At 38.8% G+C, this 60,948-nt stretch overlaps 2 protein-coding genes and 1 non-coding gene across 4 annotated transcripts; 2 read left to right on the top strand and 1 right to left on the bottom strand.

Moving 5' to 3' along the window:
• Positions 1–4,977: 4,977 nt before the first annotated feature.
• LOC122008167 (coatomer subunit beta'-1) lies at positions 4,978–20,306 on the top strand. Of its 2 annotated transcripts, none has more exons than XM_042563784.1 (26): positions 4,978–5,184; positions 5,414–5,434; positions 5,566–5,627; positions 5,736–5,790; positions 6,275–6,311; positions 6,416–6,741; positions 6,824–6,955; positions 7,036–7,184; positions 8,954–9,022; positions 9,274–9,424; positions 9,497–9,562; positions 11,709–11,897; positions 12,253–12,393; positions 12,469–12,543; positions 12,702–12,878; positions 12,966–13,057; positions 13,151–13,267; positions 13,600–13,714; positions 13,834–13,905; positions 14,868–15,064; positions 15,183–15,276; positions 15,443–15,549; positions 17,892–18,024; positions 18,949–19,060; positions 19,625–19,660; positions 19,999–20,306. In XM_042563784.1, the coding sequence occupies exons 1-25, from the start codon at positions 5,182–5,184 to the stop codon at positions 19,642–19,644; spliced, it is 2,712 nt and encodes a 903-aa protein (XP_042419718.1). In that variant the 5' UTR covers positions 4,978–5,181; the 3' UTR covers positions 19,645–19,660; positions 19,999–20,306. The 2 variants fall into 2 exon arrangements, 1 of the variants encoding a protein (XP_042419718.1); XR_006119224.1 differs by having other exon boundaries at positions 4,979–5,184; positions 18,949–19,135.
• Positions 20,307–22,370: 2,064 nt separating this feature from the next.
• On the top strand, positions 22,371–22,442 carry TRNAD-GUC. Its single transcript has one exon. It is a non-coding gene; the product is annotated as a tRNA-Asp (tRNA).
• Positions 22,443–22,801: 359 nt separating this feature from the next.
• On the bottom strand, positions 22,802–25,165 carry LOC122008166 (transcription factor NIGTH1-like). Its single transcript, XM_042563783.1, has 4 exons — positions 24,637–25,165; positions 23,925–24,545; positions 23,731–23,807; positions 22,802–23,648 (listed from the first exon to the last, which is right to left on the bottom strand). Exons 1-4 carry the CDS (start codon positions 24,836–24,838, stop codon positions 23,226–23,228), a joined length of 1,323 nt encoding a protein of 440 aa, XP_042419717.1. The 5' UTR covers positions 24,839–25,165; the 3' UTR covers positions 22,802–23,225.
• Between the last annotated feature and the right edge of the window lie 35,783 nt (positions 25,166–60,948).

The raw sequence follows: 60,948 nt of genomic DNA, 5'->3' as shown, positions 1-60,948 counted from the left end.
TCGTCTGATTAGGCAACCCCCTTTCCCGACCGGGAGGAAGAATCGCCGAGCCTACATGAAGCAGATGCTAGCACAGCTTGACCATGTACCGAGCTTCCGACGCTCAAACAAACAAGGTATGTGCCGAGCGGGCAGACCGCTCGGACTCACATCGGCAAAATAGTGACGACCGAGCATACTACATTCAGACACAGCTTCTCCGTTCTGCATAACAACGGAGCCTGGGCAGTAGGATGTTAGCCGAGCGGCCATTCTGCTCGGCCTGATGATAAGATCACCCGGACGACTGATAGCTGGCCGAGCGACTCTTCCGTTTGGTCCGTAACAGACAAAAGGAGGATCAGAGGATATCCTTCTGGGAACCTATGTCGCTGACAGACGACATGCTTGGCGACATGGTCAGGCAGAAGATCGTGTTGGATCGTGAAGTTTTGCTATAGGGGGTGAATAGTGATTATAAAAATTTCGACAAGAGCAAGCGCAGCGGAAAAGACGAAATTAACACAATGCTAACACAATAACCAATTTTACTTGGTTCGGAGCCTTTGGCGACTCCTACTCCAAGGCCCACACACAAGGGTGCTTTCGATGGCAATTCACTAGCAATTTGAAAGTTATTACAAACTAAGTACAGACAATGCTAATAAAAAACAATTAAAGCAATACCGACAAAATAAGAGACTTAGAAAAAGGAAGTGGCGTGTTTGTCGGAGCTTTGCAGTGTCGCAGGAGCACAGAAGAGCAGATCGTCAATTCAGAGTTGTTGTTGGAGCTCCACCCCTGCCCCTTCTTTTATATGATGCTCGGGGCGCCCCGGATCCCTTTCGGGCGCCCTGGTGGACGTGGCAGGTCCAACCAGTGAGCTCCACGTGGTGACGACGTGTTTGGATGAAGTTTGCCTTTCAGGTGCCCGGATCCCCTTCGAGCGCCCGGACCACCTTTTTCCAGGGAGCACCTTTCCTGCAAAACAAGGTTAGTCCGAGGCAGATATATAAATTATAACCTTCAAAACAGAGTGTTAGTTCAGTTTATAGTTTAGCAAAAAGAGTATGACTTAGATTCCGTCTTTCCAAGACCGGAATCTAGTCACGATCTCGACTTAGATATCCGAAATGGATCTAAGCCGGATCGACGCCTAATGTTCCCTTCCCGGGAACGCGTCCTCACAGTCACTCCCTTCCAGTGACTTATCTTTACTCACCTGCCAGACGTCCGGTCAGCCCTTCGACCCGTCTAGACTTCTCGCCAAGCGTCCGATCAGCCCGTCGACCCGCTTGGACTTTTCGCCAGCTATCTGGTCAGCCCATCGACCTAGCTGGACTTCTCGCCAGCTATCCGGTCAGCTTGTCGACCTAGCTGGACTTCTCGCCAAGCGTTCGGTAAGCCCGTTGACCCGCTTGGACTTCGTGCAGACATCCGGTCAGCCCGTCGACCTGTCTGGACTTCGCCTGCACACTCGGTCAGAGTGTTAGATCACGACAAACCTAACTTAACTTGATTTGTCATTCATCAAAACCTAAGTTAGATCGTTAGTGCTAACCGCACCAACAGATCGTACGATGGAAACTTCCGCTGTCCTGTTAGAGATATGCTCGGGTCGTTAAGGTATTATGTCAGGAATATTTTTCTGACACGTCTTTTGAGGATATGCGTTGAGGAGCATGCACACCTCGAGGAGTGTGCACGCGCTTCCCTGGAGCCCTATATAAAGGGTCCCAAGTTTCGACGGAGGTATGCATAATCTCTACAGTAGCTACAGTTAATCTGTCATTTTGCTTCCTCGTTTCTTCTACATCGTCGGTGTTTGACTTGAGCGTCGGAGGGCTATCACCGTGAATTCCTCCCTGGCTCGGCATTGATGTTACTGTGGTTGTAGGCTTCATTGACGAGAAGTCTACCAACGATCAATGAGAGCGTCATGTCCCTAGCATCCATTGCTTCGACTCTTGGACATGATTAAATACAGTCAAATTCTATTAAAAATATATATATATATATATATATATATATATATATATATATATAAATTATACTACTATATATATAGTCATATAGATATTTAAAATCTTTTGAGCCTAGCAGCTTATTCGGTTTAGCTATGCGTCCCATAACAGTAATTGAATTTTTTTTTTCCTTTTTACCTTTGAATTTTCAAAATTGATTAATGCAAATCAAATCGTCAATATTAATTATCTTAACATGAGTCTGAGATAGTTGGTTTCCTTCGCTACAACGTAACCACACCCTGTTGGTGCAGATCGTAAAGCCTGGGCCTTTCTTTGAAAAATCAACAAAATTATTTCGATTTAATAAAAATAATTTGAACTATATTAAAATATATTTCAATAATTTACAATAGTTTGGATATAAATTACCAATAGGGTTCCTCTGGTTCATTACATAAGGATCTTTAATTTAAATGAACTTATCTTTAAATAGATAGGGTCCATCCAAATCAAAGGTCTAAAAGTAGATCATCTCTAATCCATAATTTATGGACTAAAGAATCTGTGTTCTAATAAATACCACATCATCTATGAAATTTATTATTTAAATATTGAAAATATTATTTAATTTAAGAGAGAAAATTAAAGAAAATAAAAATAGATATTATATGAAGAGAGAGAAAAAATAATAAAAAATAATAAAATTTGTAGTAAAATTGATGTATATAATGAAAAATAATTATCTAAATTAAATAAAATTATTAATTTATATTGAGTTTTAAAGATATTATAAAAAAGTCAATTGATTTTTTTTTCAAAGTTAATTTTAGGTAAAATTAGTTAATGGATATTTGACATGACTAGTTTATATAACTATCTCTTCTGATTATATTCATGTTCTCAAACGTTAAGTCAATTTGATATTTGATATATTAGCTAATTTATCCAAAATAGGTTGATGGACCAAATGATTTCGGATTGACATGAAACTATATCATATGTGTTCGTCTACCTCTCCTGATTATATTTAAGCTCTCAAATGTTAATTTAATTTAATATATTGAGAGTAATAATTTTTTAAACACGAATATATTTGAAAATTTTAATTCGTGTTAAAAAAATTTAATTGATATAGCAAACACCTCAGATTGACATGAAACTAAATTCCATGTGTTCGGCTAGTTCTCATGATTATATCTATAACCTTGAACATCAATTTAACCTAATAAATTGAGAGCAATGATTTTTTGAACATGAATTAAAATTTTCAAATATTTTCGTGTTCAAACAATTATTGTTCTCAATATATTAAGTTAAATTGATGAGAGATAGATGAACACATAGAATTAGTTTCATATCAATCCTAGGTCGTTTGATCTATCAGCCGATTTTGACCCTCAAACGTCAATTCGACTTAATATATCGAGAGCAATAATTTTTTTGAATGTTAATATATTTAAAAAAGTCAATCCGTTTAATTCCTATGTGTTCATATAGTTCTTCTAATTATATTCATACTCTCAAATATTAATTGGATATAATATATTAATGATTTTTTTGAACACGAAAATGTTTAAAAATTTTAATTCATGTTAAAAAAAATCTGATTGATAGACCAAATAACCTTTGATTAATATGAAACTAGTTTCTATGTGTTCGTCTAATTCTTTTAATTATATCTATGTCCTCAAATATCGATTTAACTCAATATATCGAGAGCAACAAATTTTTGAATACAAATATATTTAAAAATTTAATTCATGTTTAAAAATTTATTACTCTTAATATTTTAGATCAAATTAATATTTGAGGATATGAATATAATCAGAAGAACTAGCTGAACAGATAGGATCTAGTTTTATGTCAATCCGATGTTGTTTTATTCATCAATTGAATTTTTTGAACACGAATTAAACTTTTCAAATATTTTGATGTTCAAAAAATTATTGCTCTAGATATACTGAGACAGTGGCGGATTCAGGCAAAAAAGGAAGAGGGTGGTCAAAGAAGGGAGCTGGAGCTTGTCTTCTTTCTCGTTGCCCCTTGGACTGCAGCATATTGGTGGAATTTTCCGAGAGCAAGGGGGGTGCTCAGGCAGGGTGCGTGCGAGTGAGGACAAAGCACACTAAAAGGACCTTTGGTGGTCTGTGGAGCTAGTCGTCAACCCGATGAGCAATTTTGGTGGCGTTCTCGGTTCGGTCTGGATGGAGACCGCCCCGACCGGGGCGTTAAGGCACACCCCCGCTCTCCCCTAGATCCGTCACTGTATTGAGTCAAATTGAGGTTTGAGGACATGAATATAATCAGGAAAGATAAATAAATATAGAGGAACTAGTTTCATATTAATCCGAGGTCATTTGGTTGATCTATCGATTTTAGGTAAAATCGATTGATGTACTAAATATTAAATATGACATTTGAGAGTATAAATATAATCAAAAAGATAATAAAATATATAAGAACTAGTTTCGTACAAATCTGATATCGTTTGATGTATCAATCAATTATATCTAAAATCGACTATGAAAAAAAAATCAGTTAATTGATTTTGTTTAAAATTTTGACATTTCGACATAGAGCGAAATCCATTCGACTGATAAGGATAAAATAGAAAATGGTAGATGATTTAATAATTTTGAAATTATTGTATGTGATTTGATAAATTTAGAAACTTAACCTGTATATAATAGTTGAAAATTTTAGAATTCAAATTTTTATCCGATTCCTGACATATAAAAAATTTAAAATAAAAAAACAATTGAATAAAAAATTCTAAGTTAAAACTCTATGTTAAAAAATATGAATTTATTATTTAATTACTGGATGTAGGTTAGTTAATGAAATTAGCTGAAAAAAATGTTTTTTAAGTTTATATGCTATTCGACCAATTGATCCAACGCTTTGACTTTTAGGCTACGGAGACGAAGCTGAGCCGGGTCAATTTTCAATTTTAATTTTTCATAACCAGAACCCATTGAGGGGGCATTTATGTAAATTACTTCTGCCCCTCCTCCTGTTTAGTGTACTCGAGATCCCGTTAAAGCCGAAACTCATCTCGCTCCTCTCCCCTTCCCTCTCTGCCCTCGCTCCGATCCATTTGCTTCCTTGTCTCACCGGATCTCGGCTCCCTCCCCGATCTCTGCTCCGTTAATCCTTCCTCTTCTGGGATCCAGACGCATCGATCTACAGACTTCTCCGACTTCACGCATCTCGTGCTCTCATTTATTCTGAAAAGATGGTATGTTTGTGTTCTTTTTAGCACTGCTAATCGGATCTGTGATGGTTCGCCTTATGTTCACATGGTTTAGTTGGATTTTAGTTTTTCCTAGATTTGTGTATCTCTACCTTAGGAATTGTGAATCCTTGAGATCTGGATTTTTCTTCTTTTTGTGAATCCTTAATTAATCGCTGACGATAGATTGTTTCTCTTCTTTTTGTTGTTTTGGTGTCTTCTGGACGGATTCCAGCCTCTCAGATTAGAAATCAAGGTATGTGCCACTGACCTTAGTGATGTTCTTGGTAGATATCGTGAAGATCTCGTGATTTGGTTACAGTTGAAATGCATGCTACATTCAATTGGTTTTGTGTTGAATTATGCTCACAATTGTCTCTGGATCAGCGAAAACTTGCTCAAAGGTCAGAAAGGGTCAAATCTGTGGATCTTCATCCAACTGAGCCATGGTAAATATGAATGCCTTTTCGGTATCCACATCTCTAATGATCATGACATCGAGGATGGCTAGCATGTAACCATGATATATAACGTTACAATAATCTTTTCAACTGCAGGATTCTTGCGAGTCTTTATTCTGGAACAGTTGGCATCTGGAACTATCAGTCACAGGCAAGCTGATTGGTTGTTTATATATATATATATATATGTTTATTTATTTACATCTATTCTGTCATCCATGAGCAACTTTGACCTGATTCATTTTCAGAAACTTACTTTCCTTTCTCTATATTAATACGTGGTAGTTCTACTTTATTGACCAACTAGACACTGTGCTGGCTAATTATACATTCTCACCAACATGCTCGGACTGCAATTATATTATTTTGTTCAGATCCTTTTGTATGCTTTATTTTCTAATTGATCCTTATGGCTTTAGAATTTGACAGATTTGAAGAACTCAATTGATCTTAAACAGATGAGAGTGAACTGTTTGTCTTAAGGAATGTTTTATTTATGATTTGGATAATGAGTTTTATTTAAGAAAAGTATTCGTGTATTTTGCAATTTAGTATGAGACCCACATTTTACTTCATCAATGTTATGGCATTTGGTTTGGCTGTTAGAGTTTAAACAACTACTTGGTTTGTTGCAGACAATGGTAAAGTCCTTTGAAGTAACTGAATTACCAGGTATACTGAAGACTACATATGATATTTTAATTGTATACTGTTCCCAGAGTTAGCTATGAACCTTGTAACTTTGTAAAGCTAAACATCCAGTGTTGAATTTTCAGTGAGATCTGCAAAGTTTGTTGCCCGAAAGCAGTGGGTGGTGGCTGGTGCAGATGATATGTTCATCCGTGTCTACAATTATAACACAATGGATAAAGTCAAAATATTTGAGGCTCATACAGACTATATTAGGTGCGTGGCTGTACATCCAACACTGCCATACGTGTTGTCATCATCAGATGACATGCTGATAAAGCTTTGGGACTGGGAGAAGGGTTGGATGTGTACCCAAATTTTTGAAGGACACTCTCATTATGTGATGCAAGTGACTTTTAATCCAAAGGACACCAATACTTTTGCAAGTGCCTCTTTGGACCGTACAGTAAAGGTGTTTCCCTAATATCTTTGAACATGGAATAGACTTTGTATGGTTTATGGAATAATTCTGACTGTTTGTTCTGACTGACCAGATCTGGAATCTTGGTTCTCCTGACCCAAATTTTACATTAGATGCTCATTCCAAAGGAGTAAACTGCGTTGATTATTTTACTGGAGGTGATAGGCCATATTTGATTACTGGTTCTGATGACCAGACTGCTAAGGTCTGCCTCTTTCATCCTAGTTTATCTGTAGCTTCCATCTTCTACTCCAAGCTTTCTGTTAATGAGTTTCATTGAATCAGGTTTGGGACTACCAAACCAAGAGTTGTGTACAAACACTGGAAGGCCATACCCATAATGTCTCTGCTGTATGTTTCCATCCTGAGCTTCCAATAATAATAACAGGTTCAGAGGATGGAACTGTTAGAATTTGGCATGCAACTACATATAGGTACATCTTCAGATTCAAACTCTTTTTTTGTTGATCATATGTCCACTTACCCAATTTATCTGCGAAAGATTATAACCCTGATACTAGTTCTATTCCATGCTTTCAAATCAAGTTTTTTGTTTCTTGATAATTAGTTTACAAAGGTGATGTATGGTCCTTTACAATTGCATTAATAAAATTGATCTTGAGCAATCCTTGAAGTAGAGTGATTGTTCAAAACCTTATCAAGTTTGATCTTAATAGGCTAGGAGACTTAGGGTGTAGTTTCTAGAGGGGAAGGAAAAGGGTTAGAAAAAGTTTACCATGCTTATGGAAATTTATTATTAAATAATTTTCCAGAAAATTTTCAATTTTGTGTTTCGGAGAGTGGAAGGAAAAGAAGAATAGCTCTATTGCAAGTCTCATCCTGTCATGGGCCCCATCTCATCATGAGTGTTTGATCATTGCATTGCTGAGGTGAGTTGAGTGGCTTCAAGGGTGACATGCTTGAGGGAGGGGCAACAAACATGGTCAAGGCAGAGGAGAGGCATGATTGAGGGTGCCGTGATGAAGGACAAAGTTAATGTGGATGAGGGTGTCAGGGTGAGGGATGAGGTTATGGTGGAGGGCAAAGCTGCCAAGGCAATGAATGAGGGTGTCAGGCAGGTGAACAAAGTTGAGGGTGTTGCGGTGATGGACGAGGTTGAGGGTGTCGAGGCAATGGATAAGGGTGAGGGTGTTAGGTGGTAGACGAGGTCTAGGTTATTGAGGGTGTTAGATTAATGGATGAGGTTGAGGCAATGAAATGAGGGTGTCATGGCGGCATATGAGGTTGAAGTGGTGGGTGTCTAGTAGATGAGGTTGATGGTGTTGGCGCAACAGAAAAGGATCAAGGTAAAGGAAAGAGCCGATTGAGTAGGTGGTTGACAAGGATTCTTTTGCCCATTTTACACCGAGCATTTTTTTTTTTTTTGGGGGGGGGGGGGATTTGGAGGAAATAATTCTCAGTTGAAGTCATTCCCTCCTACCTTCTCATTTCTAAGAATGAAGGAAAAATACATATTTTTCACCTATTTGAGAGGCACTTTTTCTAGCCCTAGCTTTTTTCACACCAAATTTGGGAATAACAGTGTCTGATTTAGTTAACGCTTGGTCTTTCTTTTGGATGTTCCATCCCAAATTCTCGAGAGCAAATTATTGAAATGATAGCCCAATGCATGAGAATTCCACCTACGGTAGGAGAGTTTTGCTTAGGCATGGCACATGTTTACTATCCTTTGCAAGTTCAACTGTCCTGAATGCAATGTTTGTAGGTTACAAATTTTTAAAGCAATCTAGCATTATGCTGGTACTGGGTTTCAGGAGGATATAAGAATAATTGATTAGTTTTGACTATTTATGGCTTTTGTTCTTTTTTTACTGTGGCAACTGAAGACCTATTACTATAGCCAGGTCTATACTAATTAATCTAATCTGTAACTTTTTCCCCATCACGTGAAAATGACAATTCTTGAATCTGTAAACTTGAACACATTGCCTTTCACCAATTAAAACTATAATTGTTCACTAAATTTTTACCCATAATACGGTTAATTATAAGTGGTGGTTCTTGAAACTGTATTCTAATTTAACTATAATTATTTCAGATGTAAATTATGCACCTGGAAACATAACAGTTTTGCAGAAGTCTATTTTTAGTCCTTTTTTAATAGAAAATTTATTTTGTTTTCTTTGTTTTTAAAAACATTGTTTTCCTTTTCCCAAGAATTTTAATTTCTGCCCTTTTACAGACTGGAGAATACACTAAACTATGGTCTGGAACGAGTTTGGGCTATTGGATACATGAAAGGATCAAGGAGGTATGCACTAGACTTGCACTTTTGTTATCTTTTTTCATGTTTGATCATGCAATGGATTTGGAGATGACTTTTACAATATCAATTGACAATTTTGAGTGTATTATTATTTTTTTTGTAAGAGTTCCTAAATCCTTACAAATGCTTACGAGTTATGGTTGGTTCATGAGAAACTCCCAAAATTTTCTTCAGAAAATTCTGTTGTTAGACTTTTTATCATTTTTCTCACTATGTTTCATGAGTATGTGTTTCAGAGTTGTAATAGGATATGATGAAGGAACCATTATGGTGAAGATTGGCCGTGAAGTTCCAGTTGCTAGCATGGAAGGCAGTGGAAAAATCATTTGGGCAAAGCACAATGAGATTCAAACAGTTAATATCAAGACAATTGGAGCAGAATTTGAGGTTAGATAGTTCTAGTATTCTCTCTAGAAGAACATGAAGCACCTGAGGACAAGGTATTTATTATTTCCACAGGTCACAGATGGTGAAAGATTGCCTTTAGCTGTCAAGGAATTAGGAAGTTGTGATCTCTACCCACAAGTAAGGTTTAGCTTAAATCGTTTTTTTTCCTTATGATTTGCTCATTTAGTGAACTTCTCCAGTTTAATTGGGGGAATATTCACCAAAGCACCCCCAACGTTTGAGAACTTGGAAAAATCCAAAGCCAAAAGCTTTTACATTTTTGTTTGTTGTTTACATTATGCAAAAAAAAAAAAAAAAACTGTAGGTAGTTTTTGCAAACATTTGAAAGAACCTATTATATTTGCCTTTTGTCCTTAACCTCATAAGAAAATTTTAATGATTTTGGAAGTCAGGTTTTTGTTGTTTCGCTTGAAATCTATAGTTACATTTTGTAATAACAGTTTAGGTATTTTAGGTATGTTCATTAGAGTTGTACTTGTTACTAAAATATGGACAAAAATAAAAAGGGTGCCCTTATTTTTATTTTCATTAAAAAGGCACCCCATTTTGAAAAAATATTAAAAGGACGCCCCATCCTAATTTTTCATCCCATAAATACCCTCTTTATCATAGTGGTCTAACATTGTTGCAACATATTTTGCTAAAACTACTCTAAATTCACTAAAACTTGACTAAAGTTGCTCTAATGTTTGGCCAAAATTAAACTGCTCCCGCATTGTACAAAACTTCTCTAAGGTTGGTAAAAACTAAGTAGTTTTAATCAACGTTGGATTGTTTGGAACAGTTTTGGTCAAAATTGCTCCACATTGTAGCAGTTTTGGCCAAAACTACTATAACAGTATTGTGGTTGGGTAAAAAGGGTAATTTGGGAAGAAAATTTAGGATAAGACGCCCTTTTGACATTTTTCAACATAGTCTTTGATTTCCTAACGTTTGGTTAAAATTAAACTCCCAGCATTGTCCAAAACATCTCTAAGGTTGACAAAAACTAAGCAGTTTTGACTAACATTGGATTGCTTGGAGTATTTGCTGTCAAAATTGCTCCACACTGTAACAGTTTTGGCCAAAACTGCTATAACAATATTGGGGTTGGGTAAAAAGGATAATCCGGGAAGAAATTTTAGGATGAGATGCCCTTTTGACATTTTTCCAACATAGGTTGTCCTTTTGATGATAACGAAAAGATCTTGATTTTTACCCTTTAAATATTTGCTACACAATGTTTTAATTCTAGAACAATGTTGGGGAAAGATTTAAATGCTTACTGCTTTGCTATTTAAAACTGCTTGCATACAACTTATAAAATTATTATTAGGAATTAGGATATTGTTGATATTGAATGACTATTTTGAAGATTCCTTAGCATTTCCATGACTTCCACTCAATTTTGGGATGCTATACCTGGCAAAACAATTGCTTGATTTGCTTCCTCTATGCTTAATTTTGTTCTACTTTTTCAGGTTAACAGTATTAAATTCGGATATGGCTGTGATAGTTAATCTATGTTTGTGTATGTGTGGATGTCGGGATTTCTTAATGGTGTAGGAGTATCTTTATGAGAATTTTTTTTCTTATTTACGGCCTTACTATGCTTTTGTTCTTTGTTTGCGCAATTCATTTTTTCAATAGTCAAGCCTTGTTTCCCCTTGGGAAGATGGTAAATTGAAAGGATAAATATATAAAAAGATGGAAAAGTGAAGGGAAAGGAAAATAAAATTATTGTTTGTTAATGGATGTAAATAAAGAAGATGTGCCACTTTTTTTAAATTTTTTTTATAACGAACAATTGGCTATTAGATTTTCATTCAGTTTTGCGCAGATGAGTTGTGAAGGATGAACTTAAAATTTTCCCTTCCAATATCAATCTTTCCTACTTTATTTTTACAAAAGAAACAAGAGATAAATGTTAACAAGCCTTTTGCTTCATGTCATTGAAATCCCATATCCATCTTCTTTGCTTTTACGTTCCAGTTATCTATTAAACTCCATGTTAATCATATGTGTTTAAAAATAAAAGTAACTACTTCCATAACACTTTATGCTGTTAACTTAGCTAGTCTAAAAAGTGGCTAAAAGAAAATTTTGGTTTTCACCTTTCATTATAGTCAAATGGTCTTTCAGTAGTGTTGAATTTTATTGAAATATACACTTGCCAAAACAGCTTGATCTAAGACTTTCAGCATGCCTATCACTTATTATGTTCTGAAGTTGCCTCTTTACATTAATGTTTATCATACATAGTTTTGTTCTGTTGTTTTTTCAGAGCTTGAAGCATAACCCAAATGGAAGATTTGTTGTTGTCTGTGGAGATGGAGAGTACATTATATATACTGCACTGGCATGGAGAAATAGATCATTTGGGTCTGCTTTGGAGTTTGTCTGGTCTTCTGATGGAGAGTATGCAATCAGGGAAAGTACATCAAGGATTAAGATCTTTGGTAAAACCTTCCAGGTTTGACCTTTCTCTCATGTATTTCTACTTTAGAAATTCATGCATTAGATTAATTTGCGTGCATAAAGTTAGTATGGAAAAACCACTGAGAGATGGTCATGAGTATTCTTTAGTCAATTCTCTTCCCCCCACCCCCCCTTGATTTTACATCATCATTATCAAGCCATGTTCAACTAGGCTTTCTTATTTTCAGATGATAGAAGTAATTTATATTTGTTGCCTTTGTGTTGTTCTTTATCAAAGATTTGCACAAGTACCTATGCTATTTCTATATGGTATAGACTAGGTTTATTAAATAATTAACTATTGGAATGTTTTTGTCCCTGATTATTGACCCCCAGATGAATTCTTTCAGGAGAGAAAAAGTATCCGGCCAGCCTTTTCTGCTGAACATATTTATGGAGGAATACTATTAGCAATGTGCTCCAATGACTTCATTTGCTTTTATGATTGGGCTGAATGTAGATTAATACGTCGGATTGATGTTAGTGTTAAGGTAAGTTCAATGTGTCTCTTTTTGTATGTCGCCAAACTTTAAGATGCCTCCTCTTAGCCTTGTTGATTGCTGCAGAACCTGTATTGGGCTGATAGTGGTGACCTTCTAGTCATAGCAAGTGATACATCATTCTACATATTGAAGTACAATGTAAGTTGGCATACCTATTTTTGCCATTCTGCAGATAATTTATATAATATTATATAAATATTAGTTTATTACTAATGATGTGTTTTCTGCTTTACCCATATAAAAATGCTCACAAAATATAGGAAATTCTATGTTCATTTATTTTGGATTTCTTTCAGAGAGATGTCGTTTCCTCTTACCTAGAAAATGGTAAGCCAGTAGATGATGACGGAGTAGAAGAGGCATTTGAGCTGCTGCATGAAGTAAATGAGCGTGTTCGAACTGGTATATGGGTTGGTGATTGTTTCATTTATAACAATTCTTCTTGGCGACTTAATTATTGCGTTGGTGGAGAGGTGAACATCATTTTTTTTCCTTATCCTTCATTTCCATGTATATTTCTTTAGTTGTAAGATTATTGGTTATTCATTTTTCATGTTTAGGTCACCACCATGTTTCATTTGGACCGTCCTATGTACTTGTTGGGATATCTTGCTAGTCAAAGTCGTGTGTATCTAATTGACAAGGAGTTCAAGTAAATTGACACTAGTATCTGAGGATATTCATTTTTCATATTGTCATTTTTCATTGTTGCTGTTCTTTACCTAAAAATATCTGTTCATTTCAGTGTTATAGGCTATACCTTACTCCTCAGTTTGATTGAATATAAAACTCTTGTTACGCGTGGGGATCTAGAACGTGCAAAAGGAATTTTACCATCAATTCCAAAGGAACATCATAATAGGTACATGATTTTTACTAGGGTTTTGGTTTTGCTTCACCTTCTAGGCTATTATTGTTGTTTAACTCAATTTCAGTTTAGTGAACATGATGCCAACCATTGTCAAAAGCTATGTACACTGAACACATTCTAATTTTATTCCAATTCCAAACTGCACACATGCTCTGATACCAGCTTATAATCATGTTAAAGACACTTAATCAAGTTATATTATTTGAATGAAGTTATATTTATCGTTAACTCAATTGTTGAGTAGTTTTGTCAATTCAAACATAGTATATCGTTATTATTCTTAATTTGACATTGAATATTAATTGGAACCTTTAATTTGTTAGTGTGGCTCATTTTTTGGAATCTCGGGGAATGATAGAGGATGCTCTTGAAGTAGCAACTGATCCTAATTACAGATTTGATTTATCTGTTCAACTTGGTCAATTGGAAATAGCAAAGGTACATTTTTGGATCTGTTAGAATTTAACAAGCTTATTCTCTTTCTTAGCCTTTTTCCTTGTGTGGCTGTTTCTTGAGATTTTTTATTTCCAATTATATGATTGTTGTTTCCTCTTCAGGAAATTGCTACAGAAGTACAAAGTGAATCTAAGTGGAAACAGTTGGGAGAGCTGGCTTTGTCTACTGGGAAGGTAATATCAAACCTTAAAAACCTTAGTTTTGTAACGTGCTGGTTTAGTTTGCTTCAGATATGTTACATGTTATAGCGGTGTCATGATCATTTTGACTTGTAAATTTGTCGATTACAACTGCATCTTATGGCCTATGAATATATGAATTGGCAATATTACCTTGTAGTTCAGAAATGAAAAGAATTAAAATGAAACGAAAGCAGATTGACTTATGAATAGCAAATATTCTGGTAATGCTTGACTAAAGTTTTGCTAACCTTTAGTTTCAGCCAGCAATCGTCACTGAATGTCATAGAATAGCCTGAAAGATTGCTGTGCTGATAAATGGATAGGCGCACAAGGTTTGCTTCATGGTAAGAATACTGAGAAAATCCATTTTGTCCTCTAGCCTTCTCATTCTCATTATCCCTTCCCAATCTAATACCTGCAAACTGGAGTTCGAGCATGGAAGAGTGGTATCTTTGAAGACTCAAAAATATGGTGCCAAGCAAGTTAAATAAAATGCTAGAAAAATGGACAGAAATTTTCAATTATCTTTTGGAAGGACTTTGGTGGTTCGTGGTCAGAGGCTTTTGAGACCCCTATGGACAAAGCTGGCTCACTGTAAAAGATCCTTACTTTGTTTGGGTCTCAAGTAGTTTGAGTGTAGATCTTTTATGGAATATGAGATAAAATTGGTGATTCTTTCATATTTTCTATTGTAGCATATTGTCTCTTACCATAGTTTGACTATTATGGTATTTTACTAGTTCCAATAAGGACGGTGACATATTCTAGTGATGCACTTAATTGCGTAACTTTGATATCTGATGGATATAATCATCTGTCTTGTTCTAAATTTAGTGTATCAACCCTGAAAATTGGTTTGCTGACCTGGAGAAGTCCTATGTCTTTTGTCGTAGTACTTTTTGACAATTGATATAGTGCAGTCATTGACTCATATTTCATTTCTTGTTATACAGTTAGAGATGGCTGAGGAATGTCTATCACAAGCTATGGATTTGAGTGGATTGTTGCTTCTTTACTCATCCCTTGGTGATGCTGAAGGGATAATAAAACTCGCGTCTCTTGCAAAAGAACACGGAAAGAATAACATTGCATTTCTTTGTCTATTCATGCTAGGTAAACTGGAAGATTGCCTTCAGTTATTGGTGGACAGGTAATTTTGTGGTGTGCTGCTTTTGAACCAATGTGCTATTCTATCTCATATTTTTGTTGTCTTGTGAAAGTTTACCTGCTTAATAAACCTTCTTTTATTATGCATCCATGTTTTGCAGTCATCGCATTCCAGAAGCTGCACTGATGGCAAGGTCATATCTTCCAAGCAAAGTATCAGAAATTGTATCATTTTGGAAAAAAGATCTTAGTAAGGCATGTTTCTTTTTTCTTCACCAATCTTTTTTCTGAATAGCTTGCTTTTGGTTAAAACATATGGCAGGAAAAGTAGGTTATATTTATTTAGATCTGCTTAAATTTCCTTTGAAATTTCCTTGTCCGGTTTGCTAACTCTATTTCCTAACTCTTTGATTGTGCGAAGGTGAATCCAAAAGCTGCTGATTCTTTGGCTGATCCTGAAGAGTACCCTAATTTATTTGATCACTGGCAGATTGCTTTGGCTGTTGAGTCAAATCTTGCTCCTAGCAGGTTTTGGTTATGTTATATCTTATATGCTATGCATTGCAATCATTAGCATGCAAACTTCTATAAAATTATTTCACTACTATGAAGCAATGATATTTCGTTGTATTTTTTTTTTCCTGATGGATTGTGATAATTTGGATCTGGATTCTTGATAAGGGACAGAAAAGCCCCATTCGTACCTAGATATTAGGATAATATTTTGATTTGTAGGCTTACCATAGGATGCCACTTGTCTGTTTTTCTTTGCTTGATTTACTTTATATAATATAGTATATCAATTTAAATGGATATGCTTGGTCGTTTGACTTGGATATTATTTGTTTAGCTTAACAACATAGCTAAAATTGACTGTGCAGTAAACTAAGAGTATTTCTAGTCCAATCCAGCTAGGTTGCTAGATGGTTGGATGCGATAACTGGTCAATTATTCTGTTTTGTATCTGTATTATAAAAGAAACACTTGCTCACATGCTTTCGGGTGCTAGTCGATAAGGGCAAAGCATACATGTGCAGTCCAACAAATTCCCATTATATAACCAAATTTTTATGTTTTGTGCTGTTTTATAAAATATTTTTCCATTTTGGTATGCTTATAAAATTCTGTTATAAAATATGAGAAGTGCTGGATGTTTATATAGGAAACCTAATATGTCTACATTTCAATTGGTTGTACATATGTGCTAGGTGGATTCCCCTTTTCTTTTCTTATATATAAAGAGAGATACTGAGAGAGGCTGTTCACCTTTTGTTTTTTTCTTGTTTACTCATAAAGATTTCCTGTTTTGTTATAGTTACAAATATTGTTTTGCCATTTCATCTGTGCTGTACTAGTTGTGTTTTACAAAATTAAAATACCAGCATAATCTTGAGCAAGGTTTCAAAAGTGTGCATGTTTGTGGTTAGCCACCGTATGTAATGTATATACGGTATTTATGTAATTGTGTTCATTATAATGCACGGTATCATGTTTTTGAAAACATATGTTCAGATGTAACATAATATATCAAATTAATTAACCTGGGCAATCAACAAAACCAATTGCAACATATAAATTTGATCATTATAAGCAATTCATAATTCCATCTAAAACATTTTATGTATGACCTTAAGAAATCAATATTAAATAAAGTTTAGCCACACATGATAACCAAACTAACCAATTGATATAAAGGAAAATTTTACATGACCTAGACAGTCCACAGAAGAAGATTTTAACCAGATCAACATCTGACTTGGAATTTAACAAGTGATTGGTTTAGTCTGCATAATCCTTATTCAGGTCATAAGCAGATGAATGTGGTCCCTCACTGGATGGGCTCAGTTTTCAAAAGAAAGGATCTAGAGCTATTTGCTTTTCTAAGAAACATATATCTAATTGCTCTCAAATCTAACTGGGGCATCTTACACATTAATTTTTAAGTACTAAAAAAAAGCTTGTTAGAATGTTTGGAAAAACACTGATGTGCTAATGGGCAAGGCTATCATTGAAAAAATTTCATATTCAATTTTTGTGCTGAAAAATGAAACAAGGACTCCCTGAGGAAAAATTGAAAGATAGCACCCATAATCTAAATAACCAAACAGATGAGAGAGAACTTTATTATTTTTTCTTTTTTTTTTAACTTTCATATAATTACATTTAAGGTTACTTTTTTGGTTCTCATCCCATTTTATATAAAATCTCAGTTTTGAGCTTGTTAACTTCGTTAGATAGAAATGCTATTTCATCATGACTACAAACGTGATAAACTTGTATATGAAGGTTTATTGGGATGCCTAATTAGTTAGCTATTCTCAAATCCTTTCTGAAATCATCTTACTAAATAGCTGCAATGTCTTTCACAATTGTATTTGTTAGGAGTTTTACATGAAACAAATCCTATGTCATTGTAGCTATTCTTGTTTCTTGCTGTGTGGTACATAAAGATGTTTTTATTTGTTATATTTATCTTCCCTTCCACATGCCAATTCAATCAAGAATACTAGTTTCTGAATTGACTCCTAAGATTTAGTTCTTCAATAGACTAATGTTTTCATTATATAATAGAATCTAGCTTATCAAAAGACCCATTTGTTCATTGTATATTTTAATTTCGACATTTGTTAAGTACTTAAATTGGAATAGGGGGTTTGAGGGTTATGCAAGGTATCTGTCTCTCATTGTCATTCTTTTGAATGATTGGAAATGGACATTAGATAACCAATCTGTCAGTTTTAATTGTGCAGTTTGTTTTCTTTTTATTAGTTTGAACAACTATGTGGTTATCTCGCTTGAATTCAATTGTTTATTTGAGTTAATACTTCTTTCAACCAATTTAGTACCTTGCATGGCATTTCTGATAACAGGGGTAAGTATCCTTCTGCTGAGGAATACTTGAGCTATGTGGAAAGGTCGAATGTCAATCTTGTGGAAGCTTTTAGAAGCATGCAAGTTGATGAAGAGAGCACGCCTCTTGAAAACGGTGATTATGGTCATGAGGTAGGAGTGGCATTTTTATGGACTATGATAACTATGCAAACTTTATATAGTCATGTGCATTGGAAGGACAAAGAATAGAGCTAGATTTTGATCAAAACTAAATTGTTTCTAGTGTCCAAGTAGCAAATGGATGCTGTTTTTGAACATACTTAATCATACCATTTTGAAGCTCGTAAATTTTGTGATGTTTATTTAGTGAGCTTGTTAAAATGAAACTTCTGTGACAAACTAATTTTGGTAACAGCAGAATGACAAGAACAATGTATTATTGTAAAAAAAAAGGACAACCTGGTGCACAAAGCTCCCGCTATGCGGGGTCTCGGGGAAGGATCCATTGTACGCAGCCTTACCCTGCTTTTTGCAAGCGGCTGATTCCAGGATTCGAACTTGTGATCTTTTGGTCACAGAGCAACAACTTTACCGTTGCGCCAAGACTCTCCTTCAAGAACAATGTATTATTGTATGGAGGAGAAAATTCTTCAATAAGAGAGGAGTATCCAATAGACTAGGAGAAACAAGGATGTCTAAACAAATAAAATATTTGGCAGGATAGGCTGATCAATCTGGCATGGCTAGTGCGAACACAAAAAAAGGGCAGTACAGGCTGTTCAATCTGTCATGACTCATGACTAGTGTACAATGGTATTAGGACAATAAAGATACCAACTTCTAAATTATGTGAGCAGAATTATACTAAAACTTTGCTTCCTATCAACAGTTTAGAAATGGATAGGCCTGGCATCATTAATCTACTCATCAATTCGTCGATGATGAGGCAACAAGATATCGTATGCCTATTTGCTTTTCATGACGTCTCAAGAAAAGTTGGAATTACTTTTCTAAGGATAAAAGAAATATAAATTACTTGTTGCTTATTGATCATGCTCCCATTGGTTATACCATATTTTGGCTTACAATATGCAGGTGACAAAGGAAGATGGGGTAGAGAGTCCAGAGGAACCTGTTGAAGTTGATGTAGATGATTCTACTGACAGTGCGGTCCTTGTCAATGGGAATGAGGGAGAGGAACAGTGGGGTATGAATAACAAAGGAACTTCCTCAGCCTAAACGCACTTGGTTCAGCCTCTGTAAAATCAAAATTTTGTGTCCGGTGATTAATTGTTCTCATTCTCAATTACGTCATTTTATCTAGACTAGTTCTAATGCACATGATATTAGTAAAACTGTAAAAGTCAGGAACTAACTGAAATCTTGGATAGACCCTCACCAAAATTATTTAATACGTACTGCAGCTGATCTTCATAGGAGCAAAGTACAATTATTCTTCAATATTTTCTAAACTGATTCTCAATAATTGATATTAACCATATTGATAAAATGTTGTGTCCTTCATCTGATGATGGATTTGTAGCATGCTTGTGTTCGTTACATGCCTGCACTCAATTTCTGTTTGAGAAAAAAAATTTATTACTCAAACCTAGCGTTATTTAATTCCTAGTCCTCTGAATTCTTAAGAGTCCATTAATACTCTCGTCTGATCGTGTTGTATGGATACCAATTTGGAGTCTCCTTTTTTCCCTTGTAATGCATGTTATACTGAATTCTTATTGAGTCTGTTCTCTTTGAAATGATCTTGCAGTGCTAACTCCGCAAGAATAGCGTCTTCTTGGGACAGGTATCTTCAGTAGCTAATGAAGTTTGCTTACCTCTTTCGTTTTTCTTTTCCGTTGTCTTTTGATTACATGTAATTTGTATATGCCAGAAATCGAAATTTAATATATTCCATCTCAGATTTGTTTTCTTATATAATCTTCCTTTAGAGAATTGTTAATCTTAGACAGTGGCTCTATTTCATGAAATCACAATTTCCTTCCTGGATAGTTCACACTATTGAACGCACCTTATCAAATGATTTATATCTCTACTTCGTAATTGGATATAAATAATGATAATATTTTATTTTTAAAATGTTTAGTCGTTGACTTTACCTTTCCGTGTTTACTTAATGATCAGGCTCTAGAAGGAAATCTTGTGGCGCAATGTCATCCTTCCCACCGAGATTTCTTACCCGCTATCCTTCAGCTTCCAAAATTGAAAATCATAATAGACGGATTCATGAGATGGCATAATTTTAAGTTGTTTGTACACTGGACCAACCTTAGAGATATAGTTGAGGTTTTAGATGATTGGTTTTCCCAGAAATGCTTGTTTGGGAATAGCAGACAATTTCTTCCAGCTATTGTATTCAATCATATCATTTATAAAGCTTTGTAATCCGCTTCTTGTAAGAGAAATTCTTTAAGTTTGTTAATGTCTTCGTCTCCCAGGTGAAAAATAGAACATGAATGCTTGTGTGGTTTTTAAAAGCCTGATTGCATCCAAAAAGGATCGCTTGCTGTTGAACATGATGCAGTGTTGCCGGTTTGTCATAAATCTTTATGTGATACGTCCAAAATCTTCCTTCTCGCTACACGTTGGCGACGAAACTTCCTCTTTTGATGCTTAAATAGAGGGATTTGCATAGGTAAATGTGCATCAAGGGCACCGGAGATGTTGGGTGAAATTTTGATGCTTAAGTTAGTTTTTGAGGGAGAGACGGAAAGAACAAATGGAATGAAGAAAGAAAAGGCTAAAAAAAATAATAATTGAGAGACAGTGCGCTCCGTTCTACCTTGTACAGGTGGGAGTTTTGTCTTGCAAGAGCAATGTAAGATCGTGACCTACTCCTATCAAGGGCATGCTTGATGCTTGTAATGGATCGGGAGCTTTATTAGCTCTGTTAGGCAGGGGTGTATAGGGTCCACACGCTCTTCGAAGGGCTGAATTATATGCAGGGTTGTGTGAACTTGCAATGTTTGAATCAGGTGCTCGGGAGGTCAAAGCCCTCTGGCAGTCGAAGGGGCGATGTGAGGCCTCCGACGTAGAGGCGGTAATAGCTCGGGAACGACTGGCTAAGGCGACCGACCCATCCTTGGATACTTCCTCGAAGAGCATTGTAATTGATATCCCATGACTCGACAAATTGGAGAGAACATTATAAGGAAGACCCATTCAATCCTGCGACGTGGCTAAGTCGGGAAGAGCATTATAAGGAAGACCCTGGTAGTAAATTACGTAACTGCTAAAGGGTCAACTAAGTAACACTCTCCCTACGATTGCAACGGGATCGAACACAAGTTTTATTCTAAGTGAAGTCATCTCTTCTTGATCCTCTTCTCCACTTCCACTGCAGATGTATTGCCAAGTTCATGGTCAGCAATCGCCTCATCTGGTCACTTCTGCATCTTTGGTGGGCACTGGCCAGCAGCTTTCCCTATCACAGGAAATTCATGTTCTTGCTCGAATTGATCATTGAAGCTGCTAAAGGAACTTAAATACTATAACTTCTCATAATGATTAATATTTTAGAACTAATATCTTGAATTAAAGTATAACCATTAAACCAATGCATGATTTCACTGAAATTTACTGACAAAAATGGCATATGTTGGTAATGATATAGCAGTTAAAGCAATATTCTAGGCAAAAATAAGTGCCCTCAAACACATTAAAATAAACTAGAAATCAACAAATTTAACACTGGAATTTATAATATCAAATATACAATAACAAGTCCTGAGTCTCAAATGCATTAAAATGTCATATATGCTGATTAGTAAAGTGTATATTTGTCATGACTAGCGCACGAGGTGTTGTCATCATGAGATCTAAGGTTTGAATCTCGGCAAAGCTGAGATAAAATATCTCCCTTATGTGTTAATCATTATTCCAAAGGTTAGTAGCCGTCCGTGATTTACCTCCTCCGTGTTGGCCCTGAGACGGATTGACGGGGACGCTAAGGGCGAGCGTATTCGTTTTTTGCCACCATATTTATCATGGCTAGTTGAATCCTTATATACTGATGAGATATTATTGTTTACACAGAAGATTTAATTAATTGACCAATCATTTATTTTAAAAGCCCAAGTTGATAGAAAAACTATCAATTTACATGTATTCTTAATTATTACTTGTAACTTTTTATGTTTGCAAAGGATAATTAATATGTCACTTCCTAGTTAATTCGGGGAAAGTCCTAGGTGACTGTTTTTTCTCCTTGATAATGGATCAGACATAAAGAGTCCTTTTAAAATTGAAATTCTATTTATTTTTCAGAATGGAAGGAAAAAAATGAAACCTGAATTGTAGATTGGGATTCAACTAAGAGATGAATATAGCTAAGTTTCTTTATGATGGAGGAAGATTTAAGATGATATAAATCACATAGAGTAATTCAAGAAATGCTAGTTTTTTTTTTTTTGGTTACACATAGCTATTTTTGAATGTCCAAATTAGGTGGAAATATTTATAAGATATAAATACAAACTATGATAAAACAGAACAAAGTCGTTGTAGTATAGTGGTGAGTATTCCCGCCTGTCACGCGGGTGACCCGGGTTCGATCCCCGGCAACGGCGTGATTTTATACAACCTTTTTATTAATATTATAGCAGCTTAAATATAAACGGGTGACCTGGGTTCGATCCCGGTAACGGCCTGAGTTTTTTCAACCTTTTTATTAATATTATAGCAGCGTAAATATATATAAAAAAATTTCTTTTACAGGACAGGACAAGCAACGATGATAAGAAAATAAGATTACTTTATAAAAAAAATATATATAACGAATGAGCACCTACGACTTTAGGATAATACCAACGCGTGTACCTATTTAAATATCTCCTATCCTAAATTAAATAAGTATATTATTTAAATCACAGAAGAATATCTAACTCACGCATATTTATTGCATAAATCAGTAAAATATAAAAGGCACTTTCAAATATCCATAATTTTAAATAAATTTAAATTTGATCGAAAACATATATTGGACTCATTCTTTTCCCTTCACTTACACACATCTACTTATTAAAGCACAAAAATCAGAAAATTATATCTATAATTACAGAGTTTGAAACTCATCCATCTTTCAATTAACCTCGTCTCTTCCGACAATATCTAGAAGAAGAGGACAAGCTAAACTTTCCAAAGTTCTCACACAATCCCATGAGACGTTGACTTTTAACAAGTCAACAGGACAATGCCCCCTGTCACGTCCTTCTCCTACTACTGCAACAAAGTTCCACGTAAAGCTCCTTCCTTCCTTCCTTCCTTCTCTCTTCCTCAGCTTCAAGAACCAGCTTTAATGTCAACTACTGCTACATGCCTCGCAGCTGTACCTACGTCCATTACATGCATGCTTAGAACTTGTCCTCGGCTTTGATCGCCAGCGCCGCCTTCCCCTCACTCTCCTCTTCCTCCCCTTCCTCCTCCTCCTCCTCCGCCATGCTATTGGACCGGTCTCCGCTGCTCCTCGCCTCGGACTCGGGCGACTCCCCCGCCATCGCCTCGTACGCCGGCGCCCGCGGGGGCTTCAGATGTTGAAGCGAGTGGCGGCGGTGGTGGTGTTGCGGCGCCTGCGCCACCGACGAGTAGAACTCTTGCGGGATGGGCGTGGCGGCGCAGTAGTGGGCAGGGCCCGGATGGGCCCCGTAGATCGCCGGAGCCCCCGCCGAGGTGGCGTACTCTGGGGGAACCCATATGCCTCCCAGCACCACCAGCTGCGGTGCCGAGGCCGCAACCTGCGGCGCCGGCGCCGGTCTCCTCGTGTGAAGTCTAAATTTCTGGTAGAAAAGTGAGCAGATTATTAGTCCATTCTGTGAGCACTAGGGCGGCAAAGGAAACGGTGACGGGGATGGGCAGAACCTGCAAGTGGCTTTTCACCTCGTCGTTGGTCAATCCATCGACCTTCATCAGCTCCCTTATCTGCTTCGGAGTCGCCACTGTTCCATTTTTGTTCAGATTAAAAGAAAAAATAGTAAATCAAATCTTTTTTTAAACTCCATTGATCCCTAGTTTTTGTTTGCGATGGAGGTTGATCAATTAATTAATTAACTAACCTTGAGAGCCTCCCAATATCTGAAGAGCATTGACAAAGCGCCGGTGCAAGTCAGGCGACCAGCATCTCCTCGCTTTCCTCTGGGCCGGCGGCGACGGCGTAGATTGGCTTTCCGTCGCGTTGCTCCCACCTCCCTTGCAGTGTTCAGCTCCGCCACCGTTTTCTCTTCTACCGTTGACACCACCGGTCTCCGCCTCGCCGCACTTCCTTTCCTCGATGACTTTTTCTGCGGACACGAGCGCGAGCTCCGGCAGGGCGCGTGAAGGCGCCGCTGCCGGCGCTCTGGCGCCGCTTCTGTTCTTATCCTTGGAGAAAGGAAGGAAGGCGCCGCCGTTCCTCTGCTTGGCGTCCAGCGCCAGCCTGGGGCTCACGTCGATTGCTTGCTCCGCGTCCAATTTCGTCGCCGGCACCGGCGGGAGTTGCTTCTCCGCGGCGGCGTCCGCCGGTTGGCTCCATAGCTGGGACGAGAGCATCCAGCTCGGCTTCTCGGATGGCGCATTGAGACCGCCCTCTTCGTCCCCGTTGACGCTCATGTTCTTAAGAGGCATGAACTCTTCCAGCACCGGCCGCATCCCCTGCTTCGTCCGGCACGCCTCCAGCTGCTGCTTGTAGCACTCGATCGCTATTTCAGAAACCAAAAAACTAATCACAAAAGTCGAAATCTCACGCCCTAACCAGTTGCACCGCAAGAATCTGATTCATTCGATCGGTACCATTGGTTAAAAGCTGCATGCAGAGAGGCAGCTCGCGCTTGAAAGCTTCAATCTTGTTGCGTTCTTCCTCCAGTCGCGCTAGGAATTCTTGAATCTTCTGGCTCTGCACTGGCTGCTGTTGCTCTGCGATCTTCTTCTGGACCACGGAGTAAGCGTTGTTAGGCTTATAATCGAGGCTGAGCTCGGCGGGCACTGAAGCCATAGCAGCTCCTCCTGCTGCAACGTTAACGCGAATGGATGCTGCGACGTCTTCTTAAGACGGAGGAGGTGGAGGAGGATGATGCTGCCTATGAGGTCACAAGAGGAATCATGGGGGATTACCTTCCTTGTAATTAATTAAGGTGAATTTGAGGTGGAGGAATAAAGTGAGACGATTGGAGAGGAGGAAAAGAAAAAGGAGGAAGAGATAAAGCTCGGTAACTTGTTGCAAAGAACAAAGGCAAAAGTTTGTGAGATTGCATGAGAGAAGGGAATCAAGGTGCCATCCAAAAAATATCAAAAGAGTTCTACTCACCGTTTTGAATCAAGGTGACCTGTTGATTCACCATGATATATATCAAAAGATAAACATCCCAAAATTCATCATTTTGAAGAAAAGTTTATTGATCAAAACAACGGTCTTAAAATCAACTAAACCAATAATAAAATTAGGTTAAAGATCACTTAATTCAGACCGTCAAAACGATTCCAAAACTCTAGGTTTGACTGCTCTGCATCACGTTCCTTGCCTTTGGACTCCTTGTACCGCTTCGAAATCAACCGTAGACATGGAAAAGATTCTCCTTCCCTCCCCTTTACACTCTCGTCCTTTATGGAAATTGAAGCGAATTGAAATAGTAAAACTACAAGTTTTGATCTACACACACACATCGCATGACTCGGTGTTTTGTTAAAAAGTGTCAGCTGCCCTGCAGTCGGTAGGCAGAGTAGCTCGGTGAACAAATGCATGAATCACAGAGGACATTCTGGTAGATGATGAACAGGTAAAAAAGATAGCCACAGATCATGTCAAACAGTCGAAGTGATATATAATTTCTATAGGGCCGTGAGTGATTCCGAAATGATTAAATATATAATAATAAACAGGGTGCATGATAAGATAAAGATGGAGAGAAGCATATACTTCTGATAGATAATTCAAACAAGATATGCAAAGATTCCCAGTGGCAGAGGGCCATATTAAAGGAAAGGGGGGAGGAGGAAGATGCTGGCCGCCTCCCTTTTTCTTTAATTCGTATTCAAAAGGTATACACTGTCTCTAACCTTTCGCACTTACAGAGAATTCATGGCAGAGGAGACAGGATATCTAATGTGTGCTTAAGAGAATATTATCGTCAAAGGGCCTCCATAAGCAAGGAATATCTACTAAAGTCCTTGTAGAATAAAGACATTTGGCCAGTTAATCAAAGAGGGAACCTAAAGTTTGACATCTGTTAAAGATCAGTGCATCTCGTTTTCAATTTGATCCACTTAATTCAAAAACTACCATGACCAAAGGCACTGAAATGAAGCAAAGAAGAGGGGGGCGACGAGAGGCAGGAATCTTCCATGCAGTTGCTTTGGTAGCTTTAGAGGAAGTGCGCAGGAAGTTAAGCAGATTCCTCTACGCCTACGGAGAGAAGAGCAGAGAAGAGAAAGAAGAAGCAGAAGAAGAAGTGTGCGGCCGGTGCATCGAATTCGATGTGCAATCATGAAGCTCGGTCGCTTTCTGCACCAGTCTTCAGGTACAAGGCTCCAACGCGGGGCTTTTTCGGATTCCCTCCGCCTCATTTTTTTTCCGTCTGCTCGACGAGCTTTTGAGGCGACGACACATGGCTTCGGTATTCTCCGGCATCGCGCATGTTGAATATACCTTTTGTCTAAATGCGAGCAGGGAAGGTTCCAATTGGGACATGGCCATTAGCTTTAATTTATTCGTGCATCTTCTTCTTTTAAGTTAAGCCCCGAGTTATCTAGAGACAAGTATGATTCCTGGCCTCGGAAAGCATGCAAAAGGACGGCCATGGCTCTGGCTGGAGATGCCCAATTGCCATCAATTTGCACCAGTTCAGTTTTGTTAGTGGTGTTAATTCATGGGGTTAGATTAACTGAGTGAGTTAGTCTGGAAAATCTTGGTATGATCGTGAGAATGTCGAGAAAAGATGATGATTCTATTTTGCTATATAGGTCATTGATCATATTCTTCAGCTTCTTTGCTAGAACAGGATTGGAAAGCTTTGTTGGTTTTGTAATGGCTCTGTAGGCACTGGCGCCTACTGAACCAATAGGCTTCGACAGAAGGTCGTCTCTTGATCGGAAGCTGCGTTCTTGAGTTCATTTCAGATATTTGAAGTCACCGAACCTTCCTCAGCTTATTCAAATCTGTAACTGACACCAATCTGGAATCAAGTTCCCGTTGGAAATGTAAATGGAAAAGAAGAGGTGATGAAGATGACTCCGAACTTCAGTTTCACTTTGGAGTTTTTTAGATTTTATGGTTGGTTACTGGGTTTCTAATGGATCATAAATATATTTATTGATGTTGTGAATATACAGGGGCAAACTTTATCTAAAATTTGTTCAAGTGAATGAATTAATATTTTCCCACCTTAATTCTTCTTTTGCATCTTGCTAAGTGTAGCAGATGCATTAATTTATATACGATTAATGCAGAATTCATACTCGCCAATTGAAACGTTCGTCAATTGATGATCGAGTGGACGAATTTCTTCCACCTTCATCATCAAAATTTCTTTTTTTTTTTTTTTTTTTTTTTCTGCTGTGCATTTAGTTTAGTACAATAACAACGACAACAATCAAACATTTTCCCACTAGGTAGGGTCGGCTGTATGAATCCTTTTACGCCATTGAGCTCTATCTCCTATTATATCATTATCTATATTTAAATAAATTTTATCTTATTTTATTATTAGTAACTAAGTTTTTTTTTGTTTTCCTCTTCCTCGTTTGATATGCATGTTTATCATAGTTTTACATCGTCTAACTGAAGCATTTATTGATCGTCTAAGTATATGTCTGTACCATCTTAAACATGTCTCTCAGAATGTTTTCTCAATAAATGCAACTCCGACTTTCTCTCTAATGTTCTCATTTCTTATTTTGTCCATCCTCGTATGTCCACACATCTACTTTAACATCCTCATCTCTGCAACTTTCATCTTCTGCTCATGTACTCGAGTTATAACCCAACATTCAGCTCCATATAACATAGCAGGTCTAACTGCGGTTTTACAGAACTTATCTTTAAGTTTAAGAGGTACTTTACGGTCACATAAAACACTCGACGTTGCCCTCCATTTCACTCATCCTGCTTGTATTATATGTAAAACATATCTCTCAATCCTTCCATCGTTTTGTAAAAATAACCCTAAATATTTAAATCTCTCAGTTCCGGGCAACTCGTCATCTCTTATCTTAACAATTATTTCATTACTTCTAATATTGCTAAACTTAAATTCCATATATTCTATCTTTAATCTACTAAGCTTAAAATCTTTCCCTTCTAGTATTTCCCTCCAAGATTCTAGTTTAGCATTTACTCCTTCACGTGTTTCATCTATTAAAATAATATCATCTGCAAACAACATGCACCACGGTACTGTGTCTTGAATGTGCGCAGTGAGTTCGTCCATAATTAGTGTAAAAAGATAGAGACTTAGAGTTGATCCTTGATGTAACCCTATCTTTATTAGAAATACTTCAGTTACTCCGTCTGAAGTCTTTATTCTGGTCAATACATACTCATACATATCCTTAATTAGTTCAATATATATTACGCTAATACCTCTCTTTTCTAAAATTCTCCATATAATTTCTTTTGGGACTTTATCATAAGTTTTTTCTAAGTCAATGAATACCATGTGTAGATCTTGTTTTTACTTCCGATATTTTTCAATTAATTATCTAAGAAGATGTATAACTTCTATTGTCGACCTTCCAAGTATGAACCCAAATTGATTTTCTGTCACTGTGGTCTCCTTCCTTAATTTTTTTTCTATTACTTTTTCCCAAAGTTTCATACTATGTCTCATTAGTTTAATATCCCTATAATGTGCATAATTTTATACGTCTCTCTTGTTCTTATATAAGGGAACTAGAGTACTTATCCTCTATTGATCAGACATTTTTTTTCGTTTTCAATATTATGTTAAATAATTTTGTAAGTTATTCAATACCGTGTTTCCCTAAGCACTTCTATACCTCTATCGGAATATTATCTGGTTCAACAGCTTTTCCATTGTGCATCTCATTTAAAGTTTATTTTAGTTTTGAAGTTTGAATTCTACGATAAAAATTAAAATTTCTATACTCATTTGACCTACTTAAATTGTCTAAGTTAAGTTGGTCACCTAAACATTCATTAAAAAGTTGATGAAAATACCTCTTCCACCGCTCTTTTATTTATCTAGTGTTTACTAATACCTTATTATATTCATCTTTAATACATTTTATTTGGCTAAGATATCTTGTTTTCCTTTTTCTCAATTTAGCTATTCTATAAATGTCTCTTTCCCCTTCTTTTTTTATCCAATTTTTGATATAATCGTTCAAAAGTTTCATTTTTTGCTTTACTCACTACTTTATTTTATATATTTTTTTAAGTTTTTCTCGTTCTTACAAATATATAATTCGTTATAAACTATTCGTTTTTCCTTCACTTTCTTTTGTACTTTCTCATTCCACTACCAAGATTCTTTACTGGTGCATGCCCCTTTGACTCACCGAGTACACTCTTAGCTACTATTTTCAATTTTAATACCATCTTATCCCATGTTATATTAGAGTTATCGTATATTTCACCTAATGCTTGTACTTCTACCTTCTCTTTAAATATATTTTGCTTCTCATCCTTTAACTTCCACCACTTAATTCTAGGAATTGTATATATTTTCTTTCTATTGATACTATGTTTGAGGCATATATCCAACACTACTACCCTATGTTGGGTAGTTAAGCTTTCTCCAGGGATGACTTTGCAAGCTTTACAAATCTTTCTATCTTTCTTCCTAATCATAAGAAAGTCAATTTACAATTTATTATTCATGCTTTTGAATATGACTAAGTGTTCTTTTCTTTTCTTAAATAAAGTATTAGCTAATATAAGGTCATATGCTATCGCAAAATCTAACATAGTTTTTCCTTCCTCGTTCATCGTTCCAAATCCATAACTTCCATGTACTCTATCATATTCCTCATTTTTAACTCCAACATGCCCATTTAAACCACCTTTTATTAAAATCATTTCATTTGGTAGAATATTTTGTAATATTTCATCTAAGTCCTCCCAAAACTTTGATTTGATAGCTTCATCTAATCCTACATGTGGTGCATATACGCTAATTATGTTCATAGTTTCTTTCGCCATTAATATCTTAAGAATTATAATTCTATCCCTTTTTCTAACTACTCCTATAAGTTCATCCTTTAACAAATTATCTACAATAATACCTACTCCATTTCTTGCTTTACTCTTTCCAGTGTACCATAACTTAAAACCCGAGTTCTCTATCATCTTTTCCTTCTCGCCTGTCAATTTTGTCTCTTGTATACACAAAATACTTATTTTTCTCCTAATCATCATATCTATTACCTCTTTTGATTTACCAGTGAGAGTTTCTATGTTTCATGTTCCAAATATTAGATTATTAGTTTTCTATCATATTTGTTCTTATCCAACCTATGGTATGAGAACTCTTCTCTATTTAACACTACACCCAAGTTCTCATGTAGATGTAGCAGTCCTTACTGAGACGTTACAGTCGGACCCTGTAATGCGAACTGTTGCATATTTAACACTACACCCGAGTTCTGGAGATGTAGCGGTCCTTACCGAGACGTTATAGTCGGACCCTGCAACGCGTTCCTTCCGGGGAACAACCTAGCATTAGCACAATAGTTTAATGGATCCATTCATTGAATATTTGCCATAGTTTTGACACTAGCTGACAACCTAACGCAATCTTCCTCCTTTATCCGAGCTTGGGACCCGCCATGACCGGTCGTCATGGGCGGAGTTGCATTTAGTTTAGTAGAATCTTAGTAATAGTAGTTAGGTACACATTCAGTTCGTCATGAACAACTAGTGTTTTGTTGTCAACATAGTCTTCCCATTGTATATTGCGAAATAGACGTCCATCGTAACCTCGAAGCACTGTCGAACGAGGATGAATCTGTTTTATGAAAACCGCGTTCAACGCAGGAGTTGACGTTTCCTTTCTCGATTACAAATTGGTAATCGGACGACTTTGTTACTCGGCTAACTTGGTAGTTGGGGACACAAAGACTCGGCAACCTACTCAGGGACTCAACATCTCGACTCGGCAATCCGCTTGGGTACTCAGTGACTCAACACTTGGCCAATTCGATACTCAGCCGACTCGACAACTCGACACTCAATTGACTCGGTGACTTGGTCATACAAGACATTCCAATCTTCTAAGGAGCTCAATTATCCCAACTAACTCATCCTTCTTGTTTAGTAGCTTGGCTAGGATGAATTCAAAGTATACCAAACCATTGAAATAATTATTCACGTTTAACTTGATTTTTTTTATGAGTTTGAGTGATAGTATGGAACTCCCAATTTATTGGTCAGGACTCTCATGTTTTAAAATTTATTTGATTGACAAGCGAGTTTATGTCTTTGATATGAAATTTAGTCCATAAATTTTATTTATTCGTGAACATTACTTAAGTTTATTTATTTTATTTAATAAGTTATTTTAAATCATTCATTTAATTTACCTTTTGTATATTGAATTAATATAAATGAACACTAAATTTATGTATGAATGTAATGTTTGATTTACTCAGAACCCTAAATACCACACAGTCCAAGCATGCACCTGGTTGATCAAGGCCCAGGCAACTGATTGGGCTTTTCATTATTTCCAACTTTTCGAACATTGTTTCAGTCAATGTCCAAATGATTGAATCCATTCTCTTTCTCCTCCTCATCATTCACATATTAACGCCTGAAAGGCTGGAAAAAGTTCCACTCACATGAGCATCCATCCATGCGACATCCATCCAATCGAGCAGTCTCATGTTGTGCCACTGGAATCACTGATTCTGCAAGGGCAAAATCCTCTTGTCGCTGCTGCTAGTCAAACATGCATTCTCTTCTTCAAATGCTACTCACAACAAAGACTGACATTGCAAGAAAAGAAAAGAAAAGAAAAGATAAGAAAAGATGAGATGATCAAAAGGCTGAAGCCTGCAGCTACCCAGTGTCCTTGCCATTTCCATTCTTCTGATTCCAAGCGCCATGATTGATATCAGATCATTTGCATTTTCTCATGCTATTATTTGTCAGTTAACAGATCAGGACAAAGTTTGCGTCGAGCACATTCACTGTAACACTTGCTAATGTTAAGTGCAAACTCAAATTATGGAATTCGCATAACGTAAAAAAAAAATAGACAATTAATTCAAGTTGAATTAATGGAGCAGTTACTAAAGAATTGAAGTACTCCTCGACACAAACTTTTGCGAAGGAAGTGAGTGATAATAATTGATGGAGTCAAAAGTACTTGTATAAGCTGCCTTCCACCCAAATGAGTGATGGCAGCCCCAGTTGGCAGTCGTTTGTTTGTGAGAGACATGCTGGATAAGGGTGAGGATTGGGACTGAGACTGAGAATGAGTGGGCCTGCAGCTTCGCTTTAGCTTTCACCACTCTCTTTTTCATGGTTTTTAAATAAATGAATATAGTTTTGTTACAGTGTGAGACTTTATGGTAGTCGTGAAAATAATCTTTTATAATATAAAATAAGATTGAGTATAATAAATTTAATGGCAGAAGTGTCGTGTAACTGATTGTCTGTTTTTTATATCTTAAATTGCATTATTTTGGAAATTCCTGTTAGAAAGATAAAAAAAAGGAGAGTGCTTGTGTAAGATTTCAGTATTGCATTAGCTTTAGAACAGAGATAAACACATTTAGGTATAGGTACATTTGTGAAAAGGTCACTGATTTATTATTTCTAGTGATTATGTATTCGAATGTAATCCCAAAGAGTCAATTTCATATAGATCTAAAAATATATACATAGTTAGTGAAATCACATAGTTGAACCGTGTGAGGTCATAAACAAAGTGTACGAATAGAACATGTGCAATGAGTAGAAAATTAGCGACCAAAGTTTTACTTTCATCGCTAATTGACGGACCAGTCGCTTATTTGTGATGGACGCATCGCTTATTTGCGATGGGTTAGTGACGCAATAAATTCCGATAGTAAAATTTTTTGTAAAATTTTGGCAAAACCTCCTTTAATTTAGTTTCCAATCCTTTACACATATAGGATATCAACAATGATATCATAAACGATGATATCAACATTAACAACAATATCAACAATTACATTGACATTCACTATACTAACAAAATAAATATAGATTAACAAACTAACACAGTTACAAAATAATAATACATTCAACATTCATCGTACATGATTTACAAAGTCAAACATTTAGTATTCTAATCTACATGATCATGATAAAAAAACAAGAAATATATAAGAATTCAAAATTATTTATCAGAAAAATACAAATTTGATTATAAGTAAGTTTATATATATATATATATATACACCTTAATGAGAGTTTGAATATCTGCCGATGATGATAGAATAAACATTTATCTATATTATTAATTCCTAAAAAGATGAAACACAAATAGATATGTATATAGTATAAAAATAATAAAATCATTTTGTATTTTTTTTTACAAGTGATAAATAAAAAAACTAAGCCAACATACCTCAGACTGAGTTATTTATTAGTAGCGTTTGAGTCATGAGTTTTTTGGAAGTCAAAAGCATGTGGCGTTGGAAAAATAGAAGAACTCATTAATGAAAAGAGAGTGAAGAATTCGTGCACATGCTACTCTACTACCATCTGCACCCGATTATCAATTGACACCTCTACTATCATCATCCGATCCTGCAATTCTTGATTTTCTTTCTTTAAAACTTCCACTTCAGCAGATGATGAAGAACCGAGATGATGACCCCTAGGAGCCTTCACACACTCAAAAGCGAATTTTGCTTAGGAGCCAAGGTTGTAGATGGATTGTGAATGGTAATAGAGTTTATATTCTTACACCTATAGTCTCTAATTAAGGATCGATAAATATGCCACTCTTTTTTTTTGATGTGTTATTAGTAAATACCTCCCAACAAAATAGGAGGTCTATGTAATGTATCTTTCTATGTACATAAATTTTATTATAAATTAAAATAAATTCATTAATAATTAAAAAATCATAGTTTAATATTGTATGCTTGACAATAGATTGTCATCTAACACTATATTTTGTGGATCCGGTGTTTGGGCCAACGAACTCTTTATTTCTATTGTTTCGAGCGATCATTGAATTTTACCGCCAATTTTCTATAGCCCAACCGTTCTTTCATGCATCCCAAATCTTAAGTGGTACATGAAATGGTCTTGTTCTCATTTCTGTATTTGTATAATATGTCCTTGTATAATTTGATACAATACTTATTCCATGTACTTTAAATGTTGCCTCATGTCTATACTCCCAGGTATATTTTTTCTACAACAATATTGAGAAAATTAGTATAAATGAATATTATATTATATAGTATCAATATTATTTAAATTATTTACCAAAAATTCTTCATAATAAAATTCTTTCAGATCTTGATTTACATGCCTCCATATAGTACTAAAAGCACACACTCGTTCTTTAAATTTATCTATGATATACATAGATACGCGATGATTATCAGGAGTAAAATTGTATGATTTTTTTATTATTATAAATTATAAATAAAAGATTAGATAAATTTAAATTACTAATAAGATTAATACTTATCAATCACAATCCACAAAATAATCTGATTGTTGTGCACTACAACAATATCTAACATAACTATATCTGGAAAATAATATCATAACACAACATTCAAAATAATAATCAAATTAGAATAATAATGAATTATAGGATAGAACTAGTGAATTTTAGATCTAAAAATAAATTTACCTTATCATTAATGACTTACAGGGCAAAGCTAATGAGATTTAATAATATGAATCATTAACATTAATAGTTTGTAAGTTTTCATTGCTAGACTTCAGTACATTAAGCTCTTTACTATTAGTTATTTCTTTATCATCTATTTCTTCATAAGTGATATTGACATATACAAGTATTTGAGATATGAATTAAATTTCTGTATCAACTGAATGTATATCTACTTCTTTATTTAGAAATGCATCATGATTTTGGGTTGTGACGAAGTTTGATATTTCTATGGTTGAGAGAGGTTTCATTTGACAAACTGCTAATCATATACTAGCATTCTGCTTTTCGTCGGGTATTCAAGATAGAAAACTTAACCAGCTTGTACCGTAAAAATGAAGGTTCAAACTTGTTGAATCTTTGCTTTGCATTAACCTCAACTCCATGAAAATATTATTGTGTGATAAATTTATTTTCTAACCTATTAGGCATCCAAATTTTATTCATATATATTGTAACCTAATGAGAAATAAATTTACAATATTATTAAAACTATAAAACTAAGCATACTTATAGTTTAAATTTAATCTTAAGCACATAAAATTAAACTTAATACTATCAATAATACTTAAATTTAAACTAAATTAACATTGTGTTTCAACCTCAAAAAAAGCATAGTATCACATAAACATAAAGATCAAATATGGTGTGGCCTCTACTAATCAACTCGTGTAGATCAAAACTACAATATATATGAATGATCCTGCCCCGAGGTTGAGGAGATGACAACCGGGAAGTAACGCTGAGGTGGCTCCTCATCTTCGCGAATGATCCCGTGCTCCTGCAATCACAAGTTGTTAGTGCCAAACTGGGAGGGGGTTCCCGGCGACGACCCTCCGATGCTCAAGTAACACACTGGCAAGCAAAGATAGGAGCCAAAAGGAAGTGATGAATAGTGGCTTCAAGAGGCGTATCTTGCGTACCTCCGCGGAGGGCGATCTCCCTTCTTATATAGAGCTTCACTGGGTAGACTGCACGATTCCCGAGTGAACACGCTTTCCCAAGCTTTCCCCTAAAAGCTAGCATCGAGAAGGTGCCCCTGTCATCTTACCATAACGGGGAGGGCATATCTCTGCAGAGGCGGCGGAAGCTTCTCCCGTACGATTCTCTATCTTTGCCTTCCGATTTTCTGTCCATCGACACCGCTCGTTGGCGGCACTAACTCCCAAAAGGATGTAGGTACATGTCCCCTCCTATCTTATTTGTTGGCTACTATCCTGACTGGGCTCCCCTCGATTGGGTCGGTCGACCGTTGCTTCAATCTTATATACTTGTGCCTAGGCCGACCGGCTAGGGTATCCTCTACCTTTGTGTACTGCAAGCAAGCTCGGCCATCTCCTGCCGAGCTCCTCCAGCCGACCGGGGATGGAGAGTTTTCCGATCGGTCCGGCCGATCGGGGAGGGAGAGATGTCCGATCGACTGATCACTTAGTTGAGCCCCTGCCCTTAACCTCTACCGAAGCTCTGATCCTCGAAGGTGGGCCCATCTGAGTCATCCCTGAGTCATCCCCGGATCACAGCCTCCCCTTTAAGTCTAGTCGAAGGAGGCTACAAGTCCGACTGACTAGACAAAATGGTGCGAAAATGTTATTCTCTGCTCAGTGTTTCGGTCGGCTATGCCTCTTCGTTAGAGCTCTGTTGATTGGCATTGGTTTTCTTCTCGAGGTGATGCCTCTGGCGGGCCGATCGATCAGCATGAAGGAATGTCTGACCATGAGCCTTCTATCCTCATTCGGTTGGCCCGAAGAGTTGTTGCCTCAGCACTTTCCCCTTCCTGTCAGTAAAATCTCTTGGAACCCGCACAAATCTGAGGCGTTAATACGGAGCATGCTTTCTTAATTATTCTGACAACCGTCTTATCAGTGCATGCCATGCATCACCGCCTGTCGACGCACGCTTGAGGTGATAGGCTGGGACGTGACCCTAGGTGATTTGAATTCTAACGACTAGATCCGCCTCTAGGTATTCGTGCTGTCGATCGGACGGTTGGGCCTGGTCTCTTGATGTTTATAAGCTCGTGGTCGCCACCTTCCTCTCACCTTTACTCACCGTTCTTATCTCCGACAACTTTCTTCGCGTTCCTCGACGAATCCTTCTACTTCTCGCTGTTCACGCGTCCGGTGAGTTTGTTACTTCCTTCTGCAACCCCTTTTTATCCTACCATCTCTGACACCCCTCTGACGAGCTCTTCTTCCTACCCTTTGCACTTTTTCCTTCACTTCTCCCCAACTCTTCTTGGTTATTTCTTCGACTATGGCTAGTACATCGCAGCCCTCGTCCTCTGCCTCGGGTCCTTGGTACGACATCATGGAGTCCAGGTTCGACGAGGATGATGCTCGGACTCTGGTGAATACCTTTGAACTTCCTCCCGGCTACGAGATCCACGTTCCGCTGTCCATCGATCGGCCTTCCGCACCGCCGAGCGGTCGTGTCTGCTTCTTCCGAGACCAATTTGCTGTCGGCCTGCAGCTTCCCCTTCATCCTTTTATCGTAGATGTTTATAAATACTTTGGTTTATCCCTTTCCTAATTAGTCCCAAATTCCTTTCGTCTTTTGTGCGGGGTAATTATCTTGTTCCGCTTACATCGCATCCCTCTGACCCCTTCGATTTTTCACTACTTTTATTACCCAAAGCTTTCCGATCTGCCAGGCACCTTCCTCTTGTAGGCCCGCCCAAGCCTGGTCTTTTTTGACGGGATGTCTTCTTCTAATAAGCATTGGAGAGAGTACTTCTTTTTTGTTCACTTTCCCGATTGGCCATCCTTCCAAACCACTTGACAACTTTCGTTGTGGCCCCAACCTTCACTGCCCCGCTATAAGAGCACTCTGACCTACTTACATGTTGCCTCCATGCTGGCCGGTCAGAAGTTCAACATTCACAAGTTGCTGGAAGAAGGAGTCCTGACACTCTTTGGCCTTAGCCCAATCAACCCCGACGAGCCGATCAACTTAGGTACATAGTTCACTCGCTTCTTTTCTCTTTGTCTAACTGATTTCTTTCTTTATTTTGCATCCGACATCATGATGAGGGCACGCTTGGTTGGGCAATCGAAGCTTACCAACGCCGACGTTAACAAAGTAGTGGTCGAAGTTTTGGCCGAGCGGGGATTTTAGTCAGAAGATCTTCTAGAGCCGATACCCTCCGAGCGCAGGCTTATTCAAGAGGTCGGTGGGGAATCGGGCCAGGTGTCGATCGAAGGAGCGGCGATTAGTGCGTCGATCGCAGAACTTCCGGCCACTCAGCCAACTCTCGAAGAAGGCTCGCTATCGGAGACGTCGTTCGAGAATACACGCAAGAGACACCGATCAGAGAAAGATGCTCGCTCAGCTTCCTCAACGGTGAGGATCGCCGATCAGACTGATGCTTCCGGACCGTCAATGCCGGAGGCCACCAATGCCTCCTCCGACCGGACACCCTCCGACCCTCTTGTCGCCCCTCCAATCACCAGTTTACCGCCACTATCGGGTCAAGATCGTATCTTAAGGTCAAGCATCAACCCTGCGTCGTCTTCTTCCCGAACTGGTCGGTCAACTTCCTCTCATTCAGCCCCGGCCGGCCGAAGACGCGTCACTGCAACCCTCTATCTTCCTACCGAAGAGATTTCGGAACCGAGGGGCTTGGCAGCTCAGACTGAGCACAGGATCATCATTCGGGGCCACCTGGCCGAGGTGTGGGAGGATGCATGAGCCCGGGCGGTGGCCGCGCCTCCGGGTATGCTGGCGGATAGCCACACTAGGCAACTTACCGACGTGAGTTTTTCTTTCATCTCTTGTACCAACTTGTTTGGCCTCATCTCTGATCTACTCGGGGTTCTTGTTTCTGCAGTTTTGGGTGGACGACCTGGCGATGTGTCAGAGGCTCGCTTTTGGGGAGGATGAGCTGAGACGGTTGAAGGAAGCTCCTGGCCAATCGGGGACCACTCACAGTCTGAACGACACTCAGGTAGCCCAACTGCAGGCTGACCTGGCTAAGAGTGAAGAGTTGTTAACCGCCGAGCGGGGTAAGAGCACCGAGCAAGCTGGGTACATCGACCGACTCAAAAAAGAGATAACCACTTTCGAGGGCAAAATCACTCTCGCCACCACCCGCAAGCAAAGGGTCGTTGATGATCTGGAGAAGAAGAACGTGGAGGTCCGGGTTCTCGAGCAGAAGCTAAAACAGACAGAAGACAGGCTAAAGAATGCGGAATACCTCCTGGCGTCCGAGCGGCAAACCCGCGAGTCCGAAGAAGCCTCTTTAAGGAGCCAGCTGTTCGACAAGGATGTCAATCTTGTGGTGGTGAAGGCGGACTTGGAGAGTGCCCGATCGGCCTTGGAGGCACATAAAGAAAGCGAGCCTAGCCGATTCGAGGAAATGAAGGTGGCCTAGATCCGGTTTGACACCTTCGTCGACAAGTTTGTTGCTCGGGTCCTTAGACTCTTCGGCTGCGCCGTGGACAACATCTTTGTTCAACTCAAGAAAAAGGGGCACCTGCCTACCGATCTACCCGGCACTACAATTGACCGCGACTAGCTCAACGACTCTATTCCTGACGATGCCCTGGCTTACTTGGAAAGAAACCTTTAAAAAATTTCTTTTTGCTCAGTTTGCTAAGTAATTTTTGAACTGTACTTTTGTTTGCCCCCGTGAGTACCCGACCGACATAAACTTTAAGGCATAACTCGGTCTTGCTTTATGTTGGAACCCCAAGGTTGTTTTGGTGTGATCAACAAGTTAAGTTAGGTCCTGTGTATTTAACCTTGTGTCTAAGTGTGCAGGAGCTTAGGAACACAGGTACTCGAGTGGAAGACGCAGCTAGCGAGAAGGACGGCACGCTGTGCGTCCGAGGGACGAGGCGTGCGGAAGAGCGGACGAGAAGGAAGCGCGGTGGTTCCGAGGGACGAGAGCGGAAGATTGCTCGGGAGCAAGAGCGCAGCTAGCGAGAAGGTCGGCCCGGGCGAAGGCTGCGGATGAGTCTGTTGGCGAGAAGGAAACAGCAATTCCGAGGGCGAAGCCGGGAGGAAGCACGCTCGAGAAGACCGGAAGTTGGGTTGGTGAGCCCTTTTCGAGGCGAGATCACCCAAACGAGCGGATCCGGGCGGAAGAACCGGACCAGCGGGACTGAACCGAGAAGCGGTCCGGATGAAAAGTCAACTATGTTGACTTTGAGTCGGCGCCGGGCGGCCGGGCGCCGGACCCATCCGGCGCCGGAACCCTTCCGGCGGAGCGATAATGTTGACCAGATCGAAATTATCTCGATCGAGCGTTGAGGATAAATTTTATCCCCAGGCGCCGGAACCTTTCCAGCACCGACCAAGGCTCATCTGACCTTGGTCCAAGCTTCATCGTTCGAAATTGTAAACAACACTTGTGTGCTTCCATTTCTTTGATTAGCTTCTTTCTTTTGTGCCTACACTGCTGTAACGAGGCTTCTCCGCCTGAAGGAGTTTTTAGTGCAACAATCTTCCTTGGATTAACAACCTCCCGGTTGTAACCAAGTCAAAACCGTGCCTCGTTTTTATGCTTTATTTTCGCTTAATCTATTCTTTTCAAGTGTTAGCTTAATTGTCCGAGAAAGGGTTGTGTTTTACTCGGGGCTATTCACCTTCTAGCCAGCCGCATCGGTCCTACAAGTGGTATCGAGCCGAGGCGCTCTAAACTAGTGTAACGAAGCAACAAGATGGCGGATCCAACATCCACGCACCAAAATTCGAAGGGAACTTCGCTACTGGAAAAGCGAATGGAGGTATTTCTTGAAACAGATTATGATTTATTACTAACAATGGAATTTGGCTATGAAGCACCAGAGGGCAAAGCAAGAAATCAATGGTCAAAGAAGGAGCAGGCTGACCACGTGGCAAACAAGAAAGTAGAATTTCATCTGCTAAGTGTACTTCCAACACAAGAAGTCAATCGAGTCGGTACCTACAACTCGGCAAAGGAGCTTTGGGATAAATTCCTTGAATTACACGAAGGAACATCCGAAGCCAAACTTGCAAGACGGGATTTACTTCGTAACGAACTTACAAACCTCCGATTTGAAGAAGGTGAAACAATTGCACATCTACACTCGAGGATTCAGAAACTCATCACCAGACTTACGAATCTCGGAGAAGAGGTAAGTAACCGAGATTCGCTAAGGTATGCCTAAATTCCTTTCCTAGAAACTCAAAATGGGCATCACTAGTAGATGCCTTTTACATTTCAAAAATCTAGAAAAATTTCATTAGATGAATTATTTTCAACTTTTGAAGTGCATGAGTCAAGATGTGCACGAAAGAGCCCAAGAATAATGTCGCCTTAAAGCTTCGAGAGACAAACTCATCTCTCGACGACGAGGAAATGGTAATGATGGTAAGACGATTTAAAATATTTGTAAATCTAGGAAATCTAACCATCCGAGGAAAGAAAGAAAAACCATCCGTTGCTACCATTGCGATGAAGAAGGGCACGTCAAGGACAATTCCTAAAGCGAAGAACAACGGGAAGGACAAGGGTAAGAAGCCTATCCAAAATCGCAAGGCCCTAAAAGCGACGTGGGACGATACGTCGTCGGAATCAGAAGTCAAGGAGTTCTCCGGGCTCGCGTTAATGGCGAGTCATCAAGACGACGACTGCGAATCAAGCTCTTCCGAAATGAGCATCGAAAGCATCAATGAAGGGGGAGCCACGTCCGAAGAGAGCAGCAGTTCAGGGGGAGAAACCGACAACGAGATCGACAAGGTAAGTGAGGTACGATCTCTTCCTCCTAATAAAATGTTTAAATTCATTAAAATTTTAACAAAAGATTGCTGCAAATTAGAAAATGAAAATAAAAATTTAAAAGCAATATTAGCTACATCTTGTCCGTTAGAAATGCTAGATAAATCAAATTTAGAAAATGAAAAATTAAAATTAGAAATTCAAAATTTAAAAATTCAAGTAGAAAACTTGAAAAACTCTGCTTGCTCATCTAAAACCAATTTTAGAAGGTTCAATAATTTGAATTGGTATTATAGATATCACCAGGGACAAATTAAAAATATCTCTAGAAAATATGTCCCTAAAAACTTTTTAGTTAATCCAGTAGGTTGGAACCTATATTGGGTTCCTAAATCATGCTTAAATTAATTTTAAAAGTAAAATTAGCGCTTTAAGTGAGAAAATTAAATAAAGAATTTCTTTATGAGGCTTTGTCTAAGGAAGTGGTTGTTGCTCCAATAACCAAGAAGGTCTAGTGCCTCGCCACGACCTGGAAGCCAAAATATTGAAATAAATGTTTAATTAACTTACTAATGAAGCATTAATACAAGAATTAATTAGTGCTTGAAAAAGGTTATTCAAAACATTTTATTTCAATTTACCTACTTAGAATTTTGTTATTTTTATATTCTCAAAAATTATTTTTTCCTAAGTTAAGAATTTTTTTTTTTTTTAAACTAGAAATCTCAGCTTTAATTACTTAGAAAATTTTCTAAATTTCTTAAAAACTTAGATTTTTTTTGAAATATTTTTTCTAAGTCTTTAACCCTTAGATTATTTTTCTTGGAACCCCATTTTTTTTGTGATCAAAGGGGGAGAAGGGAAAGTATAAGTCTAGGGGGAGGTAGAGGTAGATAGATTTAATTTTTTTTTTTCTATCTTTTGCACTTAAATTGCAATTTAAGTTAATTTACTTAATTCAATTTTATGTATATTTTAACCCTAGCTTAACTTGGGTTGATCACACCAAAAAGGGGGAGATTGTTGGAACCCCAAGGTTGTTTTGGTGTGATCAACAAGTTAAGTTAGGTCCTGTGTATTTCTAACCTTGTGTCTAAGTGTGCAGGAGCTTAGGAACACAGGTACTCGAGTGGAAGATGCAGCTAGCGAGAAGGACGATACGAGGTGCGTCCGAGGGACGAGGCGATGCGGAAGAGTACACCGTCGGACGAGAAGGAAGCGTGCAGGGGTTTCGAGGAACGAAAGCCGGAGCGAAATCCTAGACATTACATTGAAAAAGAAAGCCCAATTTTGTCGCGAATTGGGCATCAAATGATGAAATACCAAACCCCTCCTACGCTAATGAAGCATAGGAATGACTCGGGTCGTCCGCCAACGAAAGCAAGCGGATCCGGAGCGGAAGAACCGGACCGGCGGACTGAACCAGAACGGTCCGGATGAAAAAGTCAACTATGTTGACTTTGGTCGTCCGGACGACCGGGGCGCCCGGACCCATCCGGCGCCGGAACCCCGGACCGTAAATGTTGACCAGATCGAGAATTATCTCGATCTGAACGTTAGGGATAAATTTTATCCCAGCGCCGGAACCTTTCAGGCGCCCGACCAAAGGCTATCTCCTTGGTCAGGCTTTCATCGGTTCAGAAATTGTAAACAACACTTGTGTGCTTCCATTTCTTTGATTAGCTTCTTTCTTTTTGTGCCTACACTGCTGTAAACGAGGCTTCTCCGCCTGAAGGAGTTTTTAGTGCAACAATCTTCCTTGGATTAACAACCTCCCCGGTTGTAACCAAGTCAAAACCGGTGCCTCGTTTTTATGCTTTATTTTCTGCTTAATCTATTCTTTTTCAAGTGTTAGCTTAATTGTCCGAGAAAGGGTTGTGTTTTACTCAGGGCTATTCAACCCCCCCTTCTAGCCGGCCGCATCGGTCCTACACTTTATATTCGACGCTTTTCTCCATTTTTTCGGTGGCTTTCGAATATAACTAGGCGATTGTCTTGACCCCTACTTATCGACCGACGATCTGGGTACAATTTTTATGACACGAGGGTTTAAGGTTACCGCTTGACCGCTGATGACGTGAGGGTTTAAGGTCGCCGCTCGACCGTCGATGATGCAAGAGTTTAAGGTCGCCGCTTGACCGCCGATGATGCGAGGGTTTAAGGTCACCGCTCGACCACCGATGACGCGAGGGCTTAAAGTCTCCGCTCGACCGCCGATGACGCGAGGGTTTAAGGTTATCGCTCGACCGCTTATGACATGAGGGTTTAAGGTCGTTGCTCGATCACCGATGACGCGAGGGTTTAAGATCGCCGCTCGACCGCCGATGAAGCGCTCGTTAAGAAGTGGTTTGGGGAAATCCAATTGTTTTCTTCCTGCGTCCAACAAGAATACATACATAAAAGGGTACATGAATTCACTCGCGCACCTTCTATCCGGCTCTGTAAGGTTGGAGGTGGTTTGCGCTCCACGGTCTATCCAGCCTTCTTCCTTCCGTATCTTCCAAATAGCAGGCACCTGATCGCAACTTCTCCACTACTTTGAACGGGTCTGCCCATGGAGCTTCCAACTTTTTGACGTCGTCGACCGGCTTAACCCTTTTCCAGACTTGATCGCCCATTTGAAAAGATCTAGGAATTACCCGCCGATTATAATTTTGCCGCATTCTTTGTCGGTATGCCGCAAGCGGGGCAACTGCCTTGTCGCGAGCCTTGTCGATCATGTCGAGTTCCATCTGTCTCCTTTCATCATTTCCCTCATCGTAGTGCAACACCCGATCAGACTCAACTCCAATCTCCACGGGGACGACAGCTTCCCCGCCATACACCAGATGGAAAGGAGTGAGGTCGGTTCCCTCTTTGGGGGTCGTTCGTAACGCCCATAACACGCTGGGTAGTTCATCCACCCAACTGCCTCCCAGGTGGTCAAGCCGGACACGCAGTATTCGGAGGATTTCCCGGTTGGTGACCTCAATCTGTCCATTGCTTTGGGGGTAGGCCACGGAGGTAAAAGCTTGTTGTATGCCGTAACTCTCACACTATTCCTTTAGCTCTTGGCCGGTGAACTGTCTCCCTTTGTCCGAGACGAGTCGGTGAGGAATGCCGAATCGGCATATGATGTTCTGCCATATGAACTTCTTGACCATACTTTCTGTTATCTTTGCTAACGGCTCGGCTTCCACCCATTTTGAGAAATAATCCACAGCTACGAGCAAGAACTTTCTTTGACCGGTCGCCATAGGAAAAAGGCCGACTATGTCCATTCCCCATTTGTCGAACGAGCATGCGACAGTGGACGCTTTCATTTCGGATGTCGGTCGATGTGCCAAATTGTGGTATCTTTGACAAGACAAGCAAGCGACCACCACCCGACTAGCATCTTCCTGGAGTGTTGGCCAGAAGTATCCTACTAGGATAACTTTCCTTGCCAGCGACCGTCCACCTGGATGTCCCTCGCAGGAACCTTGATGTACCTCTTGAAGGATGTATTCAACATCCTTAACACCCACACACTTGAGCAGAGGGCGTGAAAATACCTTTTTATATAATTGCTCGCCCACTAATGTGAACCAAGTGGCTCGCTTCCTTAGAGTTCGATCGGCTTCATGGTTTCCCGGTTGACCCCCCTCTTGGAGGAACTCAATGATGGGTTTCCTCCAATCCTCTAGAAATGGTATCCCTCCCGATCGGTCAACGCGCACCACTAGGGAGACCTGCTTGATTGGGCAACTGGCGACGATCGACGTCATTGCACTGGCCAGCTTTGCCAGTTCATCTGCTGTTTGGTTCTCCGATCGGGGAATCTTGTATATGACAACCTCTTGAAAGTTCACTTTGAGCTTCTCGAAGGCCTCCGCATATAGCCTGAGCCGCGCGCTATTGATCTCGAACGTTTCGTTCAGCTGCTGGGCTACCAACTGTGAGTCTGAGTGTAGGAGTACCTTGGTGGCCCCGACATATCGAGCAGCTTGTAGGCCGGCTATGAGCGCTTCGTACTTAGCTTCGTTGTTGGTGGCTCGGTAATCCAGCCGAATGGATAACTATATCCGGTCTTCTTTCGGAGATATGAGTAAGATGTCAATTCCGCTTCCCTGACGAGCGGACGACCCATCCACGTACACCTTCCATGAGGATTCCGACTCCGGGTTTTGCACTTCCGTGACGAAGTCCGCCAATGCTTGTGCTTTTATGGCCGACCAGGGTTGGTATTGGATGTCAAACTCACTGAGTTCAGTGGTCCACTTGATTAGCCGGTCGGATGCCTCGAGGTTGAGCAGTACTCGACCCAAGGCGCTGTTGGTCATCACGATTATGGAGTGGGCCAGGAAATAGGGCCGGAGCCTTCGGGCGGCGAGAACTAATGCATAAGCGAGCTTTTCGAGACCGGTGTAGCGAGACTCGGCATCTTTCAATATGTGGCTCAAAAAATACACTGGTTGTTATATTCCCCCCTCTTGCCTGATTAATGCTGATCCGATCGCATACTCGGTAGATGATAGATAAATCCAAAGCGGCTCCCCCACGATCGGCTTAGCCAAGATGGGCAGGGAGCTGAGATATTGCTTGAGCTCTTCGAAGGCCTGGTCACACTCGTCATCCTATTGGAACTTGGTCGCTTGCCGTAGAATCTTGAAGAACGACAGGCTCCTGTCGGATGACTTGGAGATGAACCTTGACAAAGCCGTAATTCTTCCGGTCAGCCTCTGTACCTCTTTTAGATTGCGGGGGCGGTGGCATGTCTTGGAGCGCCTTTACTTTTTCGGGGTTCGCCTCAATCCCCTGTTCGGTGACGATGTAGCCTAGAAAACGTTCGCCTTTAGCGCCGAACAGACACTTGATCGAGTTGAGCTTGATCTCGTAATTTCTCAGCATCTGGCAAGTTTCTTCTACGTCTGCACATAGGTCGACAGATCGGAGAGACTTAATGAGGATGTCGTCGACATATACCTCAAAATTCCGCCCGATCTGTTTCCAGAACACTTTGTTCATCATCCGCTGATAGGTGGCGCCAGCATTCTTTAACCCGAACGGCATGACCTTATAGCAGAACGTCCCGTCAACCGTTACAAAGCTGACTTTCTCCTGGTCTTCGCGCGCGAGGGGCACCTGATGATAGCTTTGATAGGCGTCAAGCATGCCAATCAGCTCATACCCGGCTGTCGAGTCCACCATCTGGTCGATCCGTGGTAATGGGTAGGAGTTCTTGGGGCATGCCTAGTTCAAATCCCTGAAATCAATACACACTCACCATTTATTACCTGGCTTGGAGACTAGTACCACGTTGGCGAGCCAAGTTGGAAATTGAATCTCCTTGATGTGTCCGACCTCCAGTAGCTTGTCAACTTCGGCTCGGATGATCAAATCTTACTCGGCGTTAAAGTCGCACTTCCTTTGCTTGACTGGTCGAGCATCTGGCTAGATGTGCAGTTCATGATGGGCCCCGCTGGGGTCGACTCCGGGCAACTCGTGAGTCGACCAAGCGAATACGTCATGGTTCCTTCGAAGGCAGGCGACCAGCTCCTCCTTTTGTTGGTCCGGCAGATCGGATGCTACGAAAGTAGTAGCCTCTGGCCGGCTCGGGTGTATTTGTACCTTCTCTTTGTTGTCACACACCAGCGTGGGAGGCTTCTCTCTGATGACATTCACCTCCAACCGGGGGCATTTCCTGGCTATTTTAGCTTCCGACTTGACCATTTCAACGTAACAACGCCGAGCCGCCACCTGGTCGCCTCGGACCTCGCCCGCTAGGTTCCCTACAGGAAATTTGATCTTTTGGCAATAGGTAGACACTACGTCCCGAAACTCGTTGAAGGGACGGCCGACCCAATATTACGTTGTATGCCGAGGGCGCATCCACCATAATGAAATTCATGGTGTGCGTCCTAACCATTGGCTCTTCTCCGAGCGCGATGGCTAGCCTCGCTTGCCGATCGACAAGACTTCATTGCCGGTGAAACCGTATAGCGGAGTTGCCATAGGCAGGAGTTTGACTCGATCAATTTGCAATAAATCAAATGCTTGCTTAAAAATAATATTTACCGAACTTCCCGTGTCGACAAAAGTCCGGCGGACGGTGCAGTTGGCTATCACCGCCTTGATGATCAGCGCATCATCATGAGGGACCTCTACTCCCTCCAAGTCCTTGGGGCCGAAATTGATCTTTGGCCCTTCCGCCTTTTCCTTGTTGCACCCCACTGCGTGAATAAATAACTGCCGAGCATAGCTCTTTCGGGCTCGGTTGGAGTCTCCTCCAGTCGAGCCGCTTGAGATCATTCCAATTTCTCCGCGGGAGGTGTTTCTTCTGTTTTCCTCCGCTCGTGTAGAATGTCTATTCCGCTCGGCGGAAACTCGAGTGGGGCTCCGATCTCGCGGATGATGTTCCTGCCGTTCGCGCCTCCTCTGACCACCGGTCCTCTGTTCAATTTTGCGTTCGGGATGCCGATCCGGGGTGAGTGACCGGTGTCGGTATTCCCTTGGCTTGGGTAGGTGAACACTGGGGTCGCCACGACATTCCCATGTGTTGTGTGTTCTTGATTGGTGGAACTTACAGAACATCGGCGTCCATTTTTTGCCCTTCTTCTGTTGACTGGCCTCCAAATGCACTGCATACGTCCTTGGCTCGGGGTACTGTGGAGCTCCTGTGGCCCAGGGCCCTCGTGGGGGCTGATGGCTACTGGGTACTCTCCGTTCGGATGGCGCGTGGGGCTCGGCAGGTGCTTCTTTTCTGTGGGGCGTTTGTGCTTCCTCTACGTTGATATACTCTGTGGCTTTCTTCTGTAGATGGGTGAAATCTCGTGGTGCCTGCGGATGAGTGACCAAAAGAACTCGCCTTCTACGAGTCCCTGGGTGAAAGCGTTTACCAGTACGTCCGAAGAGACTGCTGGTATATCCATCGCTGCTTGGTTAAAGCGTTGGATATATGTCTTGAGTGTAACGCCCCGCCCCTCTTGCTAAGGCGACGGGGGTTACTGACCATACTTAACAACTTAATACCTTATTACAGCGGAAGTCTTACTTGTAAATTATTTTGAAACATAGAGTCCATATGTCATACTTAACATTATTGCAAGACATACAGAGTAAACATGATAAAATGTCATGGAGTTATAACGTAGTAATATAAACTAGGCATAATTCCTATTAAATAAAAGCAGGTCTTTTTTCTTCTTTAGCCAGTCACTGCCACACACATCCTGCTAGCCCCTCCTGCTGCTCTCCTAGTTCATCCATCCCTTGCCCTTATCTGTGGTACAAGAAAATAAGCTGTGAGCACTCATGGCTCAGTAAGTTCCTTTCCTACTCACAAAAACCGTATAGCATGTCAACAATCACAAAGCATACATCGTAGCATAAAGTATCATGGCATAACATACATGATCATCGTACATGTCATAAGCATCATCATAGATATCATGGCATAATCATGGCATAAACACAAGGTAGCATGACATATCATAACATGATCATCATAATTATCATGGCATATTCCTACGGTATATGCAGGGTGAACTCTTAAACATACATCATGAAAGTTATGCATCATGTCTTTTTAAAACGTATAGCATAGATACTTAAACATAATCTCAATCATAAGAGGGGATCCCGACTTGTACCACGTACATAAATGCACGCGTCCTAGTAGGTCCAAGGTAGCAAGTCTTGAACCCTACAAGGCATACATATACTAGGCCCGTTTCTTAGTCCATCGACCTAGGGGCACTTAGGAGCCCATCCCTAACGAGGCTCGTTTCTTAGTCCATCGATCCCGGGGCGCTTATGGAGCCCACCCTTGGTACAAGCCTTAAAAGTAAAATAGCATGTCATATCTACATAGTCCATATCACTCATGTCATAGTCATGTCATGAAGAGTGCTCTTGATCCCACTTATAGGGAAGCAACTCTTTTAGGCATAGCTTAAAGCATGTATATTTGAGCACACAGCATATCATGATTTTGAGAACACAGCATATCATGAACACATGCATAATTAAGCATACAACCTATCATGAGTTTAAGCACACAATATATCATGAATTTGAGCACATAGCATATCATGAGTTTAGGCACATAGTATATTATGAATTTGAGCACACAACATATCATGAAGTTAAGCACATAGCATATTCTGAAATTTAGCACACAACATATCATGAAAATAAGCCCATAGCATATCATGGAATTTAGCACACAGCATATCATGAAAGTAAGCACATAGCATATCATGAAATTTAGCACACAGCATATCATGAACTTAAGTACATAGCATATCATAAAATTGGACCTAACATACATAAATAAACATCACAGCATGTCATACTCTTAACATATCATAAAGCATTGCATGTGAAGTTCATGGGAGAACCTAATTAGGTCTCTAACCCTAGTAACAAGGGGTGGCCGAAACATGTAGAGATAGCTTGGATTATCAAGCAACAAAAAAAAACATGTGAACCCTAAACATTTATCATTTCTTAGAATATAAGGAACATCTTAAGCATGTTAGGTATAGGTTCCAAGCTTTCTAGGTTCCTTTTCATAACATGGCCGAAACCCATTAAGCCTTTATTTTGGGTTATAAACATCATACAAGCATGAAAAACCCTAACAATTGTCACATCATATTTCATAAGAAACAACTTGAGCATGTTTGATTTAGGTTCTAAGTTCTCTAAGCCTTTAACCCCAACATGGCCGAAACCCTAGCAACATGTTTCTAGGTTACAAGTAACATAAAAATGTTGAACTTCATACCAATATCCCAATACATATCATGAGAAGCACCATAAGTACTTTTAGTCTAAGTTTCAATCTTCTTAAGCTTTTTAACCTAATGTGGCCGAATCTTGTTAAGCATGGGAATTAGGTTTCTAGTGGCATAATAGCATGAAGACCATAAGAATTTTCCTAGCATTCATTTCAAGGAATATCATGGACCACTTAGTTTAGAATTTGAGCATCCTAGGTCAAAGAAACAAGTGTGGCCGAAAGTTATAGAACAAGAATTCAAGTTTCAAGCAACATAAAAACATTAGTTTACTTCATATCTTTTCATCAAGAAGATCATAAGTATCTTAGGCTTGATTTAAACTTTCCTAGGGTTCAAGTCTCAACATGGCTGAATCATCATATGCATAAAAAAAACATAGTTCAACTTAACCTAAGATCATGACATTTCATATTAGCTTCATATCTTATCTTATGAAAATCATAACATGCTAAATTTTTAGGTTTAAAGCCCTTCTAGGCCCTCAACTCTATCATGGCCGAAAGTTCATGAAGATGGAATCAAGTTTAAATCAACATACAAGTGGGAAAAACATTAACAACACCATCTACCATAAGGTACATATCATAAGGACAAGAGAGCATGCTTTGGTTTAGGTCTAGAGTTCTTCTAGTTCTTTTGTTCTTTCTTGGCCGAAAGTCTAAGCCCATAAACTTATGTTCTAACCAAACATTCTAGCATGAAAATATTAGTTTAACCCCCTTACCATCAGATACATATCATAGGAAACATCATGAACATACCTAGTTGGTTTTCAAGTTCTTAAAACCTTTTTTTTTTTTTTTTTGTTTTTGTTTTGGCCGAAACCCATATGAAACAAACATAGGTTTTTCTAGCAATATATTTACATGACAATCATATAGCTATTGTACCACAGGTGAGGGAAACTTACATCCTTTCGCTTGTGATTTTTCTTAAGAAGAAGAATATCCTAGGAGCTAAGAAATGAAGGAGCTTCTTCTTCTTGTGTCTCCTTTGGTTTCCTTTGCTTGGAAGGGCTAGAACTTGAAGATTCCTTCTCAAAAATTAGTTTTCTTGGAGAAGAACTTGACTTAGTGTTCGGATCATGGAGAGGGGAGACCTCTTAGTCTCGGGGAAGAAGAGAAAAGGAGGAAGGAGGAGGAAGAAGGAGAAAATGAGAGATTTACTTTCTCATTTTTTCTATTTATTCACCATGAGGGGAATTTATGCCTTCATTTATTCCCTTTCTTAACTCTCCCATGTCTCTTCCCTTGGTTCTCACGAGAATGAGAAGAGGGAGAAGTGAGGAAGGCAACTTGCCTTCTACTTGTTCCTTCTCTTAACCAAGAGGAAGGAGAGGTAAGCAAATTTGGTTTTCTCTTGCTTCTTGCTTTATTTTCTTTTTCTCTCCTTTAACTAACATTTTTATCTCTTCCTATCCATATGTTACTCTCTATCCTAGTGGTGATCATGCCATAAATCTTTCTCCATTGTTTGTGGGAGGTTCAAGGTTCAATCCTTGACCTTCTCCTCTTATCATATTATTATATATCTTTATTTTCTTTTCTTTTATTTCTAAGTTCTAGTGGAAATAATTACTCATGTACTTATAAAGAAATTCGTGGGTGTTACAGTACCCCATACCTCATAGAAAGTTCGTCCTCGAACTTAAAATAATGATGGATATTTCCGTTTCATATCATCTTCCCGTTCCCACGTAGCTTCTTCGTGTTGTTGATTTTGCCACAGGACTTTTACTAAGGGTACTTTCTTGTTCCTTAGTCTCTTGACGTCTCGATCCAATATCTGAATTGGTCGGCTCTCGTATGTCAGGTCCTCTTGCACTTGTACTGCCTGTGGTTCAATCACTTGGTCCGTGCCCGGAATACATTTCTTTAACATCGAAATGTGGAACACGTTGTGTATGGCTGACATCTCTTGAGGTAACTCTATTTCATAGGCTACCTTGCCGATTCTTTTTAGAACTTAGTATGGTCCCACATAGCGCGGACTTAGTTTTCCCTTCTTGCCAAACCTCATAACTCCTTTCATAGGAGCTACCTTGAGAAATACTGAGTCTCCGATGCTGAATTCCAATGGCCTTCGTCGTTTAGTTGCATAATTCTTTTGTCGGCTCTGTGCAGTTTCTATTCGTTGGCGGATGTTCTGTATGGCACGGGTGGTGATATCGATGAATTCGGTTTGAAACCCCATCTCTTTCTTTTCACCGCCTTCGTACCAACATATAAGGGATCTACATTTCCTCCCGTACAGAGCCTCGTAAGGTGTCATCCCAATAGTAGCCTGGTAACTATTGTTGTAGGCGAATTCCGCTAGGCATAGATATCGGCTCCAGCTCCCTTTGAAGTCTAATGCGCAAGCTCGTAACATGTCCTCTAATACTTGGTTAACTCTCTCCGTCTGTCCATCGGTCTGATGGTGGAAGGCAGTGCTGAATAATAGCTTTGTACCCAGAGTCTTCTGGACGCCTTCCCAAAAATGTGAAACAAAACGACCATCTCTGTCTGAAATGATGGTCTTAGGAATCCCATGTAGCCTAACAATTTCTTTGACGTATAGTTGAGCCAGTTGCTCGATTGAATAAGTCATCTTGATTGCTAGGAAGTGAGCGGATTTGGTTAATCTATCCACGATTACCCATATAGCGTCATAGTCGTGTTAGAGTGTATACTAAAAGCCTAGCTTTTGGTATAAACATTTATCTAGAAATAAGAATCACATTGGTCAAATGTCTACATTTATGATAAATGTAGTTGTTCAATTAATTTATATTGTAGATAACATGGTGTGTGGTGTCACACACAGAAGATCATGTTATCAGTTTCCTTATAAATTATAAACAGTAGCTCACGACTAAAATGGAAAGGAACAAACCATTAGAAGGTCGTAGTGTAATTATGTATTAGTTTATCTTAACTATATAATTACACTAGTACACTTAGAGTGTATTGAGTAGGACCATTAGAGGTCGTTTCTTTTATATTGACTTTATAAAGAAACAAAGACCTCAGTTATTATGGAAGTGTGTGCTCTTAATCCTAATATAATAACAAGCACATATATTTGATATTTATTTCTTTAATTTATCAATGGGTGAGATTTAGTTCGATGAATCAATAAGCCCGATAAGTTGGGAAATGATATCACTTATAGTGTGTGTTGTTGATTATAGAAGGAAACTGTGTCCTAGTGATCTAGGTTGAGAATGTCCTCAAGAGGAGCTCATAAGGATTGTCATGTTAAACCCTGCAGGTGGACTTAGTCCGACATGACGATGAAGTTGAGTGGTACTACTCTTGGAGCTAGATATTAATTAAGCGAGTTGTCAGTAACTTACTTAATTAGTGGACATTTGTTATCTTAAACACAGGGAGACTAACACACTCATAATAAGAAGGAGCCCAAAATGTAATTTGGGATTGGTGCGGTAGTTCAATAATAGTTCTTTAGTGGAATGAATTATTATTGATGAAATTAAGTTGTGTGTTCAGGGCGAACACGGGATGCTTAATTTCATCGGGAGACCAAAACCAATTCCTCCTCTTGGTCCCTATCGTAGCCTCTAGTATATAGAGATTTATACCCATCGCATACCCACCTTCTTACCCATCCAATGGGGCCGGCCAAGCTAGCTTGGAACCCTAGCTAGGGCCGGCCAAGTCCAAGTGGATGAGGCATGTAGGTGGCCGGCCAAAGCATGGGTCCCAAGCTTAGGTGGCCGACTACTAGAATATTAAAAAGGATTTTTATTGAAATTATTTCTTATGTGGATATCATGATTTTAAAAGAGAGTTTAAAAATTAAAAATTTCCTTTTATAGCTTTCTACAAAAGATTAAGAGAAGAGATTAATCTCTTTCCTTATTTGTAGTTTAAGAGGATGGTTTTAATTTTTGGTAAAAACTTTTCTTATTTGTAAATCATCTACATGTTTAAAAGAGAGTTTAAAATTTGAAATCTTTCCTTATTTGTAGATTAAAAGGTGGATTTTAAATTTTAAGAAAAATTTCCTTTTTAACCATGTTCATGATTTAAAAGAAAGTTTAAAAATTAAATTTTCTCTTTTATAAGTTTCTACAAGAGGTTAAGAAAAGATTTGATATCTTTCCTTATTTGTAGATTAAAAGAGATTTTAATTTTTAGAGATAACTTTCTTTTTATCCACATGTTTAAAAGAAAGATTTTAATTTATTAAATTTCCTTTTTATTAACCAATCATGAAGGGATAAAATTATTGAAGAAATTTTTATAAATTTCTAGAAACAAATTAGGAAGTTTTAATTTTTGTTTTAATTAAAACTTTCCTTGATTTGTAGATTGTAGGTGGCCGGCCAAATAAGTTGGAAAAAGGAAATTAATTTTTAATTAATTAATTTTTCTTTTTCATGGCAAAAGAATTAAGGAAGGTTTTATTAATTTTTCCTTATTTGCCAAGACCAAGGATTATAAAAGAGGGGTAGAGGAGGCTTCATGGTGAACAACTCTATTCTATTCTTCCTCTCTTTTCCTCCTTGGTGGCCGGCCCTAGCTTCTTCCTCTTCTCTTCTTCTTGTGGCCGGCGGCAATCCCTCTTGGAGCTCTTGATGGTGGCCGGTTCTAGCTAGGAGAAGAAAGAGAGAAAGGAGGTTTTATTTCTTGCATCCCTTGGAGCTTGGTGGTGGTGGCCGGACCTCTACTTCTCTTGGAGAATTTTGGTGGCCGAAACCTAGAAGGAAGAAGAAGGTGCTTGGTGGTTCTCATCTCGGAAGATCGTTGCCCACACAACGTCCGAGGTTAGAAGAGGAATACGGTAGAAGATCAAGAGGTCTTTCTAAAAGGTATAACTAGTATTTTTCCTTTCCGCATCATACTAGTTATTTTTGGAAATAATACCAAATACAAGAGGCTTACGATTCTAGTATTTCGAATTTATTTTCGATGTAGTGTTCTTATGTTTTCTTCTTTTCCTTGTGATTTGATTGTTCCTTTTGGTTAACCTAAAGTTATTTTAGGAAATTAAATATTATCTTTCTATAAAAGGTTTTGTCTAGTCGGTGGTGGTTGCTCCCATATCCAAGAAGGCCATGTGCCTCGCCACGTCAGTACTGGGAACCAATTATGGAAATTAATATTTAATGGAATTAATAACTTAGGTGATTTGGATCGAACGTGTTAAGTTCCGCAGGAGATCCAAGTCAAAACCTAAAAGAACAAATAGATTAAGTTTTGGATCAAACGTGTTAAGTTCCGCAGGCGATCCAAAATTTAATTTAAAAGAACACATGGTAGCTAGGAAAAGGTTCAGACCTTTGTACAAAATTTTTGTACAGTGGAACCTCTAGGCTTTCCGAGTAGCAACCAACAATTGGTATCAGAGCTAGGGATTTGCCTCTGTGTATTTGGTATTAGTTTAATTATGCACATGTCATACATAATTTAGGCAGGTTAATAGTAGGATGTGCTAACTTTGTGGATGCAGGATCCAACTATTATGACTTATAGTTATTATGTGTGTGATTGGACCCTTGGACATGTCAAGGGCATTTTATTGTGTGTGCATGATTGTATTATAAAATACAGTAGGAGCTGTATTTAGTTTTATTAGGATTTTATTTTTTGATCTAGATACATGTACATTCCTTCGAGGAATATAGGATTGAAAAATGTAAAATTCTATATATGTCGCAAATCGAATCTTGCAAGGCGTGGAACTTTTTGAGGACCAGAGGCGCAGCGGAACAAGGAGCAAGATGGATGCGACAACTAGACCCGGTGGCAGTGGCCAAAGATGGCAGCAGCTAGGGTTGGTGACACACGGAGGACAGCAATAGATAAAAGCCATAATAGTTGAAAATTAGATTTTCTATTTATTGCTTTTATATTGTGTTGTGTGTGTATGTTAGTATACATAGACTAGTATAGTTAAAAATTCCTCGTTTATAAATAACTAAGTGGGAGAGGGATTTTTAAATCCCATGGTCTCCATTACTGGTTTGTAAGTGATGCAAACAAGCTTGCGCGTTGGCTCTGAGTGCCTTCCTCCATAACGGATGAGCTTGTTTGTGGATCACTAGAACAGACTTCCAATTTTGGATGACTATAGAAAGTTAATTAAGAGCGTGTGATCTTCCCCAACGGAAGGGGCATAATCTTATTAATGGACTTAGTGTCAAGTAATGGTATACACTTAGGCACGTCTAATAGTATCCTCCCCATCGGAGTCACTGCTATTATTTGTGTGACTGAAGAAAACCAACTATTAATTTGTCAAATAAATAGGTTGACAAGATAATAAAATTAAAAACCCCTCTTACAAATGTTTGATTTTGTATACGTCCACACTAACGTGGCATACACAATTCACGGTGTTTGAGGTAATTTTATTTGTCATAAAGATTTATTGACAAGATAATTAATGGGTAAAACCCTCCTCTTACAAATGTTTAAATTTTGTATACGTCCACACTAACGTGGCATGCAAAATTCACGGTGTTTGAGGTGTTGGTGAATTTAAATAATATTGTTTGAGGAATCAATGTTATTTTAAATTCAAAGAGTTTTGACCAAATATTTGATCAAAGACAGATCAACTATTAATTTTATTCGTCATAAAGTAAAGTTGACGAGATAATAAAATTAATGAATAAAATCTCCTCTTCGATTTTGTATATACAAAATTCATGGAGATTTTAAGGAGTTGATCTTGACCAAATATTTTTGTGATTCTTAGGATGTTTGTCAATCCCTAGTAGTCATACTATAGAAAAAGACTTAGTAGTCCCAATTGTAATGATTGGAAATAGGACTTGGACATTAAGGTAGACTGTTTTCTTAGAACTAAGAACAATTTAGGTGTATTTAATTCATTAGTTGAAACATGTCTAGTGGTGTTATCTACCAGAACCTGGAGTGTAGATACAAGATGTCATTAATCATGTCTGCAATTCATTGCAGGGTTCCAGGAAACCCGACAACTAAATGAAAGGTAAATCACCGTCCACATGGGCACTACTGTAAAAGTGGTAGCTGTTGCAGTGGGAGATGTTTATCCTTTGATAAGAATAAAATATGGATTTTAAGTAATTGTCTTTTCGTACCAAATTTAGAAAGAACCTGATTTCAGTTTCTAAACTATTATAGATATTGTGTCTATTTTGATAACAAAGTTGTTATCAAGAAAAATAGGGAAGTTATCTATTCTGGTATGATGGTTGACAATTTATAATCCAATAACTCCCACGATGCAACAAATGGAAATTAGTAACACATCTTCTAATTTTAAGAGAAAGCAACCTTCAGAAATGAACCAATTATATCTTTGGCATCTAAAAGCTAGGTTATACTTGAGTAGGATTCATTGGTAGTGATCTCGGTGGTAGAAATCTTTCCAACTCTGAATCTTACTTGGAAGGAAAATAACCAAGAAGCTTTAAGTTCAAGGGGTATGGAGTCAAAGATATGTTGAAATTGGTTCATTCTGATTTGTGTGATCCTATGACTATCCAGACAAGAGGCAGTATTGAATATTTTGTCTATTTTATAGACAACTATTCAAGATACAAATAAATTTACTTAATGTACCGCAAAACTAAGTACTTTGATTAGCTCAAAGAGTACAAGACTGATGTGGAGAAATGTTAAAGTAAAAGTCACTATGGTAAGATCATAGTGGCAAGTACCTCTTGGGAGAATTTAGGAGTCACTTATCAGAAATTGGATTTCAATCCCAACTAACTGCATCTGGTACACCCCAACAGAATGGTGTGGTAGAAAGAAGGTATATGACTCTTATGGAATAATTAGATAGATGATGAGTTATTCAGAAAATTACCAAATTTATTTTAAGGATATGCTCTGGAAACGGAAGTGAACGTAGTACCTTCCAAAGTCATAATTCTCTACTCGTATAGAGTTGCTGAATAGGCGTAAGCCTATTTTGAAGCATATTCGGATTCGGGTAATCCAGCACATATGAGAGATAATGATAAGTTGGATAGGAGTTCACTTGTTTGTAAGTTATCCTAGATAAACAAAAGTAGGTTTATAGTCTTAAAAATCAGAAGGTCATTGTTAACATCAATGACTGTTTTTTAGAAAAGGACTATATAATGAACCACGTGCTCATAAGTAAATTTGTTCTTAAGGAAATAATAAAAGACATGTCTAATCTAGTACTAACTGTACAAGATGAGATACCACAAGAAAAACTGCAACACGTATCACAAATGATACACAATTGCAGAAAATGCCTTGTCGTAGTGAGAGGGTTGTTAAGCAACCTTAAAAAGATTCATGTTTTGGGAGAGTTTTTGGACTCGATCCCTGAAGGACATGAACCTGGTCTCCGGTCATATGATGAAGCACTCCAAGATAAAGATGCAGCATCTTGGCAAAAAGTAGTGAATAACAGAATTAGAATATATGTATTCTAATAAAATCTGGAAGCTTGTAGAACCACCAAATGGTGTAAAAGCCTTTGGGTGTAAAAGGTCTATAATAGGAAAAGAAGGATAGACAGGAAGGTAGAAACCTTCAAAGCAAGGCTTGATGAAAAAGGAAACTTTTTTCACTGGTAGCCATGCTAAAATCTATCCGGATTCTCTTATCTATTTGGCAAGAGGATGTCAAGACAGTATTCCTTAATGGAGGTCTTGAAGAAAGCATCCATATAAAGCAACCAGAAGGGTTCATTACAAAGGGCTAAGAGCATCTTGTGTAAGCTCAATCAGTCTATGGACTGAGGCTAAGCTTCAATGTCTTGAAACATCTGGTTTATCAAAGTAATCCAGACCTATGGATTTATTTAGTAACCGGATAAGTCATGTGTATACAAAAGCCGTGATGGAAACGTGGTGGTATTTCTTGTACTATACGTAGATAACATTTTTGGTAGTTGGAAACAATATCAAAGTGTTGTCAGAAGTAAGGGTATGGTTGTCCAAACAATTCGATATGAAGGAATGTATATATTCTTGAGATCAAAGTAATAAGGGATCGCAAGAAAAGAATATTTTTTACTTATCCCAAGTTTCATACATCGAAAAAATCCTTGCTCGTTTTAAGCATACAAAACTCCAAGAAAGGTTTCTTACCTTTTCAGGATAGAGTAACTTTATCTAAAGATATGTCTCTGTAGACATCAAAGGAGATAAAGGAAATAAAGGCAGTTCTTTATGCTTCGGCTGACAGAAGCCTAATGTATGCTATGCACGAGATTAGAAGTCTGTTTTGCCAAGGGCATAGTTAGCAGATATCAAAGTAACTCTAGACAAGGACAGTGGACTGCAGTAAAGCATATATTGAAGTACCTTAGAGGTACTAGAGATTATATGCTAGCTTACAAGTCAGTTAATTTGGTTCTTGTGGGTTACATGGATTTTGACTTCCAATTGGATAGGGACAATAATAAGTCAACCTCGGGGTTTTGTGTTTACTTTAGGAGGTAAAGTCATAACTATGGAAGAGTGATAAGCATAGGTGTTTTTCTCGACTCCACCATAGAAGCTTAGTATATGGCAAGCCTCTGAGGTAGCCATAAAAGCTGAATGACTCAATAACCTCAAGATAGACTTAGATATGATTTCTGGTTTGTCCAAAGATTATTACAATTTATTGTAATAATGTTGGTGCAGTAGCAAACTCGAAGAAACCATAAGTCTATAAGGCAAGTAAACACAATAGAGCGCAAGTACCACCCAATACGAGAAATCGTATAAACGAGGAGAAGTTGTTGCCACCCAGATTGCATCAGGTGATGACCTATAGATCCTTTCACTAAGGTCCTTAAGACAAGAGCTTTTGATGGCCATGTTGAAGGGTTGGGAATCAGATGTATGGCAGCTGATATGGCAGCTTAGTCTTTTAGTATAAGTGGGAGATTGTTAGAGTGTATACTAAAAGCCTAGCTTTTGGTATAAACATTTATCTAGAAATAAGAATCACATTGGTCAAATGTCTACATTTATGATAAATGTAGTTGTTCAATTAATTTATATTGTAGATAACATGGTGTGTGGTGTCACACACAGAAGATCATGTTATCAGTTTCCTTATAAATTATAAACAGTAGCTCACGACTAAAATGGAAAGGAACAAACCATTAGAAGGTCGTAGTGTAATTATGTATTAGTTTATCTTAACTATATAATTACACTAGTACACTTAGAGTGTATTGAGTAGGACCATTAGAGGTCGTTTCTTTTATACTGACTTTATAAAGAAACAAAGACCTCAGTTATTATGGAAGTGTGTGCTCTTAATCCTAATATAATAACAAGCACATATATTTGATATTTATTTCTTTAATTTATCAATGGGTGAGATTTATTTCGATGAATCAATAAGCCCGATAAGTTGGGAAATGATATCACTTATAGTGTGTGTTGTTGATTATAGAAGGAAACTGTGTCCTAGTGATCTAGGTTGAGAATGTCCTCAAGAGGAGCTCATAAGGATTGTCATGTTAAACCCTGCAGGTGGACTAAGTCCGACATGACGATGAAGTTGAGTGGTACTACTCTTGGAGCTAGATATTAATTAAGCGAGTTGTCAGTAACTTACTTAATTAGTGGACATTTGTTATCTTAAACACAGGGAGACTAATACACTCATAATAAGAAGGAGCCCAAAATGTAATTTGGGATTGGTGCGGTAGTTCAATAATAGTTCTTTAGTGGAATGAATTATTATTGATGAAATTAAGTTGTGTGTTCAGGGCGAACACGGGATGCTTAATTTCATCGGGAGACCAAAACCAATTCCTCCTCTTGGTCCCTATCGTAGCCTCTAGTATATAGAGATTTATACCCATCGCATACCCACCTTCTTACCCATCCAAT

The sequence above is a fragment of the Zingiber officinale genome, chromosome 8A (genome assembly GCF_018446385.1).
Source record: "Zingiber officinale cultivar Zhangliang chromosome 8A, Zo_v1.1, whole genome shotgun sequence".
In the NCBI taxonomy this organism is placed as follows: domain Eukaryota; kingdom Viridiplantae; phylum Streptophyta; class Magnoliopsida; order Zingiberales; family Zingiberaceae; genus Zingiber; species Zingiber officinale.
The sequence above is the reverse complement of the archived record's forward strand: the minus strand, read 5'-3'. Positions and strand labels throughout refer to the sequence as shown.

What these genes read in the sequence shown, in the direction of transcription:
- LOC122008167 (XM_042563784.1), top strand. An exon ending in CTAATTGACAAGGAGTTCAA is followed by an intron (nt 13,058 to 13,150) that starts GTAAATTGACAC and finishes TGTTCATTTCAG; the next exon opens with TGTTATAGGCTATACCTTAC. An exon ending in GGAAAAAAGATCTTAGTAAG is followed by an intron (nt 15,277 to 15,442) that starts GCATGTTTCTTT and finishes GATTGTGCGAAG; the next exon opens with GTGAATCCAAAAGCTGCTGA.
- LOC122008166 (XM_042563783.1), bottom strand. Translation starts at nt 24,838, where the DNA reads ATGGCTTCAGTGCCCGCCGAGCTCAGCCTCGATTATAAGCCTAACAAC. An exon ending in CATGCAGCTTTTAACCAATG is followed by an intron (nt 24,546 to 24,636) that starts GTACCGATCGAA and finishes TTTCTGAAATAG; the next exon opens with CGATCGAGTGCTACAAGCAG. An exon ending in GATATTGGGAGGCTCTCAAG is followed by an intron (nt 23,808 to 23,924) that starts GTTAGTTAATTA and finishes AAAATGGAACAG; the next exon opens with TGGCGACTCCGAAGCAGATA.